This window comes from Adiantum capillus-veneris, chromosome 1 (genome assembly GCF_014529385.1).
Source record: "Adiantum capillus-veneris isolate H3 chromosome 1, ASM1452938v2, whole genome shotgun sequence".
NCBI classification, from domain to species: Eukaryota; Viridiplantae; Streptophyta; class Polypodiopsida; order Polypodiales; family Pteridaceae; genus Adiantum; species Adiantum capillus-veneris.
The window spans coordinates 153,300,200-153,370,787 of record NC_140931.1 but is presented as its reverse complement, the minus strand read 5'-3'; the positions used below and the strand labels follow the sequence as shown (position 1 = coordinate 153,370,787).

The window sequence follows — 70,588 nt, the reverse complement described above, 5'->3', positions numbered from 1 at the left end:
TGGATTCTGGAGCCAACCATAATTATATTGTTGCAGAAAGTTGCATAATATTAATGTTGCTGCTCATTTCATCTTCTTGTGTTGCAACAGCACGGGATAAATGTTTTTCAGGGCTTTCTTCACCTCTTCCTTCTTCTTGTCTCCTATCAGAACCACCTTCCCCGTTGTAAACATGAGCAGATTGACATGCGGCTTCTTCATCTTGTACACAAGCCCTGGGAATGCGCCGTCGGCCTTGTACGTCGCCAACTGCTTATGCTACCCTTCAGCTAACCTCAGCAAGTCGATGGGAAACCCCACATCACAGGATGCCACTATGTTTTGAATGGAAAACTTCCTGAATTTTACCTTATATCCCAGCTTCTGCAAGATGCGGGCATGCCTCCGAGCGGCTAGTTCTGCGTCGTCCTCGTTCTTGGCTCCTGTACAGACCATCTTCCCGGTCTTGAAGATGAGAGATGTTGTCTTGGGCTGGCGCAGGCGCATGATCACTCCAGGGAAGCGATGGGGATTGTAGTCTGCATTTAATGCCTGATACGCGACCTGCTTGAGGTCGATCTCGCATTCCAGGTTTACTGTACAGACAACATTTTGGATTTTTGGCTCTGGCAATGTACTACTATTTGGATCCTCCTCCAATATTGATGTGCAGGATATTGCCTGCATACATTCTGCCGCCTGTGTACTAGGGTAGGCCTGTACGTCGCTTGGAATGGGTGCATGAGCATGATCTTGTGCTTCAGTATCTATGGATGTCGCACATATCATGTTTGTCATGTCGCCGGTGAAATGCTTAAGCTCGGCGATATCATCTGAGAAAAGGAAATCATTCAGCATGTCCAATGTGAAAACTTGTGGAGCTGGCTCCTGATCATGAGTAGTAGCACTAGGGTTTTGCCCATTTGTAAGATCCACATCCAATACGGACGACGTCTCTGCAGTACTGAAAATGGGTGTTTGGTTACCAGCCTCGACCGCAGCTGGCAGTACAGATGCCGGAGAGGTGGAGCTCTGCTTGCTGGCACAGTAATAAGATGATGCAGGGAAGTAATCATGATGGGTACTTGGCATCGCCTGCGTATGCTCATGTTGGGGTGTGGAGGTAGCAATATTGACCTGCTGGTCATGGGTTTGTTGCATCAGATTAATATTGCTGTGGTTGTTGTACTGTACTAATGCAGATGAAGGTACATTGCAGTTATATTGAGGAACCGGATCAGATGGTACCCTGTTATTGTAAAAGTGTAGCTGTAAAGGTAGGTTTACATTGCCTGCATAATGAGCGGCAGGAGAACATGGCCCTACAATGTTATCATTTTGCGACATCGACGAAGATGCATCCGCGGCGGTGGCGGAGTTCTGCGCTAGGGTTTGATGTAGCATCTGGTTATAATAAGGAGAAGCTGATCTTGATGGTCCCATGCCATAAGGTGGATTATATGGTGATGCCACGGCCACTGCCTTGGCGGCGCAGTGAGCAGGTGGAGACGGTGCAATGCAGCGTGGTGTCGTAGGAGCTGCTATGGTTTTCGACGCTGGGCGCATGTAGGGTTTCGGGTCGGCGGGCGAACACCTCGACTTCATGCGCCGTGCCTGTTGCATGCGCTGGGCATGGAAGGCACGCATGCGGTTAACGTCTTCAACAGTGAGGCTGGCAACGTTGGAAAGCAAGCTTTGAACAGAATAATTAGGAAGAGAGCTCGCCATAGCTGAAGTGCGTAGAGCGGGTTGACCTGAGTACTGTACTAGGGCTGATCTTCGGCATTTGTATACTCGTGTAATGTTTGCCCTTTTATAGTCAAAATGCACGCGTATTCCAACTTCCGCCAAAAGCACGCGTAGCAGCGTTCTTGGAGAAATCGTTTTCAGAATAATTCCTTTGAGCTTATTTTTTACCCTTGACCTCTTTTCGGCATGATTGTAGGTTCACACATTTTTCCCAGTGCTACATATGTGAAACGACAGATGTAAATTTGAAGGTAATTACACTAATTTTTTCAAAATTTTGTAGGTTTTCTCACCTTCAAATACAAAACTTTAGAGGTAAATTTCAAAATTTGTAGGTGGGACTACACTAAACCTAGGTTTTTCTCGAGCATTGATTTTTCCCCGAACTTTGACGCGAAGCAACTAGGTCAATTCCTTCAAAACCAAGAAACTCGATCCGAGCAACCTTCAAGTTGACCTATAATTTCACTAAGGTTATCAATTATTAGTCTTTCTCGTCCTGGACGATGACTGCGTTTCTTGAGTCCTTTTAAGCTCTTAGACTTGCAAATCGGGAAGCGTAGCCTTAGCTGCACGCCACCTGATCCTATACTCCTCCTTTGACGTGTTGCCTTCTTGATTTTTTTTGTCGAATTAGCTCATCCACTTCTTCTTTAATTTTACTAGTTTTGACCACGCGAGCTTTCATCACCCTAGTAGGCCCTGTTCTTTTTATTGCTACCTAGATGCTATGCACTAATGTGAGCCATGCTCAAGGTCTGCTGCAACCACATCTTTCTTCAGCTTGTTCAGTGGTATCTTAGTAAGGGACATGAATAGCGGTTCCTTAAGGAGATGATCTCCAATTCCTTCTTCCTTTCCAGATAGTTTTCCTTCTTCTTAGCCTTTGAAATTATTAGACTCAAGGGGAAAAGTCCTCCGTGATAGACTTTGGGTGGTATCCACCCTCATCTCCACCGAGGGTGGAAGCACGTCTACATGGTGCGAGAGGTAGCACCTACCTAGTCGAGAGGCCATGTTGGCATATTGGAAACCGAAATATGCTGAGCCAGGTGAGCTACTCCATGGGCCATCATTTTATAGGTTGGTTAGTGCGTATTTCTCACTCAGCATTCCATTTTGTTTTTTTTGAACCTACCAATACGCTGAAAGGGCATGTCTTGTCCTTTCTAGCCTCCACTAATGTATTATTTAGGTCCTCATCCATTAATGTGGATGCTTGAATACATTCAGCCACTTGCGTACTTGGGTAGGCAACGATGCTTAGAATCGGTGCATGAGCATGATCTTGAGCTGCAGATGTATGGCTATCGCACATATTCTTTTCATGTCGTGGTGGATGAAATGCTTAAGGTCGGCGATATCATCTGAGAAAAGGAAATCATTCATCATATAGAATGTGAAAAGTTTTGGAGTTGTCTCCTCATGAGTAATAGCAAGGGTTTGTCTATTTGTAAGATTAACTAGTCCTGCTTGGTTGGCCTCGGTGAACGCCTACCTAGTGTTAATAGACACACATTGTGAATGTGGCAATAGATGGAACATGGGATAGTATAGGTCAACATACAGCATTAGCTAGGGTGCATATCCTTCAAATTACAATATATTCAAAATTACTATGGAGAACAAGACGAAGGAGACATTATCAGGATTTCAAAGATTTTAGATTTTTCTTGTTTCTTTCAGGTATGTATATTTCGTGCAGTGCAAGGGGCCGTGAGCTTGCAAGATGTTGTTTCATGTGGAGCTTGTGGTATTTATACTTACAAATCAATGATTTCTCTATTATTCTTGCTACATATAATTTTCTACAAGTGACGAAAGGTGCAAAAATGAAGTTTTCAGTAAAAGGTTTGAAGCAGAGCACATTATTTTTCGGACTCAAATTGGGCTGGTTGTTTTGACACGTGAGTGTCCACAAGTGGTTTTGTTTCATGCTTCGCAGTTCATGTATATCATTGTTGAGCAAGAACAAACCTACTATGGCCACTTCGAGTTGTGAGGTTGAGTACAAGGCAGTCTTCATAGCTACGATTGAGTGTGTACGGTTCAGACGCCTTATGGCTGATTTGGGCGTTGGACAGGACACTGCCAACACTATCTACACTAACAGTCAGAGCACATTGGTAGTTGCGAGGAACCCAGTTTTTCATGCTTGCATAAAGGACATTGAGGTGCATTACCACTATGTCAGGGAGAGGCTCTCAACAGGAGAGATGAGCTTGGATTATGTGCCAACACAGGACAACCTTGCAGATCTTTTCACAAAGGCATTGTCTCGTGAGAATCTTGAAGCTTTCCGCAAAGCTTTGGGCTTACTCCCCTTTGTGGACTAATCACATCCTTAGGGCATGGCACTTCCCTTTACTCATGGGCCAACTCATGGGCAAACTCTCGTTCACTCCGATTTGGTCAAGTTGGCAGACCGCTATGGTCAGTTTTAGGTCGTAGGTCTTCGCGCACTGCTCAGTTTTTAGGGTTTTTTCCAAGGATTTAGACTAGCTACCGGCTGTACAAAATGGATCATTATTGAGTGAAGAATTTATCCCTCATGTCTTGTGTGAGACGGCACTGAAAAAGCTCAAATGTGGGCTCCGAAAATGTCGCGCAAAAGAAGTCGAAAACTCTCTCTGTAAAGGCTCCAAGTGGAAATGAGGTGGTTTTAGCCTACCCTGGATATCTATACCTGGACTTCCCGAACCAAATTTTCCCAGATTCCCCCGTTAGTCCTACTAGGCTGTAAAATCTATGTTAGATTCAAATTTTTCCCTGATCGGATCCCTGTAGCTCATTTTGCAAGAATTTTACAAAAGTAGGCATGACCGCCTAATTTAGGCTTCCCGCTTTTGTCTTCTGATTTTGTTGAAAATTTTTGTGCTTGTCCGCTTGTCCTTCTGATCACCATCGTGTCTTCAATTTTTCCATCTGAACTTTCTTGCTATTTATTACTAATTTTGACCTGTTTATTTAAAAAATCAAAGAAAATAGCAAAATTCTCTAAAAAAGTAAAGTAAAAATTCAATAATTAAGCAAATCACTCGAAAAACACAGCTTTATTGTATTTTGTTGGATTTCTCTATTTTTAATCCTCCTTATCAACAAAAATGATGAAAAATATCCAAAAAGGACTATTTTTTATGATTTTCTAATAGTATATACACTATTTTACACTCATAGAGAAGATATTATCAATGAATTTTTCCTTGTCGATGCATTATAAGGGCATTATTAATTTTACAAAAAGTCACACATTAACATGGAACTTTTTCCTCCCTCTTCAAAGATTGCCCTCAATTACTTAGTACTTAGTGCCCTTCCACCCCTCCTAGATGGTGTATTCCAAAACGATTGCATGCATGGGTTGAACAATTGTGTCTAAGCATCGTCGTGATTGGCTCGACCATGATATGAAGATCAATGCAATTCAAACCAATATGATGTGTGAGTTGGGTCTTGAGTAAATAACTCAAGGGTTTCCGATGTCGAGGTTTGTTGCTAATGTCTTTTAAAGATAAAATCTTATAGCTTTTGTGCTCTCTGTTTGATTGTACCATCAAGGTGTTTTAGCACACTGATTGCTTGAGCTATTGGTAGCATGTTAGACTGTTGTTGAGCTTTTTCGCGCCATTGGTAACGCGGTTGGCTTGGTGCTGCATGGTGTGTTGGAGTCTGTTGAGACTTAACTCACCACTGCTTGATTGGTTTCGCGGGCTGTGGAGAAGATAAGTACTCTTTTTTCTTCCAAACCCTTTTCATGTTAGGTTCCTTGCTTGTAGATGCTCGATTCTATGTTCGAATACTTGGAACCATCTTATGTTTCTTCGGTGAAGTTTTAGGCACCCAGATCTAATTTGGTTTATCCTTAAGTTGTGCTTTTGGTACCCAAATTTTCCTGACTCCTTGCATGCTACTTGTAGCATTTGTTTATCGTGGAGATGGAGAAGATTTGCTTTGTGAAGTGGTCTGATGATTACATCTTTTTCATTCCTCCTTGCTTGGTGCAACTGGAATAATGAGTTGCCCTCCTTTACGTGATAGCTTTAGCTGATTTGTATCCCAATCTGGTACTGCTTTGTATGTACGCATCCAAGGAATGCCAAGAATCATCGTCTCATTCATGTGTTCATCTCGCAAGCATACAAATTGATGCAGACATGAACATCCATGTACTACCACGTTCAAGTTGACTACTCCCAATGTTGGAGTTGGATTCTTGTTGCATCCTTTGATTATCGTTATTCCTGCGGTCAATGCTTGACTTGTTGCCTTCTTGTATGTGGAATAATTGACTGCATTCACTCTAGCTCCCGTGTCTACCAAAGCATTGGTGCTATGATTGTTGATCTTTACTTTGATACGCAGATCCATTCCATCTAACCAGTCGTCATCTGTTGAAACCGCGTCTTTAGGTAATTACCATTGTCGGTCATCTATTTCCAAAGTGTTGATGGGAATCAATATCTATTGATTCTTGAGAGCAGCTTTACGCTTGAGTACCCAAAGTCTAGCTTTCTCTTGGGCTTCCTCAATAACCTGTTGTTGCTTCATCTTCCTTTGTTTGGCTGCATGCATTCTCTCTAGCAATTCATTGGTTAGTGGAAAATTGTATTTCTTTAAACGACATCCACTAATCCAATTAGCCATTGTTCACCATCTAGGGTGGACAATTTTACTGCTCCACTTGGAGATACATCTTCAATGATAAATGGTTCGTTTCCCTTTTTCTTAAACTTGGGAATGTGTTGCTTAAGGGAATAGACTAGAACTGAGTCCCCTTTTTTGAAGATTTTGGTGATTAAGTGGGAATCAAAAAACTATTTTTGTTTTCGCTTTTGTGCATAGATATGAGCTACAACAGTTAGTCTTTGCTCGTCTAGCTTTATCAAATCTTCAAGTCTTTCTGAAAATTCATGTCCAATCCACTCAAGAGTCTGTGCTACCCTTAATGTCAGCAATAGAAGCTCTATTGGTAGTATGGCATCAAGACCATAAAAAGGGTTAAAGGGTGTAGCATTTAGAGCTGTTTTGAACGAAACTCGGTAAGCCCATAGAGGAGCATGGAGATTCATTTCCCAATCTCTCCTTCCTGAACTAACCACTTTGGTCAGTACCGAGCTAAGAATTTTATTTGTATGCTCAACTTTTCCGTTTGCTTGTGGGTGATAGGGAGCTGATTTGTTATGGATAACTATAAACTCATTAAGCAAATACTCTATTACCTCATTGAGGAAATGAGTTCCCCGATCACTGACAATCTCTAATGGAAGTCCATATCTCATGAATACATACTCATATAAGAATGCAGTAGTGGTTCTGGCATCATTCTTTTGAGTTGCTTTAATTTAGCCTCGGCCCACTTGGTCAAATAGTCCGTAGATACAATGATATATTGAGCTTAGGTTCTATAAGCAGGTGGTTGTATCAGTCCCACAAAATATATACCCCATTTTACAAAGGCTATAGCCCCCATCATTGATCTTAAGGGCATGATGTCTACTCATGTTGGCATTTTTGCTTGTTTTGACAAGCATCACACCTCCGAACATATTCTTTGGCATCTGCAAAAAGTGTTGGCCACCATATGCCTGCCATCAAGATTGCTCTTGCGGTGGTCTCACTAGAAAAGTGACCTCCAGCTAATCCAACATATGTTTGTTCTATAATAAGAATATACTCATGTTCATTTGCACAAAGACGCAAATGTTGATCTTTACCTCTCCGATAATTGGTTCCCAATAAGAGCATAGTCTCTTGCTTTAGTTTCAATTTCTCTTTGACAGTGTTTACTCATTTCCTCAGGAAATGTTCGGCTCGATAAGTAGGTAGCCAAATAATTACTCCACTTAGAAACAGGTGACATTTGAAACAATGTTACATGAGGAATGGGTGGTTGTTTTTGACATTGAGGGCAATCTTTTACAAAAGATCTAACATCTCTCCTCATAGCCAGCCAAAATACTCCAAGTCTTAAGATTCTTTGCATTGGTCTTTCGAAAAGTGAAGTTCTACTATAGTAACATGTGCTTGAATTTGGTATTGATCCTTTTCTTCAAGGTTAATGCATAAAAGCAATATCCCGTCTCGATTTCTCTTATATAGCCTTCTAGCTAGTAATTGATACATAGTCGATTGCTCGATTAAATCAATTGTGATAGGAAATGGTGATTCCACTTGAGCTATTTTCATCAATGAAATAATTTTTCCGACCATCTAGGTATCATTTCCACGGAGAACAAATAGGCATCTGGTAGATCATCGTCTACCCCTTTGGGTGATTCCCTGAAACAATCCTGGACAAATGATCTGCTCGTTGATGCATAGTGCCTTTTTTACAACCACAGTGAAATCAAATTCGAGAAGAATGATGAACCATCTCACTATTCTCCCTGTGCTGCATGGATTGTTGACCAAATATAACAAAGCTTGTTGGTCCACAAAGAACACAAACTTTTGGCTAATAGGTAATGTTTATATTTTTAACAGCATAGATAATTCCTAGTCCTTCTCTTCTAGTGGTGGTGTAATTCTTTTCTGCCATGTTCAATTGTCGGCTAGCATAAGAAATAGGAAAGTCAATTTTTTCATCTCTTGGTTGGGCTAGTATACAACCAATAGCAAAGTTTGAAGCATCTACATGTACGTGGAATACCTTATACCAATCGGGTTCTTTCAATATTGGAGCTGAGGTGAGATCTTGCTTAAGATTCATGAAGGATTCTTCACATGTCTCGGTCCATTCAAAGTGCGTAATCAAGCTATACATTGGTTTGCAATTATAGCATACATGTAGATGAACCCTCGGTAATATCCACAATGTTCCATGAAGGTTTGTATCCCTTGACTATTGTTGGTCTAGGTAAATCAGCAATGACCTGAATCTTTTCAATATCAGTAGCTATGCCATTTTTAGACACTATATGTCCAATAATTTTCCCTTGTCTTCCCATGAATGTGCACTTTTTAGGATTTAAGCAAATCCTATAAAGTCTACATTTCTCGAATACCTTTTTGAGGTGTTCCAAATGATCAGCCCGGATTGACGAATGTACGTATAGATCATCCATGTATACTTCCAAGAATTTTCAAAAATACTCTTTGAAAGCATGGCTCATCAATCTCTGAAACGTGGCTGGAGCATTAGTTAACCCAAACAGCATAACCCGATAGACAAATATACCCCATTCTATTGCAAAAGCAGTAGAAACCAACAAACCAATGCAGACTATAATAGTGATCTTGTGTGGATTGTTCCTGAGGAGATGCTGGCAAAAGTCCAAGAAAATGAAGAACTTAAAGTTTATACATGAGCATATTGTTCTTCGTCTAGGATGCATTGAGTTTTTAAAGGCTCTATTTAGCAATTTCAATGTAGGGATATGGTCAGTTGCTAATGACATGCATGTTGTGGACATCATCAGGATTTTAGAAAAGGAAGCTAAAGAAAAATTTCTATTCTTTATGATCTGGGGGCAAAGCCAATGTCAACCATGCGTAGAGTCAAGGATCACTCGCTTAGATAATCCAAGAGTAGAAGCACTTTTCAAACCGCTGGCTATTGCATCATCAAAATTTGGGCTTGATGCAAGAAGATTGCTTCTTGTAGATGATGAACCATTAAAGGAATGTGTGAATATTGCATTGAATTGTATTTTTCCACCATCATTTAATGTTGATGATGAGGAGGATAATATCCTCCTTGGGGAGCTGCTACCATATATCAAAGCTCTCAATCATGTTAATGACATTCGCACAGTTACAGGGTCTCATTTATATGGACAATCACCCATTGCTCAAGGTCATGAGCTTTATAACCGTATATGCAAGGTTGTTGCAGAGTGGGAGGAGAGAAATCTAATTTTTCTAGGAAAAACCTACTTCACGGGAAGACTACCAAAAGTTTCTCGTCCTCTTCACGATGAGAAAGTTACAACATCTAGCACTAGTGGAATGTCCACTCGAAGTCAAGACAAGAAACTTTCAACACGTGATCGAGAAAAAGTAAGGGTCTTAAAGAATATCAAATCATTATCAGCCTTGAAAGGTACAAAAGCAATCATGCTTGCCCAAAAATTGGGATACAAGGAGCCTGTGATCAAAGTACATGAAGCCAGGAGTTATATAAAGCATCTAAAAATTCAGTATGATTTCAAATAGCCCTATATCAAGAAATGATGGAGCAATGTTTTGTAACATTTTGTCATTTACAAAGATCTTTATGTACTCAGAGACTTTGTTAGAGTGCTTAGGGTTTCAAGATATATGAATATGTATATGATTAATAGTTTTTTAAATTGTCTTTCAATACTATAAGTAACTTCTAAGTTTCATGTGCCAAATGCTCTTTTTTTAAAAAGCTTTTATAGTTGTTTGCTTTGAAATTTGAGTTCACTATGCCATCAAGGACAATCTTCATGCTCATAAGGTCAAATCTCACCCTATATGTCCTTGGGGGAATTTCACTTTATGGTCTCAACACCCTATGAATCTAAGGACATAGGGTCATAGTTTGGCATGTGTTCTTGCATAGGACTTACTAAGTGTAACCACAAATTAGCACCCTATGTCCCTAAGGTCTTCAACACACTTAAGATCTCTATATTAACTTTTTTTTTTTAATCATTTCAGGGCTTCCAAGAAAAAATGTTTTGCTATTAGATTATCACAAAATAGAGGAGCTCCCTTTCATATTACATCAAATATCACATTCAAACCAAGAGCAATGGTTTCATTATCTACCAACATCTTTCAAACAGGACAAAAGAACGCTTATCTTGGATTTAGAGGGTGTGCTTCTTGCAACATTTGAGCTTCAATCAAGGCCAACTTGGACCAAGTACATGTGCATTGTAGAAGATAACAATGAGGTGTATGTGGTGCATCCAGATGCAGAGTATTTCTTAAGATTTTGCTTTGAGTTCTTTGAGGTTTGGATTTGGAGCTGCCATCGTTTACAAAAAGCTCAACACATAATCAAGACCTATTTTCCTACACAAAGTCACAAATTCAAGATGATTATGGATAACCGGTGCTGCCAAAATTCAAATTTCATGATCGGTTACAAAAGAGCCTATCACAAAAATCTTTAGACCATATGGAAGCTATTTGATTATTTAGATGGGGGCAACACTATAATATTTGATGATAGTCCATATCGAGTGATGTGGAATATGCAAGGAACTTATATTATTTTTCCAAAGTTTTGGAACCAACCTACTCAATTGCTTCAAATTTTTTTAAAAGATGAAATTGTTCCATGGTTATGTGGATGGTTGTATGCTAAAGACAAGAGAGACTATACCATAATAAATTTTGTAATGTTCCATCTTGATCCTGAGACTCACTATGTAATGCAATGTTATATGTCTCAAAGGACTCAAATTCTCAAGAGAAGGAGGCCATTTTAAGTGTACTAGTTAAGTATTCTAAATAGCATCTACCAAGTATTTGGCAATGTGTACTTTTCAAAATTTAAACTTGATGGAATGTTGTGGGATATCTTGAAACATCTTTAAGCTGTTTTTTTAATGAAGTGCATCCTATTGTCAGGAGACTTCTCTCATTCAAGTTCTTTGGTTTCATTGTTTGATGCTTCTATGGTATTGTTAACTTTTTCTTCTTATTAATTGTCTTTATTAAGTGATCCAAACAATCAGAATTTCTTGACATTTGGTAGTGTTACAAAACGGTGTTTTTTGAACACCCTCGATCTTGGAGATATCATACTCTTTCTAGTTAGTCTTTTATTGTACATGCGATGAAGACCATCATTTTTATGAAACTGTCAAGTTGATGGTAATCTTTATGTTCATACTTTATACTATTTTGACATAAGCAATGTATACAATGCGTATTATTCACATCAAATGGTGTTTTTAAACACCTCCTTTTTTTGAGACACCGTCTTTAAAACCTTTGAGTGAAGTTTTAAAGCATGTACTTGATGTAAAAAATATTCATCTTAACATTGATTCTTTGGCACAAACTTATATTAGGAGTTTTTATATTGTAGTTTTATGTTAAGAAATAATTTCAAAGTTAGAATTATGATAGTTTATCTAAGTAAATGTCTCATCTAAATTTGTATAGTTAAATAAAATACCAAATGGAATTATAGGTGCAATAGATGACATCTTATGGTCTTAGGGCCATAGGATACTCTATAATATTGTTTAGATTTTTTAATTGTTTGTGAACATAGATCATAGAGGGTTTTTCTCACTACCATAGAGGATATCCTATGGCTTTGGGGCCACATGGTCTCAATATTGAGCGTAGAGGATTTCTTACTAGAATAGAGGGTACCTTGTGGCCTTAGGTCCATAGGGTGCAAACACAGAGTATAGAGGATTTCTTACTAGCACAGAGGGCACCCTATGGTCTAAGGCCATATGGTGACAACATATAGAATAGAAGGTTTCTAACTAGCATACGAGGCACACCTTGTGCGCCTGGGGACATAGTGTGCCAACATAGAGCATAGAAGGGTTTCTTATTGGCATAAAAAACATCTTGTGGCCGTAAGACAACCTACATCCTTAGGGACATAGGGTGGCACATAAATAAAGTCCCATATGGATTTGAAGGGTTGGACCTCTTTGTACGTTGGGACCAGCTAACAATCCTAACCCTATGGCCTTGAGGTCATAAAGAGACATATTAAAGTCATAGACATGTCTACAAAGAGCACCATATGGCCTTAAGGCCATAGGTGCAATAGATGGCATCTCATGGTCTTATAGCCATAGGATACTATATAGTATTGTTTTGACTTTTTAAGTGTGAAATATATTTTGAATGTTGTTTAAGTTATCGTGTATTTAAAACTTGATAGCATGCTACAAAACCATGACCAAGTATTTTGTTATACATGGATTAAGGTCACCAAATTATGACAAGCGTGTTTAATAGTATTTGCCTTTACATATTATCTTTTTTAATTGCTGTAATCAATCTATATGCTGCTTAAAATCATATCAATTGGTTTTTTGACACCTCATTTCTTGAGAAGATACTTCTAGAAGCATTTGTTGTATTTTGAAAAGCACTGATGTCATACAAATCCTCTTTCCAAAAACTATATTGGAGGTTTATTCTTAAATTTTATAGTAGAGAATTAAAATAGACTCATACAATCATGATAATTTATATAAATTAAAGGCAACTAGAGCTTAGAAATCATTAAATAACACAATCCTAGCATACACATTTAGAATTTGGGAAACGGGATTTTCCCAAATTATCTAAAATGGTGTTTAGAGGCAATGGTCCATATTGCTACGTTTGTAGCCTTGAGAGAGCATGAACAAGTAGAATTTACGATACCACTCCTTGATCACTGTTTTAGATCATAAAGAGTCTTTTATAACTGAAACACCAATTCTTCATTGCCCTTCTCAACAAAACCTTCTAGTTGCTGCATATAAACTTCTTCTTGAAGATCACCATGCAAGAACGCCGTCTTGACATCCATCAGGTCAAGTTCCATGTCGTCTTTAGCAACCAACACAAGTACACACCACAGAGTAGTCATCTTGACAACCGAAGAAAAGATCTCATCAAAGTCAATACCCTGCTGCTGCTTAAATCCTTTAGCAACAAGCCATGCCTTGTACTTGGGTTTATTATCATGAGGTGTAATTTTCTTCTTGTACACCCATTTTCATGGTAATGCCTTTTTACCTTTAGGCAACCGAACCAAATTTCAAGTTTGATTCTTATGCAATGAGTCCATTTCTGATTGCATGGCCAACTGCCATTTTTTCGAGTCAACCACTTGTAATGCCTCCTTGGAACAAGATGGTTCTCCGCAATCCGTGAGCATGACATAATTTAGAGATGGCACATAATGATCAGGTGGTTTGGAGACACGCTCAGAACGTCTCACCACAACTGATTCTGCCTCTCTAGCCACTATAGGCTGTTCGTGAGTCTGACCATGCTGTCTTGATGTGCTAGCACTAGGTCCATCTTCCCTGAAGACAACTCTTCTGATCTCCTCTGTCTTGTCTGGCTTAGCGTGAAACTTGGATTCATTGAAATGCACATCATTGCTACGAATAACTTTTCTGGACTCAGTATCCCAAAGCCGATAACCCATCTCGCTCGATTCTCCGTAGCCAAGAAATATACACTTCTTGCTCTTTGGTTCTAATTTATTCCTGAACTCCTTAGGAATATGGCTATAAGCTTCACAACCAAAGACTGTGAGATGCTTATACGAAGGTGCTTTGCCTGTCCATAGCATCTCGTCCACTTCACTCTTATCCAAAACCCTACTAGGAGACCTGTTGATCAAATGGACTGTTGTAGCCACTGCTTCTACCCAAAATCCATCAGGCAACTCAGCATTTGACAACATGCTTCTGAACTTCTCTTGTATGGTCCTATTCATACATTCTGAAACTCCATTTTGTGAAGGATTTTATGGTGCAGTAAGTTCCCGCTTTATCCCTTTTGCTTCACAAAAGTCTTGAAAAGCTTTGGAAATGTACTCTCCACCATTGTCAGTTCTAGAGCACTTCAGCTTCTAACCACTTTGATTCTCCACAAGCATCAAGAATGTCTTAAAGACCGTGAACACCTCATCCTTGTGATTCAAGAAGTAAACCCATACTTTGCGAGAATAGTCATCTATGAATGTACAAAAGTACGTTGCTCCCCCTAGTGAAAAACTAGGCATTGGTCCGCATAGATCACGGTGCACAAGATCTAACCGTTCGTCCCTACAATTCCTCTTTGATCTGTGTGGTTCCTGTGTTTGCTTACCATAAACACAATGCTCACAAAACTCAAAATGTTGAATGTAAAGCCAGGCAAATAACCATAAAGAGAAAGTATTTCTATTCCTCTTTTTGACATATTTCCCAGCCTAGGATGCCACAGTGACACACTTGGCTACTCAATCACATTAATCACATGGTTTTTAACCTCTGAAACATGTAAGTGTATAGAGTTCTTGACTTGCTTCCATGTGCTATAGTCATCAAGCCTTTGGAGATCTTCCAAGCGTTGTTCCCAAAAACTATCATATAACCGCATCATCCAACTTTCCTATACTGGTCAAGCTCTTTCGGATTGCTGGAACATGTCTCACATTCTTGAGCCATAAAGAAGAACCATTCTGAAACTTCAACTGCACATCTCCCACTCCAAGTATATCACAAACCTGCTCATTGCCAAGTCTGACATAATCTCTAGTAGCCACATATGATGTAAACCACTCTTTGTGCGAAGAAACATGTAAAGATGCCCCTGAGTTGATAATCCAATCACTCATAGCATGTCCATGCTCTACAGTCAAGAAAACAGAATCAAGATTTCTTGTGAGGAAGATGTCACCAGATGCTATACCAGAATCACTGTCTGAACCAGATCATGTGACATTCACCTCTTCAATCTTCACTGAACTCTTCTTTTCATCTTGCTCAGAACTCTTTGTTTTGCCTTTTTCTTGTTTCCACTTCGTACAGTCTCTCTTCATGTGACCCTTCTTGCCACAATGGTAGCATTCTATGTCATCCTTTGACTTCGAGTCACGAGACTTACTTCGGTTTTGTGCCTTCTTACCCTTCTTCTCTTTAAACTGTTGTCTCCCTCGAATGACCAAAGCACTGTTGCCTTTGCTTTTGTCAATGTTCTTCCTGTTCACTTCCTCTGTGAGCAAGCTGCCTTCTACATTGGCACTTGTAAGACCTTTTGGCACGACAGAATTAGTTAACGTTGTACGAAAAGTATCCCAACTGTCTGGCAAAGTGATTAAGAGAAACATATCCTTCACTGAATCTGGAAAGACTATCTCCTGTGCTGTTAACTGGCTGAAAATTGTGTGAAATTCATTGAGATGATTTGACATGGTTGTCCCTTCCTTCATCTTCAGATCCACCAATTTCTTGAGCCAGTAAATCTGAGAAGCAGCACTTTGTTTCTCGTACATACCACATAGCTTTTGCCATACGCCATACGTTGTAGTCTCTTCTGCTACGTTGAAGTAAACATTTTCTGCCAGTGTTAGCATGGTTGTGGAACAAGCTAACTCATCAAGCTCTTCCCACTCATCTTCAGCCATACCTTCTGGTCTTTCCCCTTTGAGCTTCAGTGGCTTCACTTGTTTTTTGTGCACCAAAACCTGCCAAATCTGCTTCTTCCAAAATGGAAAGTTTGTGCCATCCAGCTTCTTTATGTTGTAAAGAGTCTCACTTTGAGAAGATGCCATATTTGCCAAACTATTTACTCCTGGGAAAAATCCGGCAGAGTTTCCCTTGTAAACTGGCCTCTGTACATAATAAACAAGCTGTAAAACAACAAGCTGAACACCTCTCCTCAAGAACTGTCAGTATTTTGAAAAATTTTGACAGAGTCTCCCCTGTAAACTGAGCTGTGGAAATCAAAAGATAGCTAAAAAACAACCATAAATAGCTAACCACTGACAAATCTAAAAATCTCTGTAATATGCTATCCTGAAAGCATATACCGTCTCCTGTTTGGGCGATCACAGAACCTGTATCTGTCTCAAGACTGAACCCTGAACAATGCCTCAACGGCTTGACGCATAAGATGCAATCCAGTGTCTACACAAATTCATACATCCTATGGGATAAAAGTCACCAAAGAGGATGCGTGTAGAGGGGAGCTCCAACAACCTAATCCACCTCACACTGGGTAACCCAGCCCCCAATGCTTGGCTTCAAAAAATCTCACACACGACCCTCTCAGCTGGCTCAGCAAATTGCCCAGAACTAGCATACATCCTACAATAGACCAATCACTATCCTATGACCGCTGCGGCAGTCTGTCTACTAGCGTGGCTCACAACTAGTAGACCCACAATCACAGTACATCAATCTGCAATACATGCCAGTGGTGTCAAGCCGTCGTATGGCCACACCTCCCCTGGAACCTGGCAAGCACAAGAAGTAGCAATGCAGACTGCAATATATATATCTGATGATATATATGTGTACCTGGTCTATAGATGATGCTTTGAAGACTAATGAGTGATGTATGTCGATGCCGATATTGATGCCGACCACCTCCTGCTTGCCAATCTACACAAGAAGGGTTTCTTTGTGGCTGAAACCTATCTTCTGATGTAGTGCTCAGAACAAAATTTGGAGGGCATAAACAGCTTCAAAAGGGGGGTAAAACCACAAGTCACCTAATGGAAATACTCCCGGAACGCCGAGTGTGAATTTCCAAGCTCCAGATCCAGAACTTGCCTGAAAAGTGCATGCGCGCGATTACGCAAAAACGCATTGAACCTTGCTCTGATACCAATTGAAGTCGTGGAGAAGAGCGTAGATTGACTCACACACACACACACACACACACACACACACAGATACACAGAGAGCTTACACAGTACGTAGAGAAGTCGTTTTAAGGGTTATCTCCCAAACCTTATTATCCACAAAAGTATATGTGAGTATATACAAAGAGTTAGTGATAAGTGAGTTCGGCGGGCGGCCGGCCATATCCATATAAGAGGCCACTTGGGCTTTAATCCCAACAAAGAACCCCAAAAGAGACTTCCATTTTATGACACCTTGCAGCATCTAGAATCACGGCCCTTGCAAAAAACCTGAGCTTGAACAACTATATATTTAGCAGCCTGAAATATGCCGAATGCATCATGCAAGCACATCCAGGCACGAATCGCCTACTACAATGCAATGGATAGGGAGAACGCTCTCAAGATGATATTGCAGTGATCTCTAAAGAAACCCTCCAAATTTTCATTTCTTAGTGGCTGCTTCGCATTGCATTGGAGCTCGCCACTCCATCTCTCCCCCCCAAGAGCATGTGGTGACCATACATGTTGCGGCTACTGCATGGTAGTCCCCATCTCCGGAATCCTCAATAACCAGTAAGCATTGACCACTGCTACACACCATGCATTCCTTACAATGTAAAATCAACAAATAAAGGGTATCCTCAACAACAGTCACATGCAGTCACAAAAAGAACCAGCAAAGCAAAAGAGAAAGTTATATAGACCCTAATGTGAGAGGATCCCCTCACAAGTAGCAAGAGAGTGTCAATGTCTTAGCCCTAGGCACATGAAAACTTGCAGCAGCAGGAGAAACTCACCCTCAACTTCTGACAAATGATGGCACCGCATCGCCCTTAGATCTACACAATTAACAACCGAGATCAATGGACAAGTAATCACAAAAAAAAAAAGCAAAAGACGAACAAGATTCGGACATTGATACAAGGGGATTCCCTCTAAAAACAAGCAAAAGAGTATTGATGTCGTAGCCCCAAGTACCGAGAGAAAAATAGGGCAGAAATAAAACTACCTTCCAAATGAAGGATTACACTTTGAGATAAGCTTGTCTTTCTTGGTTGCCACCTTCAAACTAGGCCATTGGCCGTGTGCCAAAATGCTTACAACACCTTCAAGATGGTTGTTTGGACCAACATTTTGATTTGTAGAGTCTACATACATATGAGTCCTTTGTAGAAACTCGAATACACCAATAGAGAGCACATCGTTCACAGAATTGTCATGAGAATGTAACTCCTGCCCTTTTCTTAGGAGTCAGAACATCATGAGGTAGCTAAATCCTTTTTTAGCAATTAGTAGTTATTTTTTACTATAGAAGATTTTGCACACTTGTGAAAAACTTTCAAGGAGTGGCTTACATGCCAGTCGCACCAGATTCCTGCAAAATGCAAAACCAACAAAACCAGGTGATGTAACAATTCAGCTATCAGATAGGCAAAACTGTCTCATTTTGTATCTTCAATAAATATACAGAGTAAGAATTTTCTTTTTGCAAAACTAACAAAACAAGATGATGTAAAAGCTCAGCTATCATATAGGCAAAGCTGTCTCATTTTGCATCTTCAATAAATATACAGGAGGTAAAACGTGTTGTTAACTGGAGAGAAGTCAGTTTTGTTGCGACCAGTTAGTGCATGTTGTATCAACAACTGAAAAATTGAATGGGCATTGGATTTTTTAATGCAACTTTGAGCGCATTGTCTATAAAGCTAATAGATCATATTAGCAAAGTCCCTTCAAAAGTACATGGACTCCATTTAAGTAATCGAATATATTCTAGTAGCGAATTCCATCAAAATAATGAAAGATGAATCGCATCACAAACTCATAAGTCGGACGATGTCCTCCTTGGTTTTGCAAGATTCCAGACATCATAAACCTTTTGCCATTCTACATTCTCAATGCTAGGTCCAAGCAATGAAACACGCATTAATGCTTCAAGAGTTTCCACATTCAAGAACTCCCGAGCACGCGTCTTGATGAGATTTTGTTTTGAGAAACCTCTTTCACATGATACAGATGACGCAAGAAGAAACAACATGACCTGCCACAACTTTGTCAGATTCACGTATGTTTGCATCCAGTTCTTATTAGAACAAAAAACACGCCATGCATCTGACATATTCATCCCCTCACATCCGTAATACAATGTATCTGTGAATGAGAGCAGGGTGAAAGCATGACTGGGTGGTACACTTTTATGGGTTGATTACAAGTTTTGAATAGCTGCGCTATTAGACGTGGCGCACGGTAAAAGTTTTGCAAATTAATTCTAAATTTGGTGCCAAGCAGCTTTTTAGATTCTCCTCTTCAAGAGCTATCCAATGATATATCACACGCCTTGGGTTCTTCTATCTTTGTCAAACATATTGCAGCTATTAATTTGCCAAATAGTGATGTCCCGAACACAGCTTTGGTGTCCACCCAGTCATGCTTTCACCAAGCAACTCTGCCTTGCAATTGTCAATGTCAACCAGACTTCCAAACTTCTCAAGCGATTTCTTGAGCCATTCTGAGAACTTTTTCTCTCTGGATTTTATCTCCTATGCAATCTTTGTTTTGCGAGGATAGTAATGTGGGTTGAAAAGTCTAGCTGCATTGTAGAAATAAACATCTGGAAATCGATCATTCACACATTCTATCACTTTCAAGACAAACCTATTTGCAAAATTCATGCAACTTTGAACGTCACCCCCTTCCTTATCCAATGGCAACCCATTTGCATCATTGCTTGGAATTTTAGCATACAAGAGCTGATGCAAAATCTCCTTTCCATCATGACTAACATACACGAAAACACAGTCCTTTGTGGCATCCATGAAATTCTTCAAGAAGTGACTGCCTTTTCCAAACTCCTGCTGAAGAAATTTTTGTTTCAAATTAGAAGCAATAGTTACCTCTATTTTAGCACTTATAGAAGGAATATCCACATTCTTCTAGAAATGAGTATTCAACGCATTAAGATCCCTCAGCACATCTGCCAGCATGTATATACAAAAGAGGAATTTACAAACGTGAAGTTTTTCATACAAACTCTTTCCATTGTCTTTCCAAAAGCTGAGAATTGCAGGCATGAGTTGTGTCAACCTCTCCATCACATTACCTCGTGCGAGCCATCGAACCTCATGAATGTTTAAAACTTCTAAGACTTGTAAGTGCATCTCCTTCAACAAACTTTGGAAACCTGTGTGCCTTACACTAGAACCAGAAATCCATGAATAGACTTTGTTAGCAAGTTTATCAATATATGGAAGAAGGAAAGCATTTAAGTGCATCAAGTACAGCAAGAGCCTCTCTATGTGCAATACAATGAACACTCATGAGATGTGGCATCTCTCTTTTCATTTTTGCAACCAATCCATCATTGTAACCAAGCATTGATCTATCTCCATCTGTTGCTATTCCAACCAATTGTTGCTTGTTAAGTCCAACTTCTTTCATCATTTTCATGCTACCCCATCAGGTACTGTGAGTAGCTTTGCAAATGTAATTTCAGCAGAGGAGCGGCCTGAACATTTAGGTTCCCAAAAAGAGAAATAAATGATGAGATGCTTCTCTAAAGACCTATCCGTAGTCTCATCTACCATCAATGCATAATAGGGGCTTTGCAACAACTTTTGCTTTTGCAAATCATCCAAATACTTTGATATGCAAAAGATGAACTCCTTCTCGGCCATCATATTAGTATATGAGGAGTAGTCATGCTGAATGGGCATTTCTTCTACATTCAAAGAATAGATCAAACCACGCAATCCCTCATACTTACGGATAGCCAGGTCCTCTTTTGCATTGAAATATACAAGTTTCATGACGGTAATGACCCTGTGCCTATTTTGCTAATGACTTTCTTTGCATGAGTCTTCATCCATTTTCCACCTTTGCTATAGTGCTTTGTTGCAGCCCAAACATGCTCCTTGGACTTATGATGTTTTCTTATGGCACTCTTCATGATTGTTTTACATTAACCATTTCCTTTGCCCCAAGGTCCCTTACTTTATACTTTGTACACTAAGCTCATTTCATAAACTCCTTCTCCTTATGAATGACCTGGAAAACAAAGGGATACGTAATTACCCATTCTTGACGAAACATCCTCACGGTTACCTTTTTAGCCTTTGTTGGCGCAATCACTTATGTAGTTGTAGAGACACCATTGTGTGAGCATCAGTTGATTGCCTTACACCTTCAATCTCTTCTATAGTATGGGCATTCAAACTCTCCACGCCAACCTCAAGAGTATCCTCTATCTCCACAATGTCTTCCATCTCGCTATCTAAGCAAAAGATATCTTTCAAAAACTCTCCCATAGATTTCTTTTCAGTTTTGTTACCTGATGCACAAGCTTTGTCATCTGAAGCTGAGGTCTTTTGTCCCCTTTCAAAGAATTGAAGCAAAGTACTTTGACTCATCTTTGATGGAATTTGTATGCTTTGCAAGCAAAAATTATCAAGCACATAAGTTTACATACATCACATCCTTATGAGATACTCTCAAGTCCCTCGTCTAGTTTAATACACATGTACAATGCATGCAAAGACCCAACTCTCTCTCTCTCTCTCTCTCTCTCTCTCTCTCTCTCTCTCTCTCTCTCTCTTCCCAAACCTTACAATCTATAGGGATGCCCAACCTTGCAATCAAGAGTCTCGACAAACAAGCCCTCATGTTAAACTTTGATGAATGTATTCCGAAATATGTTATTTCTTAAAAAGTTTCTCACATTGTCATCCATTAAAAACCAACAAAATAGCTCCTAAAAAAACCTAAACATCTTAGGAACAAAAGATAATTTCAAGCTTCAACAAGATCCAAAACATGCTTCTTTAAATCACCAAACCCATTTATCAGTCTTATCTCTTATCTAAAACAGAATTTCCAGTCTCTTTACGCAATGGAAATTGCACATGATCATCTTTATCTCTAAAAACAAGTAAATGGCCTAGCAAAAGGTAATTTCAACCTTCAACAAGATCCAAAACATGTGCTTCTTTAAATCACCACACCCATCTATCGATCTTATTGCATGAAAGAAAAATTTCCCACCTCAACTGCTGGCAATGGAAATTGCACATGAGCATCTTTGTCCTCATTCACACAAGCACTCCTTATTCAACAAATTATCTCTAAAGAAGTAAATAGCCTAGCAAGAGGTAATTTTAAGCTTCATTAGCATCCAAAAAATGTGCTTCTTTAAATCGTTGTACATCCATATATCAATCTTATTGCCTGAAAGAAGAATTTCCCACCTCAATTGGCAATGGAAATTGCAAACGAGCATCTTTATCACCATTCATGCAAGCACATCTTATTTGAACAAAAATTATACTAACAATTTCAAAAGATTGACATTCAAAATGTTGAGATGCACAACTTTTCACTCATCCAATTAGCTAGTCAATGAATGACCCATTCAACCATAGAACAATACACTCACAATAGTTGATAGACCCATTGTCCCATTGTAGCAGCAATACCCTCACAACATAAATGTGATCCATGAGTAGAACAATCACCTGATTCTTTAGCGATAATGTGTTATTTCACCAAATAGTTCAAGATTCTCTGCACTATAAATTGTAAAATTACTATTTTTTTAGTTTTACCACAAAAATTGAAGTTAAAAAAGCAATTGATGATTGAAATGTTAAGAAATAAGTGTTAATAGGTACCATTATAGTGTTGAAACCGAAAACCTGACTGAGGAACAAGCCCTCACCTCTACTGTAGTGGGAATGTCACTAATGCATGTGTTGAAGTGAATCGTTGCGTCTCATTTTGGACAGAGCGCCAAAGTCTTCATTTCCTGCAATGACATACACACAAAAAATCTATAAGCCCATAATCATACCAAGTAAGAGATAGTATCTCATACTCCTTAGAGAAAGACAAGGAAATCCATGTGCGCACACACCACACACACACACACACACACGCACATACATAGAGATTTATGGGGAAGGGGGGGGAGGGGAGAAGAAGAGGATTTTAATCGTAGAAATCTATCCCAAGAGACCTCAAAGATCTATTTGGAGACCTGTTATTCAAGAGGAAAATAGCATAACACGCACACACACACACACACACAGAGAAATGAAATGAATTAAATGTTATATTAGCATCTTCAAACGGCCAAAATGACCTATGACACCAAAAAGTTACAAGTGGTGAATTTGATACAATGTATGAATACAGAGAGCTGAAATGGGGGGGGGCGGGGGGGATCTGATACAATGAGTGATACAAATCAACAGAGGTAGGGGATCAAACTCAGAGGAGATCCCTCATCACTCACTGTAGAAAGTGACTAATATCCTCCGTGGTTAGTACTCTAACTGGGCATCTCGCATGTGAAACTAGAGTGATCCGGATCCTATACTACAACCTTTGTCAATGCTATGAGGCCACCCATGGTCATGGGCACCTAGATGTTCCTAACTCAATTGCTTGATCAATCAACATACCTCTCGTGTGGATGGGATCCAAAATCTTCTGTGACGGTTTCTCCTCTAGTTGTTCACTAACTAGTGTGAAGAAATATGTGATCTACCTCTAAGCCTGGATCTGATATGATGTCCTCAACAAGCTCTCTCTATATCATGTAGCTTGATCATAAAAACAATCCGAGACACCTCTGGTCCTCGCTGCCTCATGACTCTAGAAAGTGGTCCAAAACCCTCTTTGAATAGACAATGGAAGCGGCATCATATCTCACAGAACACGCGGGGCAACGTGTTTGCATACCCCGACTTGGGTGCTAGATGTGTTTGGTTCTAGTTGTCCGAGGTTCACCAACATTAGCAAGTTGTAACATACAATTATTAGAAACAATGCACTCTGAGTGTTTACAATAAAACTTTAGATGCCAACAACCTTAAAGGTTCGCTTCATTTAGAAAAAGTATCCTTGAGGCTAAGTATCCCTTGATGCTTAAATTTTCAAATTAGAAACGGGAAGTCTTTATTTTTACAATGACCTATACACAACAAATCTATAAGCCCATAATCATACTAAGAAAATGATAGTAAACTCCTACTCCTTAGAGAGACATAAGGAAATCCATGCGCGCTTGCGCGCGCACACACACACACACATACATATAGAAAAAATTTGAGGGGGGGGGGGGGGGGGGGGGGGGGAGGGAGAAGAAGAGGATTTTAATCGTAGAATTCTATCCCAAGAGACCTCAAAGATCTATTTGGAGACCTGTTATTCAAGAGGAAAATAGCATAACACGCACACATACACACACACATAAATGAAATGAAATAAAATGTTATATTAGCATCTTCAAACGGCCAAAATGACCTATGACACCAAAAAGTTACAAGTGGTGAATTTGATACAATGTATGAATACAGAGAGCTGAAACGGGGGGGGCGGGAGGGATCTGATACAATGAGTGATACAAATCAACAGAGGTAGGGGATCAAACTCAGAGGAGATCCCTCATCACTCACTGTAGAAAGTGACTAATATCCTCCGTGGTTAGTACTCTAACTGGGCATCTCGCATGTGAAACTAGAGTGATCCGGATCCTATACTACAACCTTTGTCAATGCTATGAGGCCACCCATGGTCATGAGCACCTAGATGTTCCTAACTCAATTGCTTGATCAATCAACATACCTCTCGTGTGGATGGGATCCAAAATCTTCTGTGACGGTTTCTCCTCTAGTTGTTCACTAACTAGTGTGAAGAAATATGTGATCTACCTCTAAGCCTGGATCTGATATGATGTCCTCAACAAGCTCTCTCTATATCCATGTAGCTTGATCAATAAAAACAATCCGAGACACCTCTGGTCCTCGCTGCCTCATGACTCTAGAAAGTGGTCCAAAACCCTCTTTGAATAGACAATGGAAGCGGCATCATATCTCACAGAACACGGGGCAACGTGTTTGCATACCCCAGACTTGGGTGCTAGATGTGTTTGGTTCTAGTTGTCCGAGGTTCACAACATTAGCAAGTTGTAACATACAATTACTTCAGAAAACAATGCACTCTTAGTGTTTACAATAAAAACTTTAGATGCCAACAACCTTAAAGGTTCGCTTTATTTAGAAAAAGTATCCCTTGAGGCCTAAGTATCCCTCGATGCTTAAATTTTCAAATTAGAAACCGGGAAGTCTTTATTTCCTACAATGACATATACACAACAAATCTATAAGCCCATAATCATACTAAGTAAAAGATAGTAACTCCTACTCCTTAGAGAAAGACATAAGGAAATCCATGCGCGCTTGCGCACACACACACACACATACATATAGAAAAAAATTTGGGGGGGGGGGGGGGGGGGGGGGGGAGGGAGAGAAGAAGAGGATTTTAATCGTAGAATTCTATCCCAAGAGACCTCAAAGATCTATTTGGAGATCTGTTATTCAAGAGGAAAATAACATAACACGCACACATACACACACACATAAATGAAATGAAATAAAATGTTATATTAGCATCTTCAAACGGCCAAAATGACCTATGACACCAAAAAGTTACAAGTGGTGAATTTGATACAATGTATGAATACAGAGAGTTGAAATGGGGGGGGCGGGGGGGATCTGATACAATGAGTGATACAAATCAACAGAGGTAGGGGATCAAACTCAGAGGAGATCCCTCATCACTCACTATAGAAAGTGACTAATATCCTCCGTGGTTAGTACTCTAACTGGGCATCTCGCATGTGAAACTAGAGTGATCCGGATCCTATACTACAACCTTTGTCAATGCTATGAGGCCACCCATGGTCATGGGCACCTAGATGTTCCTAACTCAATTGCTTGATCAATCAACATACTTCTCGTGTGGATGGGATCCAAAATCTTCTGTGACAGTTTCTCCTCTAGTTGTTCACTGACTAGTGTGAAGAAATATGTGATCTACCTCTAAGCCTGGATCTGATATGATGTCCTCAACAAGCTCTCTCTATATCCATGTAGCTTGATCAATAAAAACAATCCGAAACACCTCTGGTCCTCGCTGCCTCATGACTCTAGAAAGTGGTCCAAAACGCTCTTTGAGTAGACAATGGAAGCGGCATCATATCTCATAGAACACGGGGCAAGGTGTTTGCATACCCCAGACTTGGGTGCTAGATGTGTTTGGTTCTAGTTGTCCGAGGTTCAGAACATTAGCAAGTTGTAACATACAATTAATTCAGAAAACAATGCACTCTAAGTGTTTACAATAAAAACTTTAGATGCCAACAACCTTAAAGGTTCGCTTTATCCAGAAAAAGTATCCCTTTGGGGCTAAGTATCCTTTATGCTTAAATTTTCAAATTAGAAACCCCGAAGTCTTTATTTCCTACAATGACATGACATAGACACAACAAATCTATAAGCCCATAATCATACTAAGTAAAAGATAGTAACTCCTACTCCTTACTCCTTAGAGAAAGACATAAGGAAATCCATGCGTGAGTGCACGCACACACACACACATACATATAGAAAAAAATTGGGTTTTGGGGGGGGGGGGGGGGGGGGGGGGGGGAGGGAGAGAGAAGAAGAGGATTTTAATCGTAGAAATCTATCCCAAGAGACCTGAAAGATCTATTTGGAGACCTATTATTCAAGAGGAAAATAGAATAACACGCATGCACGCACTCACACACACACAAATATGAAATGAAATAAAATGTTATATTAACGTTTTCAAAAGGCCAAAATGACCTATGACACCTAAAAGTTACGAGTGGTGAATCTAATACAATGTCTGAGTACAAAAAAAAAGAGTACAGAGAGCTGAAATGGGGGGGGGGGGGAGATTTGATACAATGAGTGATACAAATCAACAAAGGTAGGGGGATCGAACTCAGAGGAGATCCCTCATCACTTACTGTAGAAAGTGACTAATATCCTTCGTGGTTAGTACTCTGACTCGGCATCTCGCATGTGAAGCTAGAGTGATCCGGATCCTATATTACAACCTTTGTCAATGCTATGAGGCCACCCATGGTCATGGGCACCTAGATGTTCCTAACTCAATTGCTTGATCAATCAACATACCTCTCGTGTGGATGGGATCCAAAATCTACTGTGACGATTTCTCCTCTAGCTGTTCACTGACTAGTGTGAAGAAATATGTGATCTACCTCTAAGCCTGGATCTGATATGATGTCCTCAACAAGCTCTCTCTATAACCATGTAGCTCGAGTAAAAACAATCCCAGACACCTCTGGTACTCGCTGCCTCATGACTCTAGAAAGTGGTCGAAAACCCTCTTTGAATAGACAATGGAAGCGGCATCATATCTCATAGAACACGGGGCAAAGTGTTTGCCTACCCCAGACTTGGGTGCTATATGTGATTGGTTCTAGTTATAGGAGGTTCACAACATTTGCAACTTCAGAAAAAAAAAAAAAGCACTCTGTGTGTTTACAATGAGAACTTTAGATACCAACAACCTTAAAGGTTGGCTTTATCCAGAAAAAGTATCCCTTGATGCTTAAGTTTTCAAATTAGAAGCTTCAGAGTTGACATACGTTCAAACTTCAAGGCTCTCCCTCTAGAGGCTAAGTTAGAAGCTTCATACACAGATCCCAAGCATGCAAACTAAAATATTAACTAAGTTCACAGGAGTGAAAACTTAAATATTACCAAGGCAAACAAGAAAAGAAAACAACCGGGGTATAGTGTATTTGACCGGCTATAGTCATAAAATCTCGGTTACAATTTGAGCTTGCCTTGAAGAAAACTGGCAAATTTACACAAGTTTTAGTGTAAATACGGACAAAAGCTTCAAATTTTGACCTAGAAACCGACAGGATTTCAAGTTTTCCCTTATTTTCTTCGGTTAGGAAAACTGTATTCTTCCAGCCTTGAAAACTACCTACATGCGCCTCGTGATTGATGAATGTGTCTTGACTTTTGGTGTTGCAATCAAGAGAATCCGCATCTTTGTGTTAAGAAAATACTTCCTCTTTTTTGTGCCCACTACCTTTCTTCCTCAACCCTACTTTTTGTTTTTCGCATCCAACTCTCAGGTAATTTGTGCTCCTTAGGCTATGTGCGTGAGAGATAGCTGTAGCCTGTGCACCAACAGCTGATAGATTTCGGCTAGGGCGTGATTGTCGACCAACGACCTGACGATTGAGCTGCTGAGATTAGAGTAAGACGAACGAGCTGAGACTTCGACTCGAGAGCTCGATTGAAAGAAGAGGAGGGAGTCGGGCGTCGCGAGCTGTGAGTGACACGACTCTCGACAAAGATACATGTAAAATTATTCAATGCTCCTACATTGTGTTTTGCTAAATTTCATTTCTAGTATGTCGTACGCATTTCGAAAAAAGACGTAATAACCCGAATCTTTCAAAATCCTGTCTCGAGAAGCAAGGTAGCCTGGAAATGGGGGAGGAGCAGCTCGACGATGCGCTGGGGCTGAATCTTGTTCTGGAGAGGCAAGGCAAGCAGGGCAGGCCACAGTTGTGAGCGACGCCACGAGGGAGAAAGGAGGAAACAATACACACACACACACACATATATATGTGTGTGTGTGTGTGTGTGTGTGTGTGTGTATGTATGACACCTTACTCCTTATACTTGGGTGTCTAATGACACCTTGTCCCTAGCACGAAGGCGGAGGGGGATGAGAGTTTTTGCTGTCTCCAGCTGCAGAGGTCCAGTGGGAGCAATGGCTGATGCAGGCGCAAGAACTGCTCTCTCTCTCTCTCTCTCTCTCTCTCTCTCTCTCTCTCTCTCTCTCGTCTTGCAGGGTTCTGAACATGAGCGCCATTCATGTGGTGAATGGGAAGCAGGCGGAGACGATGACGAAGCCCAACAACCACGGGCAAGGGGGACTACAATCATATTGTGTGGTTGTTTCTCTGCACTCTGAGATTGGGGTCGAGTATTTGGACAGGTCGGAAGACTGCACACCCGAGCAGAGCGGGGCGGGGTGGGAGAAGAGCGGGGGAGAGGGAGAGATGCAGAGTGTGTGAATCGGCTCTAGTTGAATGTTACTTTTAAAACTTAAGATGTTGTGGAATCTTGCTGGGAAATCAATTCACGGATAAGTGAATAGACCCAAATATGTACCAATGATGCCCGAAATGGTCTCCAAATTTAAGGCCTGCCCCTGAGGGATGTTCCCTTATTAACCAAAGAAGAATTAGAGTCATAGAAAGGTTTAAAATGAGGACAAGAGGAGATGATACATTTTGGTACGCAAAAGCACATTATGATGAGGACACTAGTAAGAGCGGCACTCAAGCGAAGGTTAAGTTTGGCCTTAGTTTTTGAGGAAAATTAATTAGTTCTGACTTGCACAAAACATTGAGGCGATCAAACATTTGGGCTTAGGGAGCCTAGGGAAAATAATATAACAAACATGGCTTAAGCAATAGTTGATCGAGGTTCAAGCAAAAGTGTCGTACCGAATAAGACCAAATAAGACCTATGGAACAAATGAAACCAGTTGAGATCCAGCGGCACTTGAGAGTGCACACCATCGATGGGAGCTGGGAAAGGCAATTAGAAAAGCAAGCTGGGATGAATTCAAAGGTGAGCGATATGATACTGAGATTTCAATGGAGTACCAGCAGCTAGATGTAGAGGTACTCTTCCTTAGTACTGTTGCAAGGCTATGTCGGTAAACTCAATGGAATGGGAGGGTTTCTTTGAATGGTGCAAGTTGCAAATAATAGAATAGGATGAAGCATGTATAGAGCGAAGTCAAATCCAGAAGTGGACACACATGCCACTACTGGCAAAACCATGGTCAATAGATGAAAACCGGAATTAATTAGTCGCACAATTACAACATCTTTGCACAGGAAGTTTCTCACAATAATTCCCACATTGTGACTTACCTCAACATCATGGCACTCCATACCTAGCGCGGCCGCCGCCCCGGAGGGGGGGAGGGGGCGCGCGGACTAGTCCCCTGCCCCCAATCGTACCTAGCTAGGTATGTGGTGCCTCTTGAACAGAAGCTCATGATGTTATATATGCATTGTATGAAAAAACACTGAAAAAGACGCCGCTTTCCTACATGAGAAATTTTCTAAATCTTCTTGTGAATTAATTGTCAGCTTCCCTCAATATAGTATAGGACACCCTCGTAACTTGCTACGATGAATATGGTGTGCGCAGAGGCAGCTCTTAATTAGGCAGGCGCTTGATCTGGATTCTGGAGCCAACCATAATTATATTGTTGCAGAAAATTGCATAATATTAATGTTGCTGCTCATTTCATCTTCTTGTGTTGCAACAGCACGGGATAAATGTTTTTCAGGGCTTTCTTCACCTCTTCCTTCTTCTTGTCTCCTATCAGAACCACCTTCCCCGTTGTAAACATGAGCAGATTGACATGCGGCTTCTTCATCTTGTACACAAGCCCTGGGAATGCGCCGTCGGCCTTGTACGTCGCCAACTGCTTATGCTGCCCTTCAGCTAACCTCAGCAAGTCGATGGGAAACCCCACATCACAGGATGCCACTATGTTTTGAATGGAAAACTTCCTGAATTTTACCTTATATCCCAGCTTCTGCAAGATGCGGGCATGCCTCCGAGCGGCTAGTTCTGCGTCGTCCTCGTTCTTGGCTCCTGTACAGACCATCTTCCCGGTCTTGAAGATGAGAGATGTTGTCTTGGGCTGGCGCAGGCGCATGATCACTCCAGGGAAGCGATGGGGATTGTAGTCTGCATTTAATGCCTGATACGCGACCTGCTTGAGGTCGATCTCGCATTCCAGGTTTACTGTACAGACAACATTTTGGATTTTTGGCTCTGGCAATGTACTACTATTTGGATCCTCCTCCAATATTGATGTGCAGGATATTGCCTGCATACATTCTGCCGCCTGTGTACTAGGGTAGGCCTGTACGTCGCTTGGAATGGGTGCATGAGCATGATCTTGTGCTTCAGTATCTATGGATGTCGCACATATCATGTTTGTCATGTCGCCGGTGAAATGCTTAAGCTCGGCGATATCATCTGAGAAAAGGAAATCATTCAGCATGTCCAATGTGAAAACTTGTGGAGCTGGCTCCTGATCATGAGTAGTAGCACTAGGGTTTTGCCCATTTGTAAGATCCACATCCAATACGGACGACGTCTCTGCAGTACTGAAAATGGGTGTTTGGTTACCAGCCTCGACCGCAGCTGGCAGTACAGATGCCGGAGAGGTGGAGCTCTGCTTGCTGGCACAGTAATAAGATGATGCAGGGAAGTAATCATGATGGGTACTTGGCATCGCCTGCGTATGCTCATGTTGGGGTGTGGAGGTAGCAATATTGACCTGCTGGTCATGGGTTTGTTGCATCAGATTAATATTGCTGTGGTTGTTGTACTGTACTAATGCAGATGAAGGTACATTGCAGTTATATTGAGGAACCGGATCAGATGGTACCCTGTTATTGTAAAAGTGTAGCTGTAAAGGTAGGTTTACATTGCCTGCATAATGAGCGGCAGGAGAACATGGCCCTACAATGTTATCATTTTGCGACATCGACGAAGATGCATCCGCGGCGGTGGCGGAGTTCTGCGCTAGGGTTTGATGTAGCATCTGGTTATAATAAGGAGAAGCTGATCTTGATGGTCCCATGCCATAAGGTGGATTATATGGTGATGCCACGGCCACTGCCTTGGCGGCGCAGTGAGCAGGTGGAGACGGTGCAATGCAGCGTGGTGTCGTAGGAGCTGCTATGGTTTTCGACGCTGGGCGCATGTAGGGTTTCGGGTCGGCGGGCGAACACCTCGACTTCATGCGCCGTGCCTGTTGCATGCGCTGGGCATGGAAGGCACGCATGCGGTTAACGTCTTCAACAGTGAGGCTGGCAACGTTGGAAAGCAAGCTTTGAACAGAATAATTAGGAAGAGAGCTCGCCATAGCTGAAGTGCGTAGAGCGGGTTGACCTGAGTACTGTACTAGGGCTGATCTTCGGCATTTGTATACTCGTGTAATGTTTGCCCTTTTATAGTCAAAATGCACGCGTATTCCAACTTCCGCCAAAAGCACGCGTAGCAGCGTTCTTGGAGAAATCGTTTTCAGAATAATTCCTTTGAGCTTATTTTTTACCCTTGACCTCTTTTCGGCATGATTGTAGGTTCACACATTTTTCCCAGTGCTACATATGTGAAACGACAGATGTAAATTTGAAGGTAATTACACTAATTTTTTCAAAATTTTGTAGGTTTTCTCACCTTCAAATACAAAACTTTAGAGGTAAATTTCAAAATTTGTAGGTGGGACTACACTAAACCTAGGTTTTTCTCGAGCATTGATTTTTCCCCGAACTTTGACGCGAAGCAACTAGGTCAATTCCTTCAAAACCAAGAAACTCGATCCGAGCAACCTTCAAGTTGACCTATAATTTCACTAAGGTTATCAATTATTAGTCTTTCTCGTCCTGGACGATGACTGCGTTTCTTGAGTCCTTTTAAGCTCTTAGACTTGCAAATCGGGAAGCGTAGCCTTAGCTGCACGCCACCTGATCCTATACTCCTCCTTTGACGTGTTGCCTTCTTGATTTTTTTTGTCGAATTAGCTCATCCACTTCTTCTTTAATTTTACTAGTTTTGACCACGCGAGCTTTCATCACCCTAGTAGGCCCTGTTCTTTTTATTGCTACCTAGATGCTATGCACTAATGTGAGCCATGCTCAAGGTCTGCTGCAACCACATCTTTCTTCAGCTTGTTCAGTGGTATCTTAGTAAGGGACATGAATAGCGGTTCCTTAAGGAGATGATCTCCAATTCCTTCTTCCTTTCCAGATAGTTTTCCTTCTTCTTAGCCTTTGAAATTATTAGACTCAAGGGGAAAAGTCCTCCGTGATAGACTTTGGGTGGTATCCACCCTCATCTCCACCGAGGGTGGAAGCACGTCTACATGGTGCGAGAGGTAGCACCTACCTAGTCGAGAGGCCATGTTGGCATATTGGAAACCGAAATATGCTGAGCCAGGTGAGCTACTCCATGGGCCATCATTTTATAGGTTGGTTAGTGCGTATTTCTCACTCAGCATTCCATTTTGTTTTTTTTGAACCTACCAATACGCTGAAAGGGCATGTCTTGTCCTTTCTAGCCTCCACTAATGTATTATTTAGGTCCTCATCCATTAATGTGGATGCTTGAATACATTCAGCCACTTGCGTACTTGGGTAGGCAACGATGCTTAGAATCGGTGCATGAGCATGATCTTGAGCTGCAGATGTATGGCTATCGCACATATTCTTTTCATGTCGTGGTGGATGAAATGCTTAAGGTCGGCGATATCATCTGAGAAAAGGAAATCATTCATCATATAGAATGTGAAAAGTTTTGGAGTTGTCTCCTCATGAGTAATAGCAAGGGTTTGTCTATTTGTAAGATTAACTAGTCCTGCTTGGTTGGCCTCGGTGAACGCCTACCTAGTGTTAATAGACACACATTGTGAATGTGGCAATAGATGGAACATGGGATAGTATAGGTCAACATACAGCATTAGCTAGGGTGCATATCCTTCAAATTACAATATATTCAAAATTACTATGGAGAACAAGACGAAGGAGACATTATCAGGATTTCAAAGATTTTAGATTTTTCTTGTTTCTTTCAGGTATGTATATTTCGTGCAGTGCAAGGGGCCGTGAGCTTGCAAGATGTTGTTTCATGTGGAGCTTGTGGTATTTATACTTACAAATCAATGATTTCTCTATTATTCTTGCTACATATAATTTTCTACAAGTGACGAAAGGTGCAAAAATGAAGTTTTCAGTAAAAGGTTTGAAGCAGAGCACATTATTATGCATCTTTGATGGAGGGTTTCGAGTGTGCTCCCTCTTTCTTCTATCGTAGTTTTTAGTGACGCCTATAATATACCACTACAAGAGGTTGTGTGCACTTGTGACGCTGTTAGCGACGAAAATACATTGGGTTTTTATACTCCCCGGTGTCGCTAAGACCGTCGCTAACAGCGAAAATGAAGTTTTCAGTAAAAGGTTTGAAGCAGAGCACATTATTATGCATCTTTGATGGAGGGTTTCGAGTGTGCTCCCTCTTTCTTCTATCGTAGTTTTTAGTGACGCCTATAATATACCACTACAAGAGGTTGTGTGCACTTGTGACGTTGTTAGCGACGAAAATACATTGGGTTTTTATACTTCCGGTGTCGCTAAGACCGTCGCTAACAGCGTCGATACGAGAACGTCGCTATGAGCGTTGCTATAACGGTCGCTATATGCGTCACTATATAGCGACATTTACAGGCCATCTTTAGCGACGTTTATAGCGGCGCTGTAGAGTGATCTTATATAGCAATGGTCATAGCGACGCCTGAGAGAAAAAAATTTGGTGGTAGGGCATTGAACCCATCAACCATATTGAATGTTTCATTAATTGATTCACCTTTGAAAAAAAGTGCAAGCTTATAGATAGACCCTAAGTAGTCACCCACAAGACAATATAACCATTAACTCCATCATCCATAGTATTGTTTGCATAATAAAGATACTGACAAAAGTAAATTGATGAAAGTAAATCAATGACAATTGTACACATCATAGGCAAAATCACTTGATTGCTAAACTTTGGAAACGTAATAGTTACAACACCATTGTCATTATTGAAAAAATATACATGGTTTTTAAAAAGACATATAAAAGTCATCTCATGATACATATGCTATGGCAAAAGGAAACTAATGCTATCTAGCTACGACTAGACTTACGTCGTCTAACCACACGTCTCATCGCGTCCAAGCGGCGTATCTGTCGGATTCTGCAAAAAAAAAAATAAGACAGCTTTCTGTAGGTATAAACATATAGCGACGTTTATAAAACAATACAACAAATAGAAAAGAGTAAACCCGAATACTAACCATGCCGCCGCGAGAACTCAGAATATCCATCAGGGCGTTTAATCCCTTCCTGTGTGCGTACTTACGCTCGTATGGTGTGGGGTCACGTCCTGTCATCGACCACTGTCAAATCATACAAAGAATCCATTATGTTAGAATTTAAAAACCCCTATACCCTAAACTATCAAACCTAAAGAGCAGCGAAAACACTTACCAAATCGGCCTCAAATGATGCCCATCCGCCGCTCCCCAAGTAGTGCAAGCTCCCTGCCTCTACTCGCGCTCTGGCTGCCTCCTTTCGTTGCTTCCACTTGTCGGGATTCTCGTGCGCTGCTTTCTTTGCATTCTTCCAATCTTCTTTGGATAGCCAATATGGTATGTTCCACCCATGCTTGATTGCGTTTTGCACTTCGGAACACTTGTGCTTGCACTATTCGCGCATTTGAACCTTTATCAAGCAGTCATACCGTGCTGGAACGGGAAACTCGTCATGAAGCATGTTGATGACTCTGTCTTTTAAATCACTTGGTACTTCACTCCGCATTTTTAGTATGTAGTATCTAAACACCTGAGAGTAAAGACCGCGCATGCGCGAGATCACCTGTTGTCTTCATCATCCAAGATGATGCGGCCGCTGAAGTCGACCGAGTAAGGCAAGCCCTCTCGCCGGTGACGCGTGAACCTGGGTGTCCCCGCAGGGGTCTCTAGCGGCGTGTCGATGGGGGTACGGACGTCAGGTGTCTCCACTGGAGTCTGGGCCCTGATGCGAGGAGTGTCGACTGGAGTGACTCTTGGAGGAGTAGGTAATGGTGTGTAGCCACTAGGAACGGCCGTCAGCCACGCAAAACCTGGTGCAGATGGCGATGCCATGGCTGGTGTCGGGAGGACAAAGAAGGGGAGGGTAAAGAGCCTCATCGAACACAAGGCGGTGTCGAGGCATCGGCAGTGGCATCCCCACAACAACCGCCACCGCCACCACTAGAGTGCCGATGCTTAGACAAGTGTGAAGATCATCTCGTCGACATCGAAGCTTCGGAGCACGTTGAATGCTCTGAAACAAAGGGAGACACGGTCAGAGTAGGAACGCGTGATGGTGCACTAGAGCGATGACGCTCCACGTACCACTATCTCTGCTCGCGTGACAAAGAAGAAAGAAACTGCTCATCATCCATACCTGCATTAAACACACGAACATTTAAACTTAATATTGAATGAATGGAGAAGAAAACATGGACAAGTAGAGAGAGAGAGAGAGAGAGAGAGAGAGAGAGAGAGAGAGAGAGAGAGAGAGAGAGAGAGAGAGAGAGAGAAAGAGAGAGAGAGAGAAGGACTCATAAAGGGGAGGGATTCATGTGTAGAAAGATTTCGTTGAGTTTCTGAGAATTTGTAAAAGCACTGCGCTCCGAGTGTGATGGAGACTGAAGCTGCATCGCGAAGGTCTACTCATAGAAGTTGCTTGCTCCACCACTAAATCTAATTGATCGAGTGAAAGAGACGCTGAGAAGCAGTAGTAGTGCTTCTTCGTGTCTCTTTCACCTGATCAGCTAGATCTAATGGTGGTACGAGCAGCATCTATATTGAGCAAACCAGCTTCGCGATTGCAGCTTCAGTCTCCATCCCACTCAGAGCGCAGTGCTCGTTGTCCCTTCTTGTGAGAACATACTTAGAGCATACTTTCCTAAAGTGGACGCAAAGACCATTAAATACAATGACGCAATGACCATTAAATACAATGATGCAATGACGTATATAGACAAAAATGGACAAAAAGCCACGTGAATACAATATACATTATAAAACGGAGCTAGATTGTTCAAATACAATATTTATGTCTTTAAGAGGTCTCTCTCTCATCCTCGCAAAGCTCAACATAACTTCCTATATCTATATAGAGCTCTTCGTTTAAACAGATGTCCTCTGTTTCATTTTGTAAATTCTCTGCATGCACCCCATAGAAAGTAGCAGCTTGATGCTCGTCTAGCACCACCTCAGTGGCTTCTGACTGAGCATCTTCTCCGATCTCCTCCATTGATGCCACTGTGATTGGCACATGGTAGCCTTCATACGTCTGTACACTACGAGGGGCTACCTCTATGACATACCACCAGTTTGATGCAGACTTTGTAGGATGAAATATCACCTGCCAGAGCCATTACATGAGAGCTTCCAAGCACATAGCTTCTAAAATTGCATGTTAACTATTTACATACTTACTTGTTCATAATGCTCGGGTAGTACGAAAGTGTCTCTTAGGTCAGTCCATTTCTTAGTTGAATCCACCTCAAGAATCTTTCTTGCCTCCTCTCTGGAATCTAGCATCACATTATCAGCTGGCAGTATGTGCTCTTTGAGCAATCTACACAACAAAAAAATTATGATAAAATTGTGTAAAAATCTATTCGATCATTATACATCTAGAGTTTTTTATTAAAGTAAACACATTGTAATAGATCACGTGAAAAGTGCTATGACGCTAGTGTCACTCCATCCAAACTTTGTCTGCATGTTGAGAAGAACCAGGAGCGCCTTCAATCTAGACACACGTGCTCCATCATACAATGGCGTATCAGCTTTACTTTTCATATCATTATAGATAATCCTGTCTGAATCCATGATCCTCTCAATCATTTCATCAATTCGGGCTCAAACATTGCCTTGTTGGGAATGTGGTCTGCATGATCATCCCCCGAGCTATCAGAGGCTACATCTTGTGGCCTCACATATGCTGCTTGACCAAAGCGCCTGCGAACACGTCTATTGGGTTGCAATATTACTGCCTATTGGCCAGCGTCAAAGTCCGACGAGTTATAATTGGCAACAACTCAATCTATAATAGATGGATCAAACCCGCCAAATTCACGAACGTGCTGCAAACAAACGTGTCCTGTCCGTCACACAGAGCATGCTTGCATTGATTCCAAGGACATAAGATCCTCGTTGAGAGATGGGTGTTTCGGTTGGACGGCCCCACATCCTCGTCACTACTCATAATGAGGATAAAAACCTTAAAACCTGGACAACAAATTTAATCTTCTATTGGAATTGTTCGTCTCTTATCTCTCTCTCTCTCTCTCTCTCTCTCTCTCTCTCTCTCTCTCTCTTTTCTCTCTCTCTTTCTCTCTCTCTCTCTTGGTTCACACTGTAAACTACCTCACATTCTCTAGTATGTCCAATCCTCGCACACCTCGGTCTAGAGATGCACGGAGATTAGAACCACCGGGTTATAATCTCGTCTTTATTGGTCAATGCCTATATTTGTGAGTACAAGAAATCTACACACCCACGTCTACATGATAGTGCATGTAGTGGACAAAACCCCTTTGCCTCTTCTCTAGCTGTAGCATTTCACAGTATCTTAACATCTTTTCACAGTAGATCTTTTCACCAGTCGTCTAACTCTAATTTTTTTACCGTAATCTCGAAGGTAGACTCTGATATAAAAACTCAATCCAAAATCTAATCTTAAATCTAACCTAATTGAACATGTGGTGATTCGCTCCATTGAAGGGTAAAAGATATACCAATAGGGCTACTAGCTGCGAAGATGTGAATGGGCCTCACATATACGTGCATATGTGCATCTGACGTCCGATGCTTCATGTTGTCGCGCATGCGTCTCCTCATCCAAGCATCGTCAAATGTATTCTCCAGAGAGGGAACTAGAAACTCCCAATGTAGCATAGCAATAAGATAATCCTTGGAGGCTTTATCGTGAGCCCTCCTAGAGACCATGACAGACTACAGTGTGTCAGAAAACCTGTCTACATAACTGTCGTATGCAGCCCATCACCTGCTTCTCCTCAGGGGTCATAGTGATCTCATCGGACATACGATTGATGAGGTAGACGTATCCCTTTGGTATGTCCCTCCCGTGAACTATAGCAACCCTGTTTGGTGAATTCTCATCGTCCAAGCCTCTAGGCGACCCAGATGCAGTGTTCGGGTCACTCCTCAGCATCTCCGATGCACTGGCCAGGACATCACTCTGAAATGTGCAGGCAGTATAATCCTTCAGTCTGAGCAGTCTCACAAGTAGGGACACTCCTCGGTGTGTCCTAGGGACTTTGCAACACATGAGCTCTAGAAACGACGTGCTCCTCACCACAACAACCACCACCGCTAGACTGTCGTGGAATTGCTGATCCGCATGGTCCATCAAACATAAATGTGGATCTAATTTAACCTTGAACTCAAAATAAACCTAAACTAATCTAGCGTAAATCTAACTCAAAATAAACCTAAATCTAATCTAATCTAACATAAATAAACCTAAATCTAATCTAATGCAAATCTAAATCTAACCTAATCTTAAACGATAAAAGGAGGAAAATGGTATAACCTTTCTATCACCAAAGTGTGGTAGATTGGTTATGCCATTTCCCTCTTGAATAACAGGTCTTGAGTTTCAACTCCTCGTCGGCTAGATCTTTAAGGTCTCTTGGGATAGTTTCGTACGATGTTAAAACTTTCTTCTTCTCGGGTGTGTGTGTGTGTCGGTGTGTGTGTGTGTGTGCCAATAAAAAGAGGAAAATGGTATAACCTTTCTATCACCCAAGTGTGGTAGATTTCTTATGCTATTTCCCTCTTGAACAACAAGTCTTGAGTTAAACTCCTCGTTGGCTAGATCTTTAAGGTCTCTTGGGATAGTTTCCTACGATGTTAAAACTTTCTTCTTCTCGGGTGTGTGTGTGTGTGGGTGTGTGTGTGCGCCAATAAAAAGAGGAAAATGGTATAACCTTTCTATCATCCAAGTGTGGTAGATTGGTTATGCCATTTCCCTCTTGAATAATAGGTCTTGAGTTCAACTCCTCGTCGACTAGATCTTTAAGGTCTCTTGTGATAGTTTCCTATGACGTTAATACTCTCTTCTTCTTCTTCTTCTTCTCTCTCTCTCTCTCTCTCTCTCTCTCTCTCTCTCTCTCTCTCTCAAAAACACAATGTGTGTGTGTGTGTGAGAGAGAGAGAGAGGGAGGGAGAGAGAGAGAAAGAGGGGGAGGGAACATGAGAGAGAGGAGAGGGAAGGAGCATACCTGGCTCTCCTTCCTCTCCTCGTATGTGTGTGTGTGTGTGTGTGTGTGTGGAGAAGAAAGAGAGAGAGAGGGAGAGCACAGGTTACCTTTGCTTGCTTGAGCGTCGAAAACTCAGATCTGAGATCTGAGTTTTCGGACGCTCTCGGTTATTTTTTTACCCCTGTCGGCGTCGCTATGAGCATTGCTAAGTTACAAGTAAACTAGCGATGCTCATAGCGAAGACCATAGCGATGCCGTGGGTTTTCACTTTTAATTGTCGCTAATGTGAAGTACCTCTTGTAGTGTACTTGCTTCCATTCGTGATGCACGTGATAGAATATAATGTGTATCTGTTGTTTGCTACCTCTTGATGCCTGCATTGTCCCGGTCGAGGAACAATACATGGTTCTTGTTGTCCTGTTTTGAATAGCAAGAGTCATGGCAGTTTGAGAGGAAAAAAGAGAAAACAGAAGCAGAGAAGATTACAGGAAAGAGTATATGCAGGCAAATTTGATTAACTCAATAGAAGCTCACCTATAAGTTGGGCCTGGTTGTTAATGTAGGCATATGGGTCAAACTGTTTAAATCGCAATGCATAAAGTTCTTTTTCGTGCTCCCATGTGACTTTTTGTGCTATGATAGATGGTGTGTATTATTTGCACTCTTTCTTGAATTTGGCCAAAATCTTGCTTGCGTCGTTGTTTGACATGTCTACTAGTTCTATGGGTTCAATATTGTAGGCGTACTGCAATATTTCTAGAATATATGATCTGATGCTTGTCTTTCTCTGCAGAAGGATATTTACATCTTCTATAGTCGTGTGGTCCAAAGACGTCAATATCTATGCCTAGATTTATGATGATCTCTTTGGTAAGGCATGTGCAAGTAATTATGTTAGTCCATTTCTATGTACTCATATGAGAAAAAAGGAGTTTTGTGTGTTAATAAAAATGACATGTTGCTGGTTTGATTCCCATAGACTTATCCTCCATGGATTTTTCCGCATACTTGTCCATGAATGCATGCAATTTTGTGTAGTTCAATAATCCCTTCATGTATGTGATTGAGAAGCACAACCCGCAAGGTTGAGCAAAGTGATTTAATTGTCGCTAATTTAGACTCGCTCCTCTAGGCTTGGTTGTTTTTTTTGCTGCAATGTTCTGTTTGAAAAGGTCAAAAAGTCTCTCCATTAAATATGAAAAACCAACATTATATGTGTTGTCATACATAGAATGAAAACTAAGTAGTAGTGCTTGACATATACTATTATACCTTGTTGTTGCTTGTAACATTTAATGGTCTAGTAACTTGTGTGTAGTGGAAAATATCATAGACATAGTGGGCATTTCATTAAGACTAAATTCCTAATGAGCATACCCTAGCTAGTGTAGGGCTGATATGTGGCCATTAGGAAAAATATGGACTCTCCTTGGGCCTTTTTAATTAGTGAAGGCTTAAGGGAGAACCAATGAGAAGGCTCTTGGGATATCACCTAGAGGGGGAGGAATGGTAGGAGTGCAGCCTAATTGTCTCCCTCTTCAATGCTTGGTTCTTAGAGAGAGGTGGGAGGTAGGCTGGGGGGGGAGGGGGGGTAAATAGGAGGAGAGAGGTGTCATAAAAGAGGGAGGGACCCCCCCAAAAAAATGCGCATGCTTAAAAACCCTAAAAATTGAATTTTTTTTTAAAGTTCCAAAGTTGACCCATTTGCCTCCAAAACTGCCCCAAAACATAAACTAACTTTAAAAAGTCAATTTTTTCCCTCAAAATCCACTTTTCTCTCTCTCCCTCATTACTTTTCTCTCCCACACTCTCCCTCTTCTCCCTCCTCCCATTCTCTCTCTACAGTCAAGGCAGCCATAGCCAAAAGCTTTCCACCACTCTCTTCCTCTCTCTCCATAGATCCCCCTTCTCTCACACCTCCATCAACCCTCTACAGTCCCACACTCCATAGCCCACAGCTCCACTATCCTCTCTACCTCTCACTCCTCCCCTCTTTCTCTATCTCCACTGTCAAAGCCACCATAGGCAACTCACCTCACCCTCCCCTCAGTACTCAACTCTTTCAAATCCCTTCCTAAGCCCAACTTCCCAAGCATGTCCACGCATAGACGACCCAAACCAGAGATAGAGGAGATTGTGTTGCACAACACAAAAGACTCAGAGGGGGTATGGATCCCACAAGTATTCAAGAAGGGTGCATGGATCTGCATGCAACCGTCACGTGCTGGACCTCATCGCGTATAGTGTTGAGGCGTATTGGAACGTCATTGGAAGGGCCGGCTATTGGCATTCAAATTAGAAACAAAGTCCGGAATGGTGGCCATCGTGCAACACGTCTACAGTGCAGCTGAGCTCCACCTCAAGAGAGCTTCAACTCAATTTGCACCTCATTGTAATTTTTCATGGTTTAGCTATCCCATGCATATGTCATGTTCACGTGTATGTGATCATTATGTTTAACTAAGGGCATTTGTAAAGATGTTTTTCCATCCAGCTTAGTTGAGGAGCAGCCGCTTGAGTGCCTCTCAAGCACGTTCATGGTTGTGCATACTCACATTGGGGAGCTTATGTTTCCTAATGTTTCATCGAAAAAACTTACCGAGCAGCGAATATTCATGTACTCCCACAAGTACGTGGTGCCGAAGTCAAGCCAAAGCTATGGTAGGTTAGAAGCCGTGGAGACACCCTCATTGCAGAGTGCAGAATGGCCAACTCCAGACCAGTGGGCTTTGCTTTCTTTCAAGCGCAAGGTGGTGCAAGATTTCCAAGGGTCCCTAAAGTTTGGTAAGGCAACCAGATCGGTGGGTCTCAGTTGGCATTGTCCCATTCATTTGTTTGTGCATGCATTCCGCTCTCTGCCGTTTGTAGAAACACCAACAATGTTTGTTTGCAAAGAAGTTGACATAGATGCAATGGACACCATTCTAGGTGTCAATTGGGGCTATGTTGACGGTTTGCATGATGGTGACCGTTATAAGTGCAATGTGTCCCCCACACAGCTTTGCCTTCAGTATTTGAAAGCAAGGTGCACCTTGTATGCACGGTTTAGCTATGAGAGGTAGATGCACAAACGTGGCAAATGGATACCCTTGCAGCTGACAGCCGAAGAGATTCAATCCTTTGAAATTCGTGTCCGCATGCCCAATAACGAGGTGGAGGTGGTTGCAGTGAATCCGCATTGGACTCTTGCCAATCTTCCGGAACACTTTGTCATAATGGGATTCGAGGATGTTGGTAATGCAAGTTTCAAACTAGAACAACGCAAGGTCTGCTTTCTGATTGCTTGGCTACCTTTTCTTATTTTTTGTGGGTTTTTGTATTTTGATTGCCCATTTTTGGTTGTATAGATTGGAAGGCGGATGGAGGCCACTATGCTTGTTTACAAAGATTGGGCTACAGACGAAATCATCTTGTCTAAGTGAATTGGCTTGTAACTTTAATCATTTATAAATTGGATATTTTATTAAAGATTTTGAAAAGTTTTAAGGTGTTGTACTTGATTTTGTACTTGAGTTTTAAGGTGGTGTAAATTTATTTTTTAATTTTCTAAATGCATATTTTTTATTTTTTTCAAGATGGAATATGTCTATATAAGGAGGACCACCTCCTCATATCACCATTTTCATCCCAGCATTGCAGAGAGACCTAGCATACCCAATCACGCAAACAGAAGAAATGGATGCTACTAGTGCTTTAGATGCATTCCTTACTGAGGTTGGGCATGCAAATCGCCCTGAGCTTCAAGCATTTTTCACAACCCAACCCGATTTGGAAACCACCTTGACCCTCCACTCTCAATCTCTTGAGCACATTACTTCATACATTTCCACGTGCATGGGAAGATTCATTGTTGAGTTACCAAACTGGCCTGGGCAATGGGTCCCTGAAGGCCTTCTCCACCACATCTACCAAGGGGACAGGCCATTTCATCAACGGCTTGCACGCTTTGCCACCATAGCACAACCGGCCGGACAATATGTGCGGCTTGAAGCTGATGATGTGCGAGCAATGCGTAAGGGAAGGATCGGAAACACTTTTTTCTCTGTTTAGGCCATAATGATCTTCCTCCTTCACGAGTGTCCAGCAGGCCCTGACGTAGTGCTACCTCACTTGCAGATCGGCGGGGTATTGGCTGATGTGAAGGACCCCAAGCCCGCGGCCATTGACTAATCCACGGAGGAGAGGACGCTTGCCTTGACCTACCCTGTAGAGATTCAAGGCCTCTTGGAGGCCTCTCCATCAGTCGGTTCATCCTCTGGACCGCCAGAAGGAACCACCACTCGGGATGCCATCCCTGAGGTAGAGATTACCCGCTTCTCCTTCATTGTGGTGGGTGGGGAGGAGTTTGTGTTTATGTAGGATCTGGAGAAATCCTTTGAGCTTCGCATGGATGAGTGTTTCGCCATCCTCGATGCCCATGGAAAGTTTGATCTTGATACCACCACCTCCCATGACAATGATCTCCTACTGCCCATGGGGAATACTTTGGCGGACACAGTGGCGATCGCACAAGCCGAGGTGGCAGCGGCCGAGCAGGCCAAGGTCTCTGAGGAGGAGTTTGTGGCCGTGCAAGCCATGTGTTTGGCTAAACACGCAAGAGTGGATTCACCACCACCTGCTGCAACACCTGTTTTGCTTGATCCAAAGGGGAAGTCAAGCGTGGATCTTTACTTGCACCCGGATGCCGATGAGGAGGATCGTAGACAAGAGGTATAGATGCTCACTTACATTTGATTGTTACAAATTATTTTGTTAATGTTATATGATAATTATGTGCCATATCTCAGAAAACCTATGTTCTGCGGGATGTTCTGGAGGTTGACGCGTGAGCGCAACGGTCAAGGGGGAGGAGGACGCCGTTCGGACCTCAAGCGGCACTTTCTCACTACCTCGGCACACTTCCCACTGGTGTCGTGGTGTTTGTCCATGCCAACTACTCTCCCAATGGTCGCTACAGCATTTTTGCTCTCCGTTCACTCTCCAAGGAGTTGTGTTTAACAACACTTGCCCAAACGGCCAACCTTGTAGTGCTTGTAAAGAAAGATTTTGCAATATCCACTTTCGGTGTAAACTTTCGCGGGTGCCTTATTGCCCATGTCGGCATGAACCAAGTTGTAGGGGTTAATGACACCCAAGAAATCACAACCACTTTACTTAACAGGGAGCCACCCCAAAAGGCCAAGCGCCAGAAAATTGTAATTAGAAAGATCCTAAAGCAAAAGCCGGATATCATGTAAAGCATTGATTTCTTTAATGAAACTACTTTTTGCTGTCTATGACTCTCTTTCTTACAAGGTTTTGAATTTCTTATATGTTGGGCTTCCATTGTGTATGAGAAGCACCATAATTTCTCCTATGACTACTAAAGGGTCTGGCAGGCATTAAAATTTTAAAAATGCATACTTTGTTATATCTAGGCTTCCAAAGTTATGTATGTGCTTAGTAAAGGGCTTGGAAGTCCCTAAAATATGCTGCCACAAGGGCGCGCATTGGGGCTTTCCATCAGCTGATGAACTGTGCAAATGCACGCCCTTGTGGCAGATGAAATTGGACACATCTAAGAGCATACCGAGGTACAAAACAGAGTGACAAGACATTAATACCCAGTTGCAAAAGAGAAAGAAATGGATACCCAGGTAACCTAAAGCCCATCTTGCCCCAGATACCTAAAGTTGTATCAACAAACCACAAGAGTAAACTGTGGAAATATCTAAGCCCTTTCTGGAGTATAGGAGCATACCCAGTTACAAAACAGAGTGACCAGGTAACCTTAAGCCCATCTTGCCCCAGATACGTAAAGTTGTATTAACAAACCACAAGAGTAAACTTTGTGGCAATATCTAAGCCCTTTTTGGAGTATAGGACTGACATGGACTAAGGGGGGATGATTGCCAGCAGCATCTATGCTAATTGAAGCATTGAAGCAAACAAAACATACTTATTGCTTGTGAAAATTGTCTGGAAACCATTGGAAAGTGTCTGGAAAGCACTAGGAAAGGCTGCCACAAGGGCGCGCATTATGTCCATCCATAGGCCTCTGGAAGCCCCAAATGCGCGCCCTTGTGGCAGCCAATTTGGGGGCATTCCAAGCCATTTTCAACACTTTGTAGATATTTCTGCCATGCAATAGTGAGTCACATAGCATGGATACATCAAGAAGTGCATGCCCCACTTAGCCAAGGTGCTAAACGTAGGCAATTTTTCACAATAACAAGCTAATGGCTACATACATACAATAGAAGGTAGACAAAACTTGAACCAGTGCTACATTGCATGGTATAGAATTAAAACAATACAATGCGCAGTGGGGTATACAATAAAAGACGATTATATTCAAATTCTTCCCAATAAAATGCACAGAGTGGGATATGCAATCAAAAGACGCTTGTATTCAAATTCTTCCCAATCTTGGAGCTCCGTAAATACAAAAAGGTTGATGCCTAATTACAAGCTACTCCTCATGGCGCAAACGGCGAGCAAGCTGCATATCCTTGGGCATAATGGTTACACGCTTTGCATGGATGGCACAGAGGCTAGAATCCTCGAATATGCCAGTTAAATATTGCTTTGCTGCCTCTTGGACTGCCTCTATGGCCACGGCGCCCATTCGAAACTGAGTGTTGTACAATTGCAAAACCTCCCTGCATAGCCTTGCAAAAGGGGTCCTCTGAATCAAGAGCTCGGTGCTCTTTTGATAGTGTCGAATCTCCACAAAAGCACGGCTGCGCTTTCGTACCTTCTGAGGTCGACGTGGAGGTGCATTTTTGGCACGAGTCGGGGCAGCTTGCTTCCTCTTCTTGTAGACAATGCTCTTTCTCTTTTTTTCCTGCACAGGCACTTCCAACACCTCATAATATGATTCCACCCACTCTCCATCTGATTCGTGCTCTTCACTATTGACCGGATGTGATGGTGTAGGTCCACTCCCTTTAGGAAGTGTCTTACCCCCAATAGACATGTGAGCCTGATAAGTTTGTATTTGGACGCCAACCCATGGGGCATCTTCATCCGTTTGCGTCTCTTCGGAGCCTTCTGATGGTTGCTTTTGGCTGTTTGTTTCTTTGCCCTGGTCGCTCTCATCCTCCCTGTTGCCATCAGAATCGTTGGAGTCCGATGAATAGACAACAAGGCGATGCTTCCGTCTCTCTTTTGCTGCTGTAGAGGACTGTCCATGCTGATTTGAAGCTCCAGCTTCTTCTGTGTGGACTTCACCTTGAGCTTGTGAAGTTCCAGCTTCTGTTGCTGTACCTTTGAGTCGTTGGCCATCCGGCCCCTCTGGATATGCAATCCTAGCCGTTTGTTTTGTTCTTGTCATGGTAGCACCTAGTAGGGAAAATGACAAAATGAGCCCCTTCAACCTTTAAATAGGTTTTTTTGAGATTTGGGCCCTTTCACACTATGTGGCCAATTGAGTGAAACTCAAATAAAGCAATTGAATTTAACAACTAAACCTGGATCATGCGGACGGCTGATGCGATGCCCAAACCCTGCCTTTTCGATATTTAGTTGCACGCCAAGCTTCATGGCCCAGGGACGCTCGCGAGCATTTCCACTTCTCGGATCCTGCAGTATGGGAAGCATTGCATAACTTCTTTGCTAACATCGATTCTCTTGCTTTCTCAATAGTACGAGTTCTCCCAAAGGTGTGCCTAAAAAACCAGTTAAACATCTCTTGGAGGTAGTTGGAGTGTGAACTACCACCACCATGCCGAGTATTCTTGAATTAGACTCCTTTTGCTCGATAGTGGGACTTCTCCATGCCTTGTGTACTCCATATATCAAGCGAACCATAGCGGTCCATGAAGTATGCACCATGCGCATAGAGAATGTGCTAAAACAACCAAAAAGGAGATAAGTGAATAGAAAAGTTGCATTTTCAAACATTGCATATGTATTAAGTCCGTTAAAACAAACCATGTAGTGTGTAATCTTGCTTTCAGACCATCCGTCCTTAGCGGCCTTTGTGAATTCATAAATCACCTTCTTGAACTCCTCTCGTTACTCAACGGTGGTGCTTGAAAGATTCATCAATTGCACAACCTTTTGAAAGGATGACCATACTAGCTTGCGTTGGTTAGCAACCTCCACATTGGGATCTTTGTCCGTCGTGCATGAACACAAATCTTTCCACAACTCCCACCGCCTCTCACTTGCTAGATCGACACTTGCCTCGGATACCTGCATTGGAGACTTTGACATCTTCTTGAAAAATCGACGTGCCTTGGCTCCATTCATGGAAACCTTCTGTGCCACCTCATATGTCTTCTCCCTAAAAGTCTCTGCTACAATGTTCACCCTTGATCGGTGACATCCAATCTCATTAAGGAGCGTCTCCACCCCCTGCAAGGAGTCTTTTGACCGTTGAAGGGGCTTCATTGTGAAAGCATAATCAATGTGATGCTTTAGGATCCTATCAAATATTCGCATAAACGCATGCAATGTACAAAAGTGAACATTGTTGAGGGAGAAGGGAATTATGGGGTTCCACCCAGGATCTTTGCTATCCCTATTGGGCACCTGCATCATATCACATGAAAGAACCGAAGTTTGCCACTCCCTATTTATATGGTCATCATTATCTTCGTCCTGACCTTCCACTTGAGTTGCTCGACTTGTCTTGTGCCCTTTCGTACAGAATGGACAGGGAAGTAAAGAATTTGCACCTTGTTTGCATCCAAGCATGCACTTTATGGTCTTTAGATCACCACCTAAATGCCATTCAATATCAAACTCCCCACGTCCTGGAACCATGAGCTTCTCACCGTTTATTTGAGATTTAATGATCTCTGTGACCCATGGGATTCTACTGAAAATCCATGCAAGGACTTCATGTGTCTCTTTCGGAACTTCAATTGCACCAAGCCACCATATATCCTTCTCTGATTGCACACTAAAAGAGGGCTTTGTCGCTTCACTCGAACTGCAAGATTGCTTGGCATAAGCTAGGGCTTCATTCATAAGCGTGATGCTCATTCTCTCCAACTTTCTCCCTTTAACAATTACACACTCATCCAACTTCAGCACAAACACAAGCTTTCCTTCAAGAACTGCCAACAACATAAAGCCTCAGAATGCTTGTTATGACACATCATAGAGCATGTAGGCAGCTCTAAACTAACCTGCATCACTCAAATTGTAGAAAGCAGCCATGGACTACTGCAATCGTATCAAGTCCACAAAGATATTGTTGAATTTGGTGTAATAAACCCTTCAGTCCGCAACACACTGTTAGAAACAGCACCGCTTCCCTTCCCGCGGCCCTTCCTTCCTTGTGATTTGCTATGGAGCGGCTGAAGAGGCATCGTGTCTTCAATATACAAGTAGTCCCCTAATCGGTGAACAACATCTTCATTTGACACCTTCTTGGCAATCTTCACTCTATGAGGAAGTGGGAATAGGTTTTCCGTGACTCCTCGACTTCTTAATGCATCTTTTAACACTTGATGTATTGCTTGATAGCCCTTGGTACTAATCCCAACAGCATCACAAATATCCTGAACATCTAGATCAGTGACAATATTAGAAAAATCACTAAGAACTCTCTTAGTTATTGCGTCTTTCAAGTGTTTTGCCTCTGGAGCATCAAGCATCCCAATAAAATCCTCTTTGTTGAAACAAGAACGAAGTAAAGTAGCCCTAGCTTCCGCATTCTCGCCGCCGCACGTTTCTTGGACGAAGTTCCTATTGTCCAAAACAACAATGATGAGTCGTATTAGACTTAAACAACATGAGGGACAGAACATGTTACCTCATAGCTGTCACCCTTCGTTTTCTTGCACCTCCACGTGGTGCAAGAGTCTGAATTTTAGACAACTCTCATTTCCTCACCCTAGTACCTCCCATGGCAGTACTCTTCATGTGTGAAAGAGTATCCTCAAGCTTTTTAATTACATTTTCCTTGGTTGTGATGGTGCTCTTTGCCTCCTCAAGCGCACTAGTAGTTGTTTGCATCTGATCTTGAAGATTGTGGAAACTCCCATCGAGCAACTGCCAATGACGCAAGTAGATCTCGGACCACGCAATCTCGTGTTTGTTGAGTCTCTTGCAGTAGACCAACAAACCTTGCTCTCCATTTCCAACGTATTGCAACAGTGATGGAATGTTTGTAAAAGACGGATGAACATTGAGAGAAGGATCCTTTGGATACAAGCATCTGTCTGTCCAGAGATCCACATTCCTCTCCCCTTGAGCGCGGCGTTCGTTGGCTGAAGGTAATGTACCCAAGCATGTTTTCTTTGTCGGAACATACTCTTGAGGTAGGCGTAGGAAAAGCCCTGGAGACCTACCGCATGAAGAGCTTGGTGGGACATTGGTCACGTCGTCAAGAGGCATTGTAGGATGGAGGGATGGAGCTTGAAGGATGGAGAGATGGGTGTGTAGGTGCAGCAACAGGTGCAGGTGCAAGGGGGATGGGTGTAGGAGAGGAGCTTAGATTAGGAGGGAAAGTTTTCAATTTTGGGGGGAATTTTCTAAAAGTTTGGAGGGAGTCAAAAAATGTTGAATTTTGAGTAATTTAACTTAATTTTTTTTTTTAATTATGCGTATATGTTGGGGGTACTTTTTAGGGGGCAATAGAGTTTTTTTGAAAGTTTTTGAAAAAAGTCATTTTTTTTACCTCTTTGACCCATGGATTTGCTTAGGTGGCATGGGAGAGTTAAGAGGCCACTTACAAGTTGGCCAAAAAGTTAGAGAGAGAAGACCCCCTACTTTTCAAATGGTTTACCCCCCCCTTCCCTACTTTTTAAATGGTTACCCACCCCCCCCCCCCCCCCCCCTCCCCCCCTTCCCCCTACCTTTTTAGGGGTCAAAGGTGGAGGAGACCCTACCAAAATAGCCCCATTCAAAGCCTTTGTCCCCCTTAATCTTGGCAAGCTTCCTTTAAATTAGGGATTCTTACAAGGCCCATGGAGAGTCCATTTTTTTCCTAATGCATTTGCATACTCGTAAAATGTTTTCCCTTTTATAATCAAAATGCACGCGTATTCCACCAAAAGCACGCATATCAGCGTTCTTGGAGAAATTGTTTTCAGAACCTTCTAGAATAATTCCTTTTCACAAAATTTTCCAATCGGAAATTTTGAAAATTCGAGCTAATATATTATATATGTGCACTCATTACTTGGTGAGCCAAAGGCTTTCTTTTTCTTCTTTGAGGCTAGATGCCCCCACGTGGCCTTTGAAAATTTTAAAAAACATTGTTTTTTATATTTATATATAGCTTTTCATGTGTTAAAAAAGCACCTTGCTTTGCTTTATGAAATTTTGAACTGCTTGTGGAGATCCAAATCTTGAAAATGTGCCTCAGAGAGAGAGAGAGAGAGAGAGAGAGAGAGAGAGAGAGAGAGAGAGAGAGAGAGAGAGAGAGAGAGAGAGAGAGAGAGAGAGAGAGAGAGAGAACACGCAGACGCGAGTAGGCGATAGGCTAGAATGAGATTGTGATTGATTACGAGGGATTGCAGTTATACACAAGTATGTAGGCAGTTACAAGGGAGTTACAAGTATGTAGGTAGTTACAAGGGAGTTACAAGGCCACGAGTATGTAGGCAGTTACAAGGGAGTTACAAGGCCACGAGATATCTTGGGATGTCGACCGTTGTTCCTACTAGGATGATGACTATGTGGTGATGTGGATTATTATTCCCACAGTGTGGAGCCTGGGAGCCGTGATGTTGGAGATGCCATACGGGAAAGCAACCTCCTAAGGACATTGTGACTTGCAGATGCAATTGGGATGCCATCGTCAAGTAGACCAATCATGATGAGCAGCTCAAATCTGACCACATAATGTTTTTTCATGGTTCTGGTTTGATGTAAATTATCTCAAATGGTGCAGTATTGAAGATCATCGTTGTTTGGGGAGGGCTTGCATCCATGAGCTTGCTTATGGAGGCGCGAGGAAGGGGCATGGACAACCATTTGTTTTGCGCTTACATGTGCCTTGTGTTGTCCCAAGATGCCTCGTACTATTCCAGATCAAAGCAGTATGGAGAGGTAGAAGCAACCATCCAACCTGCTTATTAAACAGATGTCATCAATTCTTAGAGAACAAGGTAGCCACCTTCTCTAGAGTGTGGTGAAGGTGGGCAGCACGAATGTTTCTGGAAATTTCCCCAAAGTTTTGGACATCATCGACATTCGTGATACTAGCATCCTGAGAAACTTGGTCAAAAATCCCTACATATTCTTCATTGTGACATGATCTACCTCTGTGATATCATGATGGTTGTTTGAACTCGAGGAATGAGCATCTCCATGTGTACGGTGTGGAATGGAAGAATTCCAACATGCCCCTTGAACCACTTGACATAAAAAGAAAAAAACAATTCCGGTTTTCAATAGGATTGCTAGAGGCTGAAGAGAAGCCACATTCTGAGACCTTTTAACGAGTTTGACTAGAACTACATTCATAAACATTGGCTCTTGCATCTTCTTGAGGAGGGAACCCACCATGAGAGCTTGCATCCCTTGATTAGTTATGTTAGTTTCTGAAACATCCTAAAGTATTTCCACCTCAATTGCATCATTAACATAACTACTAGTACCTCTATCGTAGGCACTAGCTTTTGCATCTTTTGGAGGGATCGCACCATTGAAGGGATTGCACCATGAGAGCCTGCAAGTTGCATCTTTTGACTAGAGATATTAGTTTTTGATGGATGGTTGTTGCACCCCCTACATGCGAAAAGTGGTTACTGGAGGCCCAAAATCGATGGATCTCTAGAGGTGTTTTTTGCTCATATTGCTCAAAGCAGAGGACTTGTGGAACTTTAGAAGCATATGCTCAATGCAAAAACCAAATCTATTGCTCCTGAGTCTTGAAAGTGAGATCATCACAAATGCTTCGAAGGTAAAGGTCATCAATAGATCTTTTATAGTTTTTGGTGACAAGGTTGAGTAGGTATACCGTCTCTATTGCCACAAAAACACTCATTACATCCTCACCTTCCGGTGATGTTGAGAGAATTGCTACTTGATTGAGACCCTAAATGAAACCCCTTGGAAATAACATACATCAAACGGATTGATAAATTTGGTGTCGTATTTCCTTGAAGCACAGGTTGATCCATTGAGGAGTATAACGTGGGGCATTTACAAGTTCTAGTTGGTCATAGCTTTCCACAATGCCTAGTAGACAGCTGAATGCAAGGTACTATGTGCTTCATAACTGCTAAATATGACAATGTCCCCATCACTTTTTGGCTTTGTTTCAAAGGCAAATGATATTAAGCGAAACGCCACCCGTACTAATGTCCATGAGCATCCGTAGTAGTAGTTCACCAGATCCGCGTTTGGATTATTGATGAACAGAGTGAATATGGTGCTCCACTATGGGGACACCAGACTCAAGACACCCATTATCATGGGCAGCTAGAAAGGAGGATACATAACGCGGTTAGTCATCGTGGAGGAAGAGTACAAAGTTGCTGACAAAAGCAGCTTACAACAGAGAGAGACATAGAGAGAGAGAGAGAGAGAGAAACATATAGAGAGCGAGACGCCAATACTCATCAGAGGACATAGAACATAAAGTTACATCTGCTTCTTTTAAAGCTTAATCAATATTCTACATCTTCTGTATTTGTCTTAATGCGTATTTTGTGTATGGCAAGGAGGACATACATCCACAACACTGGACAATTCGATTGCACAAGTGTGACTATATCTCGACAACACGACAAGGTTTGTTATTTACATCCAATTTCCCATGCGCATGCGGCGCAACATATAAACGCTACGGGGCAGGGCACGACTTTGGTTTCTTATAATCTTTTGGAGAGATCACATTGCCAAATCTCCACCATACTTTTGTATGGCACCTCTGCATGACATGCACATTATACTTTGCACTTTTAGTCTGTGATGTTTCATTGCAAGACGATATGTTTAACTATTCACATTGATTTTTTGTAGCTTAACTCAAATATCGGCATATAGATTGGAAAATCAAAAAGCACAAGTACAACATTCCAAGTCAATAAAGAACTTTATTTCTTGTTGGAGGTGCTCATTGATCCACTTAACTTTGTATCCTCCCATGAACATAATAACAGTTTTAAAATGTGTGTGCTTCTCTTTAAAACTCAACTAACTCTTTTAAAAATAATCCCTATAATCTCTATTAATTTATGCACTTAACTTAACATCTAAATGTATATCCCTCTCAGGAAGTGCCATCGTTGCCAAGTCAATCACAATCTTGTTTCCTTTAGTGCTAGATGGTAAATGTTTATGTGCATATCTCATGTTATATTCTATGGTGATTATATAGCAACGCTCACCAACCAAGACTAGTTTCCTCAAAATCTAGAGAGAAAACAAGGTTTTCCTTTGTCCTCTTTCTAGGAACTACGCATGATTGTAGGTTAAGAAACATTTTTCCCGAACTTTGTCGCGAAGAAACTAGGTCCATTCCTACAAAACCAAGAAACTTGATCCGAGAGACCTAATTGCACTATAACTTGACTGAGGTGATCAATTATTAGTCTGGCCATAACATTCTTGTCGTAGACAATGACTGTCGTTTCTTGAGTCCCTTTTAGCTCTTAGACTTGCAAATCAAGAAGCATAGCCCTAGCTGCACACCACCTGATCCTATACTCCTCCTCTAACGTGTTGCCTTCTTGATTTTTTTTGTCAAAGCTCATGCACTTCTTCTTTAATTTTACTATTTTTTACCACTCGAGCTTTCATCACCCTAGTAGGCCGTGTTCTTTTTTTTGCTACCTAGATGCTATGCACTAATGTGAGCCATGCTCAGGGTCTGCCGCAACCACATCTTTCTTCAACTTGTTAAGTGTTATCTTACTAAGGGACCTGAATAGCGTCTTCTTAAGGAGATGCTGTCCAATTCTTTCTTCCCTTTCAGATAGTTTTCCTTCTTCTTAGCCTTTGCAATTTTTAGACTCAAGGGAAAAAGTCCTTCGAGATAGACTTTGGGTGGTATCCACCCTTATCTCCATCGAGGGTGGAAGCACGTCTACATGGTGCGAGAGGTAGCACCTACCTAGTCGAGAGGCCATGTTGGCATATTGGAAATTGGTGTATGTTGAGCTAGGTGAGCTACTCCATGGGCCATCATTTTATAGGTTGGTTAGTACTCATTTCTCACACAAAGCATTCCATTTTGTTTTTTTTAAACCTACCAATATGCTAAAAGGGCATGTCTTGTCCTTTCTAGCCTCCACCAATGTATTATTTAGGTCCTCATCCATTAATGTGGATGCTTGCATACATTCTACCACCTGTGAACTTGGGTAGGCAACGATGCTTAGAATCGGTGCATGAGCATGATATTGAGATGCGCTATCGCATTATTTTTTCATGCCGTGGATGATGCTTAAGGTCGGCGATATCATCTAAGAAAAGGAAAGCATTCAGTATGTAGAATGTGAAAAGTTTTGGAGTTGTCTCCTCATGAGTAATAGCAAGGGTTTGTCTATTTGTAAGAACTAGTCTTGCTTGGTTGGCCTCGGTGAATGCCTACCTAGTGTTAATAGGCACACATTGTGATTGTGGCAATAGATGGAACATGGGGTAGTAGAGGTCAACATACAACATTAGGTAGGGTGTAGATTGTTCAAATTACAATGTATTCAGAATTGCAATGGAAGACAAGACGAAGAAGACATTATCAGGATTTCAAAGATTTTAGATTTTTCTTGTTTCTTTTAGGTATGCATATTTTGTGCAGTGCAACGGGTGAGCTTGCAAGATGTTGTTTCATGTGGATCTTGTGGTATTTATACTTACAAATCAATAATTTCTCTATTATTATTGCTACATATAATTTTCTACAAGTGACGAGAGGTGCAAAAATAAGTTTTTCAGTAAAAGGTTTGAAGCAGAGCACATTATTACGCATCTTTAATGGAGGGGTTCGAGTATGCTCCCTCTTTCCTCTATCATAGTTTTTAGTGATTCCTTTATACTTGCATCCATTCTTGATGCACGTGATAGACTATACTGTGTATCTGTTGTTCGCTACCTCTTGATGCCTGCGTTGTCCTGTTTGAGCAGCAATACATGGTTCTTCTTGTCCTGTTCTGAATAGCAAGAGTCATGGAAATTTGAGACGAAAAAAGAGAAAATAAAAGCAGAGAACATTACATATGAAGGTAAATTTGATTAACTCAATAGAAACTCACCTATAGGTTGGGCCTGGTTGTTGATGTAGGCATATGGGTCAAACTGTTTGAATTGCAATGCATCAAGCTCTTTGTCATGCTGCCAAGTGACTTTTTATGCTGTGATAGATGGAGTGTATTCTTTGCACTCTTTCTTAAAGTTGGTCAAAATCTTGCTTGCATCGTTTTTTGACATGTCTAGTAGTTCTATGGGTTCAATATTGTAGGCGTACTGCAATATTTCTAGAATATATGATTTGATGCTTGTCTTTGTCTACAGAAGGCGATTTGCATCTTCTATAGTCATGTGGTCATTGCTATGTACTTATATGAGAAAAAAGAAGTTATGTGTGTAAATATACCTGTCCATGAATGCACGCAATTCTGTGTAACTCAAGAATCCCTTCATGTAAGTGCCCAGACGACAACCCGCAAGGTTGAGCAAAGTGATTTGTTTGTTGCTAGCGTAGACTCACTCCTCTAGGCTTGGTTGTTTTTTTGCTGCAATGTTCTGTTTGAAAAGGTCGAAAAGTCTCTGCATAAAAAATGGAAAACCAACATGATATTTGTTGGCATACATCGCATGCAAACTAAGTAGTAATGCTTGACATATACTACTATACCTAGTTGTTGCTCATGTTTTTGATAGGGGATGTCAGTCTGCAATAGAGAGGAAAGAAAGATTAGAATGTCAAAGAATCAATATTCAGAGAGGTTAACAAGAGCAAAACGTGATGGTATTCCTTTAAGATAGAAAATGAGAAGAGGATAACATGATATTTCATTAATGAACTGCCATGAACAATACGTGGTCAAAAAGAGAAAAGCATAATGTTATTTGTTAAAGAAATAAGATGACAAGATGACAATGTGGTATTCCAGTAATGAGATAAGAGAAGGAATATGTACAAGTACTCAAGTGTGATGCACTCCATGAACAATTTCTAGTATTGGAATGGGTTGAAAAGTTGTATGGGTTGGCATCGCAAGAATTTTCAAGTTATGTCGGTCTATGATTCATGATAGCATGACATAAGCAAGACCTCGTGCGAAAGCGTCTGTGAAGACCAGTAATACTCAAGTGGATATTGTCGCACCATGTGCATTGTGTCCAATCATCGCATATGTCAATGTCCATGTCAATGTGGATTTATGGTACCATGTTCCATTAATAGAAGTACTTTTATGATTTGTTTGACAAAGGGTGATTGTTTTTCTAGTGCACTGAATGACAAAAATGATACTATTAATGTGTCCTTCACATGTATATGTAACATGGTTGACTCTGCATGATGCCCCATTTGTTGCACAGATTGTCAGCTCTTCTTTGTGATCATGCAATGGGCACCTATGGCAATGGACAAAATCGGAGCCACTGTTGGACAACTTCAATATCTCTTCCATTTGTCTTTAACTCGACCTACATGATTTGATTTGCACTATAGAGTTTGTTTAAGTTGATGTTGTTGTAATTTTGGACATCTGCCCTATGAGTGCAAATCATTGTAGTGGAACTATTTATTTAATTAGTCATGACCATCCTTCTCATGTAGTATGCATGTGCTCATAGTGGTCTCAATCTCTTGAACTGTGGGTTTTCTTTCGTGAATAATGATCAGGAAGTTAAGCAACTCCGGATCGGTGGCATTTTTGACATACTATAAAAAGTGGCATGCAACTAGTGCACAAAGCTTGTGACGTGACACACGTAACATAGTTCCGTCGCATGGCTACACACGGGGGGTAGTTGGGCGAGGTCTCCAAGAAAAATAACACACATTTTGCTGAAAGGATCAGCCAACGTTCCACCTGTGACATTGAAAATCTGTCGGACAAGAAGATCAAAAGCTGTTTTTGTGAGCATGGATAGCTCATCAATGATTATCACGCTTGTCTCCTTAATATATTTGTCATCAATTTTGTGAATGGATAGTGGGTAGAGTTGATTTTGGTTGGTATTTTGAACTGGTAATGAGTTGCGGATGCTATGCTAGTGAGCCTAGTTTTGCTGCCACCTAGTTGATGTAGTAAGTACCACACTCTTATCTTGCTTAACATAGTCTTATTTCAACATATTATCAAATGTGTTTTCCCACTGTTGGGGTTCATGTGACAATATGCAAACCTTTTGTGGCAGTCACGAAGCAGTCGTATGTATTCTTCTATTCGTTTGTGAGTTTTGAACCAACAACACTAGCAAATTCTGTTAGTACAAACAATGACTTAAGGTGATGGTGATCTATTTTGGGACACTGTCTAATGAAGTTGCTGATTTTTCATTTGCTTTGCACCACACAATCTTTTTTGGATGATCATTTGGACAAGCTCATTTATGTGATTAGAGCTTAACATGTTCCGCTGCATGTACTCAGTAATGTACATCTCCAAGTATTCGTTTCTCTCAATGAGATTCCTTATTTGGCAGTCCATGAAGTATTTCTAGGTGATAGTAGTTCGGCCTCTACATGGAAGGATGTACAACAAAGTAGTACATTATAAAAGAAATCCTTTGTGTGGTGTCATAGGTGGTATTCTGCAAAACTATTTGTACGAACCACATCCATGGACTTTGTAGCACTGAAAATGGGTGTTTGGTTACTTGCCTCAAATGCAAGTGGGACTACACATGTTGACGATGTGGAATTTTTCTTGTTGGCATAGTCAAAAGATAATGCAAGCAAGTGACCATACGGATACTTGCCATCGCCTACATATATTATTGCGGTGTGGAGGTAGCAATTATATTTAGTACTTGTTGGCTATGTTGGGTTTAATTTGTTGTCCTTAACTTGTGAACATTGTCAACTATGCTTTGAGCTTAGGGAGAAGAAAAATGTAACCTATCACGTGAGTTCAAGAGAAAGGTATACAATGTTCTTGAAACCTAAAAATATATATATACAGAAGGATACTATTTTTTCAAATGTGACAAAAACTTACAAACTTTGAAAGAAAAGGCTACGTTATATTCCTAAAAGAACTCACAAATAAGGGTTTTTACAAGCATGTTTTGAACCCACGTTATATGGTAGTTTTACACATAGTGAACCCTCTCAGGCTTTGAGGCCCTTTGGGGTAGAGTTGTAGCTTGCAATTGTGGGAACAAGGTCAAGCTTGGCATTTTGAATGGTCTGTAGGCATCAGAACATGGTGAAGCTTGAAATTCTCAATTCTTTATAGTTGCAACCGTGGGGACATAGGCAATTAGTAGCTCATTAAAACAGGGCCATGTTGGATGTTTTCTGTGGTCTCTAGCCTAATGTTTGGCTAGTATGCATCTTGTCCAAACAGTTGTTGTGCATGAGCTAGTCAATGAGCAACTTGGGACTCCAAGTTTCTACTGGCAATTGTTTCCTTGACTTTGGCAAGGAAAATTTGAAAGATTCTAGTGCCCCCCCCCCCCCCCCAAGCACACACACACACACACACACACACATACACACAAAGCTTCCCCTCATCCTAGGGAGAGACTATAAAGGCAATAGAAAGTCTCTCTAGCAACTAGGGCTTACGAAGAGGTTGTGTGTGTGTGTGTGTGTGTGTGTGTGTGTGTGTGTGTGTGTGTGTGTGTGTGTGTGTGTGTGTGTGTGTGTGTGTGTGTGTGTGTGTGTGTGTGTGTGTGTGAGAGAGAGAGAGAGAGAGAGAGAGAGAGGGAGAGCACTATGGAAGATTAGGGCTTGTTTGTCTGCGTTTGTTTCTACCTAGGCAAGGTCCCCCAAGCATGCATGTGTAGAGGGGAAAGGGTCTGAGGACTTTGATCAAAATGTCGTGGCTAACATCCTTAAGGATGCTTTCACATTGAAGCCCGAGGTCATTGGTGAACATAAAGTCTCTATGGACTTGTGTTGTCTTGTTTTTTATTGGTAACCTTTTTTATTTAACAATCATTGCAAGTGAAATTGATTCGAGCTTCAAACATCCAGTTGTGGGAAAAAAAAAAATACGCAAGTTTAGGACTTTTTAAACTGCTCTTCTTCAAGAAGGAAGAAATGGCCCTAATGTTTGCTCCCATACCTATTAAGCTGATAAAGGGAAAAATGCTGACAAAATGCTTGGTTTGGGTGGAGTTTGTTGATTTTCCCACTTTTGTCTGGCCGTGCATTGGAGAGCTTGGTTTGGGTGGAGTTTGTTGATTTTCCCACTTTTGTTTGGCCGTGCATTGGAGAGCTTGTTGCATCTATGGGGAAAGTCCTTTTTTCACCCTCAATTCATTCTCTTGATCAAAATAAAGCATGTATTCTTTGGTAGATTGACAAGAAGTTTCCTAACACTTTGGAGGTCGACCTTCATACTGTGGGGAAATTGGTAATCTACCTGAAATGGGGGAAACATGCTGGATCTTGTTTCCATTATGTGCACCTAGGGCACTTTTTCAAAAACTGCCCCTCAACTAATCTTGCAACAGACCTCGTTCCTTCCTACCCGGGGATAAAACCACGGTGCCCCGTGAGCAGATCTATGGTAAATTTCTTTATAAAGGGGATATACCCAAAGGAGGAACCACCTCATCTAAAATAGCTCATGCTACCCTTAATTATGCTAGGAGAACTCGATCTCAAGCTCTTTCCAATCCAAGTCCTTGTTCCATACCAACACAGGGAGTAATGCGGGGGCAGTTTCCTCCTCGAACCCTAAAATAGTGGATAAAGGGAAAAGGGTTATGGACTCAAAAGGGCTTGCATCTTCAAGGAAAACCTTCAAACGTAAAGGATTCTCTTCAAGGTATTCATCACATAACTTTTATGAAGTCTTAATGGAGGATATGCCCTCTCTAGAAATACTGACGGCCATAGACAACATACTGAAGTAGCATGACTCTAAAACTTGGGTGAAAGCATGAAATGGTGGTCAATTTTAAGGGCTTTTCTAGGTGGTTTTTCGCAGTAGTTCTCAGGTTTTATTTATTCCCTTCAAATAATTTATCGAGGATGTGGAAAATTGCAAGAAATGGAAAATACCACCACTTCAAGAATGCCATCATTTTTTGAACATTGTTTATGGGTAGAGGGTGATTGTGACTTCATTTGCATGCCATTCTACACAGCAGAAAGCTACCCACACGCTACTCCATTTTCATGCACCCTACGTGAACAGAGCAAGGAAGAACTACGGACACCTACCCTCTTTGTGCAACCTCAATCTTCACCGGGTACTGTAATCCCCCCCACACTCTCTCTCTCTTGTTGGAATTAGGGTTGCAGAGAAACGCACACAGCTTGGAGAAGATGAAGGAAGCTCAAGGCACACGGTAGAGAGTGTGTTACTTAGTGTGCAATGGAAAGATAGATAGCCCTAGAGTGATGGGCGTATATACAATGCATGGGGGCAAAAACCTCCTAAAGAGGGAAAAAATGCCTCGGCGGTCCTAGTATGTTCACATACATCACTACCACATGTATATGGTAACAAATCCCCCCTGGAGTGATGCGGTGAACGAGAGCTGGCACATGAGTAAAGGGAAGTGCCATGCCCTGAGGACATAATCAGTCCACAAAGGGGAGTAAGCCCAAAGCTTTGTGAAAAGATTTGAGCTTCTCACGAGACAATTCCTTTGTGAAAAGATCTACAAGGTTGTCCTGTGTTGGCACATAAGCCAAGCTTATCTCTCCTGCAGAGAGCCTCTCCTTGACATAGTGGTAATGTCCCTCAATGTGCTTTGTGCGAGCATGAAAAACTGGGTTCCTCGCAACTGCCAATGCGCTCTGACTGTCAGTGTAGATAGCGTTGGCAGTGTCCTGTCCAATACCCAAATCAGCCATAAGGCGTCTGAGCCATACACACTCAACTGTAGCTGTGAAGACTACCCTGTACTCAACCTCACAACTCGAAGTGGCCACAGTAGGTTGCTTCTTGCTCAACCATGATATACATGACCAAGCATGAAACAAAAACCACTTATAGACACCCGCGTGTCAAAACAACCAGCCCAATCTAAGTCCAAAAAAGCATGTAAGTCTGGAGGCAACGATCCCCCCTTGGGATAAAACAAGCCAAGATTTAGTGCCACTAAGGTAGCGAAAAATTCTCTTGACAGTCTACCAATGCTTAGACCCTAGGCTATGCATAAATTTGCTAACATGTGAGACTGCAAACTGAATATCTGGCCTCGTGTTGCATACATAATTGAGGCAGCCAACAGCAGTTTGGTAAAGAGTGACATCAGCAGGATCGGTAGCATCATGTAGACTCAACTTCAAACCTGTTTCCATGTGAGTGGCAATAGGTTTGCAATCCTCAAGTTCAAACTTACATAGAAATGTCTCTATGTAACTTTTCTGACACGAGGCAATTCCACCATCAGACTGCTTAAACTCTATGCCCAAATAATGATGCAACAACCCCAAATGTTTCATCTGGAAAGTAGCATTCAAATCAGCCTTAAATTTCGCAATATGTCTCTTATTTGGTCCAGTGATCAGCAAATCATCTACATAGAGAACCACAATGAGAAGTACATCACCCTCGTGCTTTACATACAATGTGCTTTTTGCTGGACTATTAGGAAAGCCTTGTTTGACCAATGAGTGTCAGCTTTCTCATACCAAGCACGAGGAGATTTCTTCAACCCATACAAAGATTTTTTACATTTGCACACTTTGTCCTCTTGTCCTTTTATGAAAAAACCATGAGGCTCTGTTACATAAACTTCCTCAAATATGTCACCATTCAAGAAAGCAATAACAATGTTTGATTGATGTAAATCCCAACCAAAATGAGCTGCCAATGCACATAGAAAACACACAGTATTCATACGACAAGTGGGAGCAAAAGTATCTTCATAATCTATGCCTTTTTGCTATGCATAACCCTTTGCAACAAGCCGAGCCTTACGGGGATCGATCTCACCAACTAGGAGGCAAATCACATAAATTCCATGTGTCATTTTCTATAAGTGCATCATATTCCGATTGCATGGCAGCCATCCAATTTTTTGAATTATGTGCTTCATCAAAAGACAGAGGGTCCTCAACATCATGTAAGCTAGACACAACCAAAGCATAACAATCTGATGCATAAGATGCATGGCGAGAGCCTGAATGAGTACGACTAGACAAAGGTGCATCCAATTTACTGTCATGCAAAGTGTGCACCAGCCATTTTGGCATACCTCTAGCCTGCTCATTTTCAGCCCTTTCCTCATCAAGTACATCATGTACATCTGCATCAGTAATAGGCTGATCTATAACATTTTCAGAACCCCCCCATAGGCTGTACCTTTGCCTCATTGGAGATTACATTCGTATTTCCACCACTGAAAAGACGCAGCAAAGTGTCATAAATGTCATGTGAGCTTACATTACTGTCTCTAGTACATGACAGCAAGGGCTGAACAGAAACTTCCACAAACACTACATCCCTTGAAACTAGAATACGCTTTGTTTGCGGATGATATAACCTGTAACCTTTGCTTTCAGCACTATAACCAACAAAAATACATTTGACCGCCTTATCATCCAATTTTCTTCGTTGTGTTTGTGGCACTAAAGCATATGCCAAACAACCAAAAACAGGCATGTGCTCAATAGAAGGCTTTCTATCATGCCATGCTTCATATGGAGTAATACACTACAAAGCTTTCATAGGACACCTGTTAAGTACATAAGTGGCACACATGATGGCCTCAAGCCAAAAAGAATGCGGCAAAGCTTGACTTTTGACCATACATCGTGCCATTTCCATCAGTGACCTATTTTTCCTCTCAGCAACACCATTTTGCTGAGGTGTATAAGGCACTGTACATTGGTGTTTTATCCCACGACTAGCCAAAAATGCATTAAATTCATGAGACATATACTCCCCCCCCCCCCCCCCTGATTGGAATGGAGGGTGCCCATAGTACATTTTGAGACATTTTCAGCCATAGCCAGAAATTGTTTGAAGCAAATAAAAACTTTGGACTTCGCTTTAAGTGAAAATACCCATGCGTGCGTGGAGTAATCATCAATTAAAGTCACGAAGTAAAGGTAATTTCCCAAGGACGGAGTTTGCATGGGCCCACAAACATCAGTATGCACAAGTTTCAACCTACATGTGGCCCGAACTAAACCATCCTTTGGAAACTTAGAACGCTGCATCTTACCCAAAATACAGCCTTCACAAACATATTTGACAGGTGCTTCAAGAGGCGGTAAAGAATCAACCACATCATATTTTTGCAAACGCAGCAAACTAGCAAAATTCAGATGACCAAAACATGCATGCCAAAGTTTTGCATCTGAAATAGCCCTTGAATCTGCAACAGCATTTGCAAAATTTTGTCCACACTTGTCATAAAAAGTGATCTTATACTCCCCACGGCACAAAAGGCTAGATGCAACAATTTCATCACCAAAACTGAGATCATGAACTCTACATCTGTCATCCACAAATTTGACTACAAGTCCAAGTCTAGCAAGTGCGGATACAGATAAGAGATTCTTCTTGATCCCAGGTACATAAAGTGCATCAACAAGTGTGAAGGAACTGCCATTTGCAGCAGTAAGCACAATCTTTCCAACTCCCTAAACCAGATGAGAGGCATTTTTGGCACAAGTGACTGAATTCCCATGAGGGGCAGACTCGAGAGAGGTAAACAATTCACGATGTGAGGTAATGTGCTTTGTAGCACCACTGTCGAAATACCACACATGTGAATCTGTAGCAACTGACAAGCATGCATCATGGACAACAGGATTGTAAGTGCACTCTGCACTAAAAGCCCATTCTGCATCGACATCGGCATCACAGTCTCCTTTCACAAAAGACTCAACAATGGCTGCATTTGTACTGGAACCAGAATTTGTAGTGGAACCACCCTCTTTCTTCTTAGCCTCTTTGGCCTTCAACTTAGGACACTGCTTAATCAAGTGATCATTAGCTTTATAATAATGGCAATGCATCTTCTTTTTTCCTTATCACCAGAATTGCCAGACGAAGTGCTGCCAACAAAAGCATTAGGAACAGAAGTTTTGCCACTCGCAGCAGAACCATAAGAAGTGGCTGCATTATTGTTACCACCCTTTCTTTGAGAAGCAATAAAATCCTACTCAACCGCACGCTGTCTAGTCCTGTTTTTTCGGGAAAGTGACTCTTGCAACAGTTATGTGCATAATGCATCAAACTTGACAACTTCTGGATTTCCTTGGGTCATAAGTCTCCAAGTACTAGCAAAAGTCTGGTAAGAATCTGGTAAGGCATCGAGAACAGTCTGCACAAGGGAACTGTTTGAAATAACTTCACCTGCAAAAATAAGTTGCTCATTGATATCCTTGACACTAGCAAGGAAAGTGTCCATATCATCTTCCTCATGCATAAACTTTGACTCCAACTCTTTACGCAGCAAAGCAATTTTAGCCTCATTGCGACTTGCATAAAGACCAGCTAGAATATCTCAAGCTTGTTTTGTAGATTTTGCTAAACGAATGTGAGGAACAATGGTGCGCTTTATAGACAACGCAATCAATGCATGAGCCTGCGCATCCTTTGCATCCCAACGAGATTGTTTTGCGTAGGCAAAAAAACTCTCATAGAAGCAATCCTTGCAGCAAGACCTGCAACATCCTCAACATCGCGTGCATCCTCAGAACAGGGACATACATCAATGCCCTACACAATGTTCCAGACACCCTTTGACACAAGAACATGTTGCATCATATAAGCCCACATAGGGTAGTTGTCCCCATCCAACGTGTCCTCAGCAGCAGACATTTTGAACACATTTGTGTTGTTGTCAGCCATGGTAAATGTTGCACCTGATGTGAAAACTACCCAAAAATAAGAGAAATGGAGCAAGAACAACACGTGCTATATAGCACAAAACCGTAGAAGACTAAAAGGCACCTGTTATGCAGAAAACGGCACTGACAGAAATTTTGTACAAAATGACGAAATTGCCTGTGTAGACCTGCTTGTAGTGAAAACGGAGGCCGAAATGAGCCCAAAATTTTTGTCGACTTGCGAACGCTTGCCAAAGCTCACTGAAATCGAAGAAAGTGAGCAGGCGCGTGCTGGAGCAGCTGGCGACTAAGCCCGGGAGGACGCAACCTGCTCTGATACCAATTGTTGGAATTAGGGTTGTAGAGAAACGCACACAGCTTGGAGAAGATGAAGGAAGCTCAAGGCACACAATAGAGAGTGTTTTACTTAGTGTGCATTGGAAAGATAGATAGCCCTAGAGTGATGGGCGTATATACAATGCACAGGGGAAAAAACCTCCTAAAGAGGGAAAAATGCCCCGGTGGTCCTAGTATGTTCACACACATTACTACCACATGTATATGGTAACATCTCTCTCTCTCTCCCTCTCTCTCTCTCTCTCTCTCTCTCTCTCTCTCTCTCTCTCTCTCTCTCTCTCTCTCTCGCTCTTTCTTTTCTTGTAGTTGAGCAATGTGTTTGTTTGAGGACATTGTGAATCATGGATTGTGTTTTTTGTTTGTACAGTGATATGAAGACTCCACGGGGAAAGTGCACCATGGCAGCAGCTGATGGTGGTTCAGCTAGCATGATTTCATCCAATAGCAAGCCTAGGAGCTCCACAATATTGGGCATAAAGTCTAAAACTATCGGCGACAAAAGCATTGGTACATATTAACTCGGTCTCTTCAATTGTAGAGATTTTCTTTTCAATGTTTGTTTATGTTTACTTACTATGTCAAATGTGGTTTGCAGCAAGATCTTCATGGAGGATTCAATACCCCAAGCAAGCTCGATTTTGCTACACACGAGAGGAGTTGCATGAGGAGTATGGATTAATCTTGGAGGGCAAGCTCTACCAGCACCTCGAAGAGGCTGATGTCACAGATTAGGATTGGTTGTCGGTCTTCATGAGGAAAAGGGAGAAGGGCTTTAAAATATTTCTGCATATGATGCGACCTGATTTTGTAGACGAATGCAGGTTACTATTTCACAAAGTCTACCAAAGCATGACAGCCAACAAAGAGATCACACACAAGTTTGCAACGTTGTTTGTGTACGAGTGATGCCCAGCTGCTCGGCAAGATCCTACAGGTCGAAAGGTTGCATGGGCTGCTTTTGGTGAACAGGTTTTGGAACATTGCAAGAAGCTTCCGGGTGGCATTGACAAGAAAGTAAAGATTTGGCTAGAGAATAATCAGGGGACATCACTTCAGCCCCGTCGTCTTGACAATCTCGGGGAAAGTCAGAAAAGTGGGCAAAATGCTCTCTTATTTGGAGACACTTCTCTAGTTAGTGCCTCCTTCATAAGCCAACAAGTAAAAGCACAGGTGGAGCAGATTCTAGATGCAAAAAGGGATGCATTAAAGGTTTTGAACACAACATTGGATAATGTGAGAGTAGCGCTAGACAAGAACCAAAATATGTGGAAGATACTAGGGACATCTTCAGTCGCGGTAGTGCTTCAGAGGCAATTGTAAGAGCTCTAGATATTGCGGTCCAGCACGAAGGGAGTTGTCAATACTGACCCTGATTTTTTGGTGATTGAAGGCAAGATGGCTGCTCTAACTAGTGCACTCATAGCTCTTGGGGCCAATGCAAGCAGCTCAAACATAGGAGATGAGGTGGATCGTCTCCAGGTATGTGTCAAGCAAGTCAAGGCAAGATGGCTGCTCTAACTAGTGCACTCACAGCTCTTGGGGCCAATGCAAGCAGCTCAAACATAAGAGATGAGGTGGATCGTCTCCAGGTATGTGTCAACCAAGTCAAGGCAGGACTTTTGTTTATGTGGTAATGCCCTAGGTACTTGATGTGGTACTATTAGGTGGGCTTTTTTGCCATGCCAGTTATTTCTGTTTATGTGGTAATGCCGTAGGTACTTGACATGGTACTCTTTTCTATTTAGATGGTTGTTTTTGTCATGCTAGTTATTTCTGTTATGGTGCTAAGTGCCCAACCTATCTAACATGGTATTTTTTTCTATTGTGGGGTTATATCATGGTAATAGTGCCCAAGGTACTTGGCATGGTAGTTTCTTTTAACATGGCTTTCTTTTGTTACGGTGAGATTGACCAAGTACTTTTCCATGGTGGTTTTTTTTTCTATGAGTGTTTCTTTTTACCATGGAAGTTTGTCTATTGTTCTGGTACTTGTCATGGTAGTTTTTACTACCATGACAGGTGCAGGGGTCATGGCTATTTTTCCAGGTATCATGTAATGGCCAAAATGCTAGTCACGGTACTTCTTTTGATCATGGTGGTGTTTTTTTCATGGCACTATTTCCTGCTGTGGTACTTTTCTTTTGCTATGGTTTTAGTGCTCAAAGTACTATTCTACTATCCATGGTACATGTCATTACCTTAGAGGTTTTTTGGAAAGCCATCTCTGTTATGGTGGCAGTGCCCAAGGTACTTTTTCATGGTTTTTTCTGCTATGGTTGATTGTTTCTTTAAGGAAGTTTGTTTGCTATGGTGGTTATGCCCAAGATACTTGTAAAGGTTTTTTTTTTTATTAAGGTGGTTGTACGGTCATTGCTAATTAGTGTGTAGTGTCCAAGAAACCTGTCATTGTACTTTGTTTTTGGTCATGGTGGCTTTTCTATCATGACAGTCTTTCCTGTTATGGTAATAGCTTTTGCCGTGATGTTTTTAATGGAATGGAAGTTTTTTGTTATGGTGGTAGTGTCCAAGGTACTTTTCTACCTTCCATGGTATTTTTAATTGCCTTGGTGGATTTTTGGAGTGTCCATAGTACTTTTTTATGGTAGTTTTTTTTTGTTAAAGATACTTGTCATGGTACTTTGGGCTATAATGGTGCTTCTCATATCTAATCCCTGTGGGCATTTTGTTATTCATTTGTCATGCAGAAAGAAGTGACTGACTTGGAAGCATCAACAAATACGTGTGTGCAACAGGTCAACTTTTGTGAGAGCATGTTGGAGCAGGTGAAGGTTGGTGACACAATGTTACTGCTTCCAACAGTTGGCCAGCACTTGAGCCACTTGCAGGCTACATTGTTTATTCCAGGACTATGTGTTGCATGTGGTCTTGCATTTATGGCTTCCCATGTGGTTTTCATATACATGCTAGCATGTGGTCATGCATAGCATGCTCTGTGTTTTGCTGCCTGGATTGGATAAGAGACGGTATGTGCGGATGCCTCTCACAAGAGTAGTATTCCAGATTCACTTAAATCAATGCTCCTGCATATAGGTTGGTTGCCGTTGCTCCCAATCTCATATAAATCCAAGAACTATTCAGGTTGCCTTCAAGTATCTACTGATTGCATAGGCCTGAACTTCACTAATGTGCTTGTAGGTTCTGGCCATATTCCTTGTGTGGCGCCGATATAGGATGATGTGCCAAAGGTTGTGCTACAAGATACTCCTAAATCCCATAGTGTGTACTCTAGTGAGGTCACTCCAGCTGTGAAGGTAGACCCCCCTGCAAGCACAACAGCAGTTGAGTCACAACCAAGCGAAAGTAGTCCAAAGGAAGATGCAACGGTTGACAATGCGGAGGCAATAGCGCAAGAGGGAGTGGATGCAGTGCAGCGCATGGTAGCTGGTGATGAGAATCAATTCTCCCATCTTTTTGAGTGACATTGTGAAGGTGTCAAAGAAGCACAAGAAAAACGGTGATGGTAAGTGGTAATTATTGGACTTGTCAACTTCTATGTAATGTCTGCATGGGGCTGATGTGTTGTTTTATGACATAGGTGGACCTTTCAGAAAACATAGAACTTTGGAGTCCACGCATTCAAAGCAGCATGCTCATCATGTAGATGAAGATATGGGAGAGAGGGAAGCACCCAAATCACCTCTTGCCGTGAAGAAGACTCCCAGAAAGAGTACTCCCCTCCGCAATCCTTCTAATGTTTCCCACCCCCCCAAGCCTTGAGTTTGCAAGACATTGTGACTCTTCAATTGTAATACAAGAATTTGTGATTCTTGATTTTGAATGCAGAAGAAACTTTTTTGTCGGCCTCTATGTTTTTGTCACTCTTATGTTTCATAAGCGCAGTGTCTATGTTTTTGTTGGCCTCAATGTTTTTGTCGCTTTTATGTGAAATATTGCCTCGTGTTTATTTTTCAATGTTGAATGCTGTCTTTTACAAAGTGTTCAAAGGAAAAGGGGACCCTCAAGCTGCCCGTAGAGGAAATCATCATCATCAGAGATCCCCCAAAGTACATTCCCGCAGCTATCTCCTCCTTGCTATATGATAATCCAACCCGATCAGCCCTCATACTAGATCTTAATGGTGTACTTTGTCTTACATGTACACCTAATAAGTATGACCCTTCGTCTGTCCCCAATATTGAAGCTAAATCATTTGTCAAGCATGAGGAGGCGGATAGTAGGTACCTGTTTGTTCCGAAAGATGCACAGGATTTTTTTGCATGGGTTGTGACATGGGTAAATGTCTACATATGGAGCAGTGCAATGCTCAGCAGAGTGGGCTCAAGAATTCAAATATTTTTTCCCCAAGTTCACAGTTATATTAGTGGATGGGCTGGATAATAGTTATGTGATGTGGGAAGTTACTGTTTTGGTGGTGGAAGACCAGCATTTTTCAAGGTATTGCAGAATTTTTAGCGAAGTTGCAGCGGTATGATACCTGCAATGTCCTTTTAATTGACAATAGTTCCTATAAATGTCATTATAATCCCTGTGGTACTTACATCATAGTGCCTGGTATTGAGCACCGCTCCAGCCAATACTTGTCAAAAGATCTAAAGGCCTGGCTAGAAGGGTGGCAGCATGCTACAGATCACC

General features: G+C 41.6%; 2 protein-coding genes and 1 pseudogene across 2 annotated transcripts in view; all 3 read right to left on the bottom strand.

The window, feature by feature from the left end:
• LOC147465828 (uncharacterized) overlaps nt 1-1,707 on the bottom strand; it is a 2,032-nt gene extending 325 nt beyond the window's left edge. The window contains exons 1-2 of the mRNA XM_086512539.1: nt 349-1,707; nt 1-249 (exon numbers count right to left, since the gene is read on the bottom strand). The exon at nt 1-249 is cut by the window's left edge and continues 325 nt beyond it. Coding sequence (XP_086368665.1) covers nt 64-249; nt 349-1,707 — 1,545 coding nt within the window. The 3' untranslated portion in view covers nt 1-63. The remainder of the gene's footprint in view (nt 250-348) is intronic.
• A 17,132-nt stretch (nt 1,708-18,839) lies between these two features.
• LOC147465827 (uncharacterized) lies at nt 18,840-21,423 on the bottom strand (annotated as a pseudogene).
• Nucleotides 21,424-30,199: 8,776 nt separating this feature from the next.
• Nucleotides 30,200-31,843, bottom strand: LOC147465826 (uncharacterized). Its single transcript, XM_086512530.1, has one exon. It carries the CDS (start codon nt 31,841-31,843, stop codon nt 30,200-30,202), a length of 1,644 nt encoding a protein of 547 aa, XP_086368656.1.
• Between the last annotated feature and the right edge of the window lie 38,745 nt (nt 31,844-70,588).

Coding starts and splice junctions, on each gene's coding strand:
- LOC147465826 (XM_086512530.1), bottom strand. CDS start 31,843: ATGGCGAGCTCTCTTCCTAATTATTCTGTTCAAAGCTTGCTTTCCAAC.